The following is a 68,940-nucleotide window of genomic DNA, read 5'->3' on the forward strand; positions in this document are numbered from 1 at the left end:
ATCTTTCTACCTCCTCCTTTCTCTATTTCCCTATAGTATCTTTCTTCCTCCTCCTCCTCTCTCTATTTCCCTTTAGTATCTCTCCTCCTCCTCTCTCTATTTCCTTATAGTATCTCTCCTCCTCCTCCTCCATTTCCTTATAGTATCTCTCCTCCTCCTCCTCTCTCTATTTCCCTACAGTATCCCTCCTCCTCTCTCTATTTCCCTTTAGTATATCTTCTTTGTCTTATTTTCCACATTGCCTTCGTTGCTCCAGACTCTGAACCAGCAGCCTGCCGAGGCCCTCCCGGCGGTACCAGCAGCCCACCACCACCCTGCAGAACCTCCTCATCCCCAGACAACAGTCACCCTCCCTGGACACACAGCCCACGATCTCCCCCTCACAGTCCGCCACCCACACCTGCCCTGCTGCCTTCTCCCTCTCCACGTCTACGATCTCAGGAGACGAGTCTTTGTCCTTGTCCTCTGCCTTGGGTTTGGTCTTCCGTCTGGCCTTGCCCTTTAATGACAGATAATAATCAACTTTATTTGTGCAGCAACTCAGCCCAAAGCACGAAAAGTCCAAATCACTAACAAACTGTAGTAAAACTGAGCAATGCATGTAACATCCACAACATACAGTACCTAAAGTCAAAGAAAAGAAAACCTACTTTAGCCGTTGGGGGTTTCCCACTGATCCTGCTATAGGGGTTGGGAAGGGTCTCGTCCTGCGCCCCTCGGTAACTGCTCCCCACATAGTCCCAGTAGGGCCGGCTGGTGCCCAGCACTCCGGTGGAGCGTGGCATGGTGAACTTGAGGTAGATGATGAGCAGGAAGATAGGGATGATGAGGGCCAGGATGAAGGAGTGAAGGAAGCAGCGGAGGACAGAAGAGACGGTGGCCAGGAGTAGGAGGCAGACAGGACATGTCAGGATGTGGAGGATCAGACGGTTTTCTGTTCCCTGACAACCCTCCTACAGAGAGTATCTCTCCTCCTCCTCTCTCTATTTCCCTATAGTATCTCTCCTCCTCCCCTCTCTATTTCCCTATAGTATCTCTCCTCCTCCTCTCTCTATTTCCCTATAGTATCTTTCTTCCTCCCCCTCTCTCTATTTCCCTATAGTATCTTTCTTCCTCCCACTCTATTTCCCTATAGTATCTTTCTACCTCCTCCTTTCTCTATTTCCCTATAGTATCTTTCTTTCTCCTCCTCTCTCTATTCCCCTATAGTATCCCTCCTCCTCTCTCTATTTCCCTATAGTATCTCTCCTCCTCCTCTCTCTATTCCCCTATAGTATCTCTCCTCCTCCTCTCTCTATTCCCCTATAGTATCTCTCCTCCTCCTCCTCTCTCTATTCCCCTATAGTTTCTCTCCTCCTCCTCTCTCTATTCCCCTATAGCATCTCTCCTCCTCCTCTCTCTATTTCCCTTTAGTATCCCTACTCCTCTCTCTATTTCCCGATAGTATCTCTCCTCCTCCTCCTCTCTCTATTCACCTATAGTATCTCCCCTCCTATCTCTATTTCCATATAGTATCTCTCCTCCTCCTCCTCTCTATTTCCCTATAGTATCCCTCCTCCTCTCTCTATTTCCCTATAGTATCTCTCCTCCTCCTGTCTCTATTTCCCTATAGTATCTCTCCTCCTCTCTCTATTTCCCTATAGTATCTCTCCTCCTATCTCTATTTCCATATAGTATCTCTCCTCCTCCTCCTCTCTATTTCCCTATAGTATCCCTCCTCCTCTCTCTATTTCACTATAGTATCTCTCCTCCTCCTCTCTCTATTTCCCTATAGTATCTCTCCTCCTCCTCCTCTCTCTATTTACCTATAGTATCTCTCCTCCTCCTCTCTCTATTTCCCTATAGTATCCCTCCTCCTCTCTCTATTTCCCTATAGTATCTCTCCTCCTCCTCTCTCTATTCCCCTATAGTATCTCTCCTCCTCCTCTCTCTATTCCCTTATAGTATCTCTCCTCCTCTCTCTATTTCCCTTTAGTATCCCTACTCCTCTCTCTATTTCCCTATAGTATCTCTCCTCCTCCTCCTCTCTGTATTTCCCTATAGTATCTATCCTCTTCCTCCTCTCTCTATTTCCCTATAGTATCTCTCCTCCACCTCCTATCTCTATTTCCCTATAGTATCTCTCCTCCTCCCCTCTCTATTTCCCTATTGTATTTCTCCTCTTCCTCTCTCTATTTCCCTTTAGTATCTCTACTCCTCCTCTGTCTATTTCCCTAGAGTATCTCTCCTCCTCCTCTCTCTATTTCCCTATAGTATCTCTCCTCCTCTTCTCTCTATTTCCCTATAGTATCTTTCTTCCTCCCCCTCTCTCTATTTCCCTATAGTATCTTTCTTCCTCCCACTCTCTCTATTTCCCTATAGTATCTTTCTACCTCCTCCTTTCTCTATTTCCCTATAGTATCTTTCTTTCTCCTCCTCTCTCTATTCCCCTATAGTATCCCTCCTCCTCTCTCTATTTCCCTATAGTATCTCTCCTCCTCCTCTCTCTATTCCCCTATAGTATCTCTCCTCCTCCTCTATTCCCCTATAGTATCTCTCCTCCTCCTCCTCTCTCTATTCCCCTATAGTATCTCTCCTCCTCTCTCTATTTCCCTTTAGTATCCCTACTCCTCTCTCTATTTCCCTATAGTATCTCTCCTCCTCCTCCTCTCTATATTTCCCTATAGTATCTCTCCTCTTCCTCCTCTCTCTATTTCCCTATAGTATCTCTCCTCCACCTCCTATCTCTATTTCCCTTTAGTATATCTCCTCCTCCTACACTCTCTATTTACCTATAGTATCTCTCCTCCTCCTCTCTCTATTTCCCTATAGTATCTCTCCTCCTCTCTCTATTTCCCTATAGTATCTCTCTTCTTCCTCTCTCTATTTCCCTTTAGTATCTCTCCTCCTGCTCTCTCTATTCCCCTATAGTATCTTTCTTCCTCCCCCTCTCTCTATTTCCCTATAGTATCTTTCTACCTCCTCCTTTCTCTATTTCCCTATAGTATCTTTCCTCCTCCTCTCTTTATTTCCCTATAGTATCTTTCTTCCTCCCCCTCTCTCTATTTCCCTATAGTATCTTTCTACCTCCTCCTTTCTCTATTTCCCTATAGTATCTTTCTTCCTCCTCCTCTCTCTATTTCCCTATAGTATCTCTCCTCCTCCTCTCTCTATTTCCCTATAGTATCTTTCTTCCTCCTTCTCTTTCTATTTCCCTATAGTATCTTTCTTCCTCCTCCTCTCTCTATTTCCCTATAGTATCTTTCTTCCTGCTCCTCTCTCTATTTCCCTATAGTATCTCTCCTCCTCCTCCACTCTCTATTTCCCTATTGTATCTCTCCTCCTCTCTCTATTTCCATAGAGTATCTCTCCTCTTCCTCTCTCTATTTCCCTAGAGTATCTCTCCTCCTCCTCTCTCTATTTCCCTTTAGTATCTCTCCTTCTCCTCTTATCTCTATTTCCCTATAGTATCTCTCCATTTCCCTATAGTATCTCTCCTCCTCCTCTCTCTATTTCCCTATAGTATCCCTCCTCCTCTCTCTATTCCCCTATAGTATCCCTCCTCCTCTCTCTATTTCCCTATAGTATCTCTCCTCCTCCTCTCTCTATTCCCCTATAGTATCTATCCTGCTCCTCTCTCTATTCCCCTATAGTATCTCTCCTCATCCTCCTCTCTCTATTCCCCTATAGTTTCTCTCCTCCTCCTCTCTCTATTCCCCTATAGCAGGGGTGTCAAAGTCAAATGGACGGAGGGCCAAATAAAAAAATCAGCTACAAGACGAGGGCCGGACTGTTCGAATGTTCATTGAAAAATTTTTAAATGACGCATATAGTCTAGTGAACCTAATTGAACCTACTGAAAACCTAACAAATATATTACAATATGATCAGATAAATAAAGCAATATTTTCTTATGGCTCTGTCAGTAATCTTTAATTTTCAACAGACACAAAAGACAAATTTCCTTTATATAAATATCCCCATAACATGAACATTAAATGAAAGAAACCGGTATTCAAGGCACCATCAGTAGACTATATTTTCTATTTTAGCAAAAGTGGGCTAAATTTACTTCAAAGAAAAAACAATAATAGCAATTTTCTATCATCCACTCAACTGAAATATTTTTAAAATATAATTGGATTGAAATACAAAAAAATAAAGTGCAAAAATCTATTAATCAAAAACAACACTTTGTTTAAGGAGAAGTAACATGCAGTGAAAACAAATATTAAATTTTAACTTTTAAACTTGAACTGAGTAAAAACTCTAAATATGTGATTGCACAGTAATGTTCACTTGTTTGAGGTTGAGGGTGATACTTGGTGGTGTCCCATCTTTTCCACAAGTTCATCAATGTTCGGGGTAAGGCTCTGAGCTGAAGAAATCCTCAGAATTGAGTGGAGGTGTTCAGCAGTAAGTCGACTTCTGTGTGATGTTTTGTTCAGGTTCATCAAAGAAAACAGTTGTTCACACAGGTATGTGCTGCCAAACATAGACAACGTTTGAGCAGCCTGGATGCGCAGCTGGGGCATTGTGCCGGGGAGGAAACGGGCGAACTCCGCAGCACCCACTGCCGCATATTTTGCCCTCAGTGCATCATTGCATTGGAGGTCAATCAACTCCATTTGGAGGTTTGGTGGTGAGCTTTCCACGTCAACAGCAAATGGGTTACCGAGCAGTTCCAACCTGCTTTTTTGTGCTTCAAAGTCAGCAAATCGGCGTCGAAAGTCAGCGGCAAGCATACCTATTTTATCAGCCAACTGTGTGCTCGGGAACGCACTGGTAGAGAGCTTCTCTTTCATGGTCTGGCAGCTGGGAAAGTGGCTCAAATTTTCTTTCCGCATCTGCGTCTCCCACAGAGTCAGTTTGGTTTTAAATGCCTTCACTGTACTGTACATATCAGAGATGACACGATCCCGACCCTGCAGCTGCAAGTTTATTGCATTCAGATGACTCGTAATGTCACACAGAAAAGCCATTTCACACAGAAACATTTCGTCTCGGAGTTGTGTTGTGTCTTTCCCTTTGCTGTCCAAGAACAGACAAATCTCCTCACGAAGCTCGAAACATCTTTGAAGCACCTTTCCCTGGCTTAGCCATCGCACCTCTGTGTGATAAGGCAAATCACCATGCTCCGTTTCTAACTCCGTCAGAAATGCCTTGAACTGGCGGTGATTCAAACCTTTGGCTCTGATAAAGTTAACTGTGCGCGTGATGATGCTCATTACATGCTCCATTTTCAAGGCTTTACCGCACAACGCTTCCTGGTGTATGATACAATGATAAGCTGTCAGCTCACCTGTCGCGTTTTCCTCTTGCATCTTTTCCCGTATCTTCGCCACCAGTCCGCTCCTGTGTCCACACATCGCAGGTGCTCCGTCGGTTGTCAAACCCACGAGTTTTTCCCAAGGCAGCTCCATCTCATTTACACATCTTGACACCTCTTCATACAAATCATGCCCCGTAGTTGTGCCATGCATAGGACGTAAAGCCAAAAACTCCTCTGTCACGCTTAGGTTGGAGTCCACTCCGCGGATGAAAATTGACAACTGGGCAATGTCAGAAATGTCGGTGCTCTCATCCACAGCCAAGGAATATGCAATAAAATCTTTTCCCTTTTTCACAAGCTGCTATTTTAGATTGATGGACAACTGGTCTACTCTCTCGGCAATGGTGTTTCTGCTCAGACTCACATTTAAAAAGAGTTGCCTTTTTTCTGGGCAAACTTCGTCACAAACTTTAATCATGCAGTTTTTGATGAAATCCCCCTCCGTAAATGGCCGGGCTGATTTAGCGATCTCTTCTGCCAAAATAAAACTGGCCTTGACAGCAGCCTGGCCTTGTGATTTGGCTTTTTTGAACAGAGCCTGTCGAGATTTGAGGCCTCGTTTTAATTCCTCTGCCTTTTGTAGCCTTTGTTCCATGTCCATATTCTTGTTTTTGTCCGCGTGTTTCGTTTCATAATGTCGTCTCAGATTATACTCTTTCAGTACCGCCACACTTTCTCCACACAGAAGACACACAGGTTTTCCAGCTACCTTCGTGAACATATACTCCGACTCCCACCTTGTTTGAAACCCCCGGTTCTCAGTATCCACCTTCCGTTTTGCCATTTTTGATGGGTATCTGAAAGTTAATTTTACTGTGATGCTGACGACTGCTGTGCCAATAAATATTGAAATGAAGCAGCCTACTGCTCGGTGCGTCACCTTTGCATTGTGGGAAATGTAGTATTGGTGCGTGTAAAAGATCTGCGGGCTGCCGGCTTGCTGCGGGCCGGTTCTAATAATAAATCAAGATCATCCCAGGGGCCGTAAAAAACCTTCTTGCGGGCCGGATGTGGCCCGCGGGCCTTGACTCTGACATATGTGCCCTATAGCATCTCTCCTCCTCCTCTCTCTATTTCCCTTTAGTATCCCTACTCCTCTCTCTATTTCCCGATAGTATCTCTCCTCCTCCTCTTCTCTCTATTCACCTATAGTTTCTCCCCTCCTATCTCTATTTCCCTATGGTATCTCTCCTCCTCCTCCTCTCTATTTCCCTATAGTATCCCTCCTCCTCTCTCTATTTCCCTATAGTATCTCTCCTCCTCCTCTCTCTATTTCCCTATAGTATCTCTCCTCCTCCTCTCTCTATTTCCCTATAGTATCTCTCCTCCTCCTCTCTCTATTTCCCTATAGTATCTCTCCTCCTCCTCTCTCTATTTCCCTATAGTATCTCTCCTCCTTCTCTCTCTATTTCCCTATAGTGTATCTCCTCCTCCTCTCTCTATTTCCCTATAGTATCTCTCCTCCTTCTCTCTCTATTTCCCTATAGTGTATCTCCTCCTCCTCTCTCTATTTCCCTATAGTATCTCTCCTCCTCCTCTCTCTATTTCCCTATAGTATCTCTCCTCCTCCTCTCTATTTCCCTATAGTATCTCTCCTCTTCCTCTCTCTATTTCCCTTTAGTATCTCTCCTCCTCCTCTCTCTATTTCCCTATAGTATCTCTCCTCCTCTCTCTATTTCCCTATAGTATCTCTCTTCTTCCTCTCTCTATTTCCCTTTAGTATCTCTCCTCCTGCTCTCTCTATTCCCCTATAGTATCTTTCTTCCTCCCCCTCTCTCTATTTCCCTATAGTATCTTTCTACCTCCTCCTTTCTCTATTTCCCTATAGTATCTTTCCTCCTCCTCTCTATATTTCCCTATAGTATCTTTCTTCCTCCCCCTCTCTCTATTTCCCTATAGTATCTTTCTACCTCCCCCTTTCTCTATTTCCCTATAGTATCTTTCTTCCTCCTCCTCTCTCTATTTCCCTATAGTATCTCTCCTCCTCCTCTCTCTATTTCCCTATAGTATCTTTCTTCCTCCTTCTCTTTCTATTTCCCTATAGTATCTATCTTCCTCCTCCTCTCTCTATTTCCCTATAGTATCTTTCTTCCTGCTCCTCTCTCTATTTCCCTATAGTATCTCTCCTCCTCCTCCACTCTCTATTTCCCTATTGTATCTCTCCTCCTCTCTCTATTTCCATAGAGTATCTCTCCTCCTCCTCTCTCTATTTCCCTATAGTATCTCTCCTCCTCCTCTCTCTATTTCCCTATAGTATCTCTCCTCCTCTTCCTCTCTCTATTTCCCTATAGTATCTCTCCTCTTCCTCTCTCTATTTCCCTAGAGTATCTCTCCTCCTCCTCTCTCTATTTCCCTTTAGTATCTCTCCTTCTCCTCTTATCTCTATTTCCCTATAGTATCTCTCCATTTCCCTATAGTATCTCTCCTCCTCCTCTCTCTATTTCCCTATAGTATCCCTCCTCCTCTCTCTATTCCCCTATAGTATCCCTCCTCCTCTCTCTATTTCCCTATAGTATCTCTCCTCCTCCTCTCTCTATTCCCCTATAGTATCTATCCTGCTCCTCTCTCTATTCCCCTATAGTATCTCTCCTCCTCCTCCTCTCTCTATTCCCCTATAGTTTCTCTCCTCCTCCTCTCTCTATTTCCCTATAGTATCTCTCCTCCTTCTCTCTCTATTTCCCTATAGTGTATCTCCTCCTCCTCTCTCTATTTCCCTATAGTATCTCTCCTCCTTCTCTCTCTATTTCCCTATAGTGTATCTCCTCCTCCTCTCTCTATTTCCCTATAGTATCTCTCCTCCTCCTCTCTCTATTTCCCTATAGTATCTTTCTTCCTGCTCCTCTCTCTATTTCCCTATAGTATCTCTCCTCCTCCTCCACTCTCTATTTCCCTATTGTATCTCTCCTCCTCTCTCTATTTCCATAGAGTATCTCTCCTCCTCCTCTCTCTATTTCCCTATAGTATCTCTCCTCCTCCTCTCTCTATTTCCCTATAGTATCTCTCCTCCTCTTCCTCTCTCTATTTCCCTATAGTATCTCTCCTCTTCCTCTCTCTATTTCCCTAGAGTATCTCTCCTCCTCCTCTCTCTATTTCCCTTTAGTATCTCTCCTTCTCCTCTTATCTCTATTTCCCTATAGTATCTCTCCATTTCCCTATAGTATCTCTCCTCCTCCTCTCTCTATTTCCCTATAGTATCCCTCCTCCTCTCTCTATTCCCCTATAGTATCCCTCCTCCTCTCTCTATTTCCCTATAGTATCTCTCCTCCTCCTCTCTCTATTCCCCTATAGTATCTATCCTGCTCCTCTCTCTATTCCCCTATAGTATCTCTCCTCCTCCTCCTCTCTCTATTCCCCTATAGTTTCTCTCCTCCTCCTCTCTCTATTCCCCTATAGCATCTCTCCTCCTCCTCTCTCTATTTCCCTTTAGTATCCCTACTCCTCTCTCTATTTCCCGATAGTATCTCTCCTCCTCCTCTTCTCTCTATTCACCTATAGTTTCTCCCCTCCTATCTCTATTTCCCTATAGTATCTCTCCTCCTCCTCCTCTCTATTTCCCTATAGTATCCCTCCTCCTCTCTCTATTTCCCTATAGTATCTCTCCTCCTCCTCTCTCTATTTCCCTATAGTATCTCTCCTCCTCCTCTCTCTATTTCCCTATAGTATCTCTCCTCCTCCTCTCTCTATTTCCCTATAGTATCTCTCCTCCTCCTCTCTCTATTTCCCTATAGTATCTCTCCTCCTTCTCTCTCTATTTCCCTATAGTGTATCTCCTCCTCCTCTCTCTATTTCCCTATAGTATCTCTCCTCCTTCTCTCTCTATTTCCCTATAGTGTATCTCCTCCTCCTCTCTCTATTTCCCTATAGTATCTCTCCTCCTCCTCTCTCTATTTCCCTATAGTATCTCTCCTCCTCCTCTCTATTTCCCTATAGTATCTCTCCTCTTCCTCTCTCTATTTCCCTTTAGTATCTCTCCTCCTCCTCTCTCTATTTCCCTAGAGTATCTCTCCTCCTCCTCTCTCTATTTCCCTATAGTATCTCTCCTCCTCCTCTCTCTATTTCCCTATGGTATCTTTCTTCCTCCCCCTCTCTCTATTTCCCTATAGTATCTTTCTTTCTCATCCTCTCTCTATTCCCCTATAGTATCCCTCCTCCTCTCTCTATTCCCCTATAGTATCTCTCCTCCTCCTCTATTCCCCTATAGTATCTCTCCTCCTCCTCCTCTCTCTATTCCCCTATAGTATCTCTCCTCCTCTCTCTATTTCCCTTTAGTATCCCTACTCCTCTCTCTATTTCCCTATATTATCTCTCCTCCTCCTCCTCTCTATATTTCCCTATAGTATCTCTACTCTTCCTCCTCTCTCTATTTCCCTATAGTATCTCTCCTCCACCTCCTATCTCTATTTCCCTTTAGTATCTCTCCTCCTCCTCCTCTCTCTATTTACCTATAGTATCTCTCCTCCTCTTCTCTCTATTTCCCTATAGTATCTCTCCTCCTCTCTCTATTTCCCTATAGTATCTCTCTTCTTCCTCTCTCTATTTCCCTTTAGTATCTCTCCTCCTCCTCTCTCTATTTCCCTATAGTATCTTTCTTCCTCCCCCTCTCTCTATTTCCCTATAGTATCTTTCTTCCTACCCATCTCTCTATTTCCCTATAGTATCTTTCTACCTCCTCCTTTCTCTATTTCCCTATAGTATCTTTCCTCCTCCTCCTCTCTCTATTTCCCTATAGTATCTCTCCTCCTCCTCTCTCTATTTCCCTATAGTATCTTTCCTCCTCCTCTCTCTATTTCCCTATAGTATCTTTCTTCCTCCTCCTCTTTCTATTTCCCTATAGTATCTTTCTTCCTCCTCCTCTCTCTATTTCCCTATAGTATCTTTCTTCATCCTCCTCTCTCTATTTCCCTATAGTATCTCTCCTCCTCCTCCTCTCTCTATTTCCCTATAGTATCTCTCCTCCTCCTCTCTCTATTTCCATAGAGTATCTCTCCTCCTCCTCTCTCTATTTCCCTATAGTATCTCTCCTCATCCTCTCTCTATTTCCCTATAGTATCTCTCCTCCTCTCTCTATTTCCCTTTAGTATCCCTACTCCTCTCTCTATTTCCCTATATTATCTCTCCTCCTCCTCCTCTCTATATTTCCCTATAGTATCTCTACTCTTCCTCCTCTCTCTATTTCCCTATAGTATCTCTCCTCCACCTCCTATCTCTATTTCCCTTTAGTATCTCTCCTCCTCCTCCTCTCTCTATTTACCTATAGTATCTCTCCTCCTCTTCTCTCTATTTCCCTATAGTATCTCTCCTCCTCTCTCTATTTCCCTATAGTATCTCTCTTCTTCCTCTCTCTATTTCCCTTTAGTATCTCTCCTCCTCCTCTCTCTATTTCCCTATAGTATCTTTCTTCCTCCCCCTCTCTCTATTTCCCTATAGTATCTTTCTTCCTACCCATCTCTCTATTTCCCTATAGTATCTTTCTACCTCCTCCTTTCTCTATTTCCCTATAGTATCTTTCCTCCTCCTCCTCTCTCTATTTCCCTATAGTATCTCTCCTCCTCCTCTCTCTATTTCCCTATAGTATCTTTCCTCCTCCTCTCTCTATTTCCCTATAGTATCTTTCTTCCTCCTCCTCTTTCTATTTCCCTATAGTATCTTTCTTCCTCCTCCTCTCTCTATTTCCCTATAGTATCTTTCTTCATCCTCCTCTCTCTATTTCCCTATAGTATCTCTCCTCCTCCTCCTCTCTCTATTTCCCTATAGTATCTCTCCTCCTCCTCTCTCTATTTCCATAGAGTATCTCTCCTCCTCCTCTCTCTATTTCCCTATAGTATCTCTCCTCATCCTCTCTCTATTTCCCTATAGTATCTCTCCTCCTCCTCCTCTCTCTATTTCCATATAGTATCTCTCCTCCTCCTCTCTCAATTTCCCTATAGTATCTCTCCTCCTCCTCTCTCTATTTCCCTATAGTATCTCTCCTCCTCCTCTCTCTATTTCCCTAGAGTATCTCTCCTCCTATTCCTCTCTCTATTTTCCTATAGTATCTCTCCTCCTCCTCCTCTCTCTATTTACCTATAGTATCTCTCCTCCTCCTCTCTCTATTTCCCTATAGTATCTCTCCTCCTCCTCTCTCTATTCCCCTATAGTATCTCTCCTCCTCCTCTATTCCCCTATAGTATCTCTCCTCCTCCTCCTCTCTCTATTCCCCTATAGTATCTCTCCTCCTCTCTCTATTTCCCTTTAGTATCCCTAATCCTCTCTCTATTTCCCTATATTACCTCTCCTCCTCCTCCTCTCTATATTTCCCTATAGTATCTCTCCTCTTCCTCCTCTCTCTATTTCCCTATAGTATCTCTCCTCCACCTCCTATCTCTATTTCCCTTTAGTATCTCTCCTCCTCCTCATCTCTCTATTTACCTACAGTATCTCTCCTACTCCTCTCTCCATTTCCCTATAGTATCTCTCCTCCTCTCTCTATTTCCCTATAGTATCTCTCTTCTTCCTCTCTCTATTTCCCGTTAGTATCTCTCCTCCTCCTCTCTCTATTTCCCTATAGTATCTTTCTTCCTCCCCCTCTCTCTATTTCCCTATAGTATCTTTCTTCCTACCCCTCTCTCTATTTCCCTATAGTATCTTTCTACCTCCTCCTTTCTCTATTTCCCTATAGTATCTTTCCTCCTCCTCCTCTCTCTATTTCCCTATAGTATCTCTCCTCCTCCTCTCTCTATTTCCCTATAGTATCTTTCCTCCTCCTCTCTCTATTTCCCTATAGTATCTTTCCTCCCCCTCTCTCTATTTCCCTATAGTATCTTTCTTCCTCCTCCTCTCTCTATTTACCTATAGTATCTTTCTTCCTCCTCCTCTCTCTATTTCCCTATAGTATCTTTCTTCATCCTCCTCTCTCTATTTCCCTATAGTATCTCTCCTCCTCCTCCTCTCTCTATTTCCCTATAGTATCTCTCCTCCTCCTCTCTCTATTTCCATAGAGTATCTCTCCTCCTCCTCTCTCTATTTCCCTATAGTATCTCTCCTCATCCTCTCTCTATTTCCCTATAGTATCTCTCCTCCTCCTCCTCTCTCTATTTCCCCATAGTATCTCTCCTCCTCCTCTCTCTATTTCCCTATAGTATCTCTTCTCCTCCTCTCTCTATTTCCCTAGAGTACTTTCCTCCTATTCCTCTCTCTATTTTCCTATAGTATCTCTCCTCCTCCTGCTCTCTCTATTTACCTATAGTATCTCTCCTCCTCCTCTCTCTATTTCCCTATAGTATCCCTCCTCCTCTCTCTATTTCCCTATAGTATCTCTCCTCCTCCTCTCTCTATTCCCCTATAGTATCTCTCCTCCTCCTCTCTCTATTCCCTTATAGTATCTCTCCTCCTCTCTCTATTTCCCTTTAGTATCCCTACTCCTCTCTCTATTTCCCTATAGTATCTCTCCTCCTCCTCCTCTCTATATTTCCCTATAGTATCTCTCCTCTTCCTCCTCTCTCTATTTCCCTATAGTATCTCTCCTCCACCTCCTATCTCTATTTCCCTATAGTATCTCTCCTCCTCCCCTCTCTATTTCCCTATAGTATCTCTCCTCCTCCTCTCTCTATTTCCCTATAGTATCTTTCTTCCTCCCCCTCTCTCTATTTCCCTATAGTATCTTTCTTCCTCCCACTCTCTCTATTTCCCTATAGTATCTTTCTACCTCCTCCTTTCTCTATTTCCCTATAGTATCTTTCTTTCTCCTCCTCTCTCTATTCCCCTATAGTATCCCTCCTCCTCTCTCTATTTCCCTATAGTATCTCTCCTCCTCCTCTCTCTATTCCCCTATAGTATCTCTCCTCCTCCTCTATTCCCCTATAGTATCTCTCCTCCTCCTCCTCTCTCTATTCCCCTATAGTATCTCTCCTCCTCTCTCTATTTCCCTTTAGTATCCCTACTCCTCTCTCTATTTCCCTATAGTATCTCTCCTCCTCCTCCTCTCTATATTTCCCTATAGTATCTCTCCTCTTCCTCCTCTCTCTATTTCCCTATAGTATCTCTCCTCCACCTCCTATCTCTATTTCCCTTTAGTATATCTCCTCCTCCTACACTCTCTATTTACCTATAGTATCTCTCCTCCTCCTCTCTCTACTTACCTATAGTATCTCTCCTCCTCTCTCTATTTCCCTATAGTATCTCTCTTCTTCCTCTCTCTATTTCCCTTTAGGATCTCTCCTCCTGCTCTCTCTATTCCCCTATAGTATATTTCTTCCTCCCCCTCTCTCTATTTCCCTATAGTATCTTTCTACCTCCTCCTTTCTCTATTTCCCTATAGTATCTTTCCTCCTCCTCTCTATATTTCCCTATAGTATCTTTCTTCCTCCCCCTCTCTCTATTTCCCTATAGTATCTGTCTACCTCCTCCTTTCTCTATTTCCCTATAGTATCTTTCTTCCTCCTCCTCTCTCTATTTCCCTATAGTATCTCTCCTCCTCCTCTCTCTCTTTCCATATTGTATCTTTCCTCCTCCTCTCTCTATTTCCCTATAGTATCTCTCCATGTCCCTATAGTATCTCTCCTCCTCCTCTCTCTATTTCCCTATAGTATCCCTCCTCCTCTCTCTATTCCCCTATAGTATCCCTCCTCCTCTCTCTATTTCCCTATAGTATCTCTCCTCCTCCTCTCTCTATTCCCCTATAGTATCTATCCTCCTCCTCTCTCTATTTCCCTAGAGTATCTCTCCTCCTCCTCTCTCTATTTCCCTATAGTATCTCTCCATGTCCCTATAGTATCTCTCCTCCTCCTCTCTCTATTTCCCTATAGTATCCCTCCTCCTCTCTCTTTTCCCCTATAGTATCCCTCCTCCTCTCTCTATTTCCCTATAGTATCTCTCCTCCTCCTCTCTCTATTTCCCTATAGTATCTATCCTCCTCCTCTCTCTATTCCCCTATAGTATCTCTCCTCCTCCTCTCTCTATTTCCCTATAGTATCTCTCCTCCTCCTCCTCTCTCTATTCCCCTATAGTTTCTCTCCTCCTCCTCTCTCTATTCCCCTATAGCATCTCTCCTCCTCCTCTCTCTATTTCCCTTAAGTATCCCTACTCCTCTCTCTATTTCCCGATAGTATCTCTCCTCCTCCTCTTCTCTCTATTCACCTATAGTTTCTCCCCTCCTATCTTTATTTCCCTATAGTATCTCTCCTCCTCCTCCTCTCTATTTCCCTATAGTATCCCTCCTCCTCTCTCTATTTCCCTATAGTATCTCTCCTCCTCCTCTCTCTATTTCCCTATAGTATCTCTCCTCCTCCTCTCTCTATTTCCCTATAGTATCTCTCCTCCTCCTCTCTCTATTTCCCTATAGTATCTCTCCTCCCCCTCTCTCTATTTCCCTATAGTGTATCTCCGCCTCCTCTCTCTATTTCCCTATAGTATCTCTCCTCCTCCTCTCTCTATTTCCCTATAGTATCTCTCCTCCTCTCTATTTCCCTATAGTATCTCTCCTCTTCCTCTCTCTATTTCCCTTTAGTATCTCTCCTCCTCCTCTCTCTATTTCCCTAGAGTATCTCTCCTCCTCCTCTCTCTATTTCCCTATAGTATCTCTCCTCCTCCTCTCTCTATTTCCCTATAGTATCTCTCCTCCTCCTCTCTCTATTTCCCTATAGTATCTTTCTTCCTCCCCCTCTCTCTATTTCCCTATAGTATCTTTCTACCTCCTCCTTTCTCTATTTCCCTATAGTATCTTTCATTCTCCTCCTCTCTCTATTCCCCTATAGTATCCCTCCTCCTCTCTCTATTTCCCTATAGTATCTCTCCTCCTCCTCTCTCTATTCCCCTATAGTATCTCTCCTCCTCCTCTATTCCCCTATAGTATCTCTCCTCCTCCTCCTCTCTCTATTCCCCTATAGTATCTCTCCTCCTCTCTCTATTTCCCTTTAGTATCCCTACTCCTCTCTCTATTTCCCTATAGTATCTCTCCTCCTCCTCCTCTCTATATTTCCCTATAGTATCTCTCCTCTTCCTCCTCTCTCTATTTCCCTATAGTATCGCTCCTCCACCTCGTATCTCTATTTCCCTTTAGTATCTCTCCTCCTCCTCCTCTCTCTATATACCTATAGTATCTCTCCTCCTCCTCTCTCTATTTCCCTGTAGTATCTCTCCTCCTCTCTCTATTTCCCTATAGTATCTCTCTTCTTCCTCTCTCTATTTCCCTTTAGTATCTCTCCTCCTCCTCTCTCTATTTCCCTATAGTATCTTTCTTCCTCCCCCTCTCTCTATTTCCCTATAGTATCTTTCTTCCTACCCCTATCTCTATTTCCCTATAGTATCTTTCTACCTCCTCCTTTCTCTATTTCCCTATAGTATCTTTCCTCCTCATCCTCTCTCTATTTCCCTATAGTATCTCTCCTCCTCCTCTCTCTATTTCCCTATAGTATCTTTCCTCCTCCTCTCTCTATTTCCCTATAGTATCTTTCTTCCTCCTCCTCTTTCTATTTCCCTATAGTATCTCTCCTCCTCCTCCTCTCTCTATTTCCCTATAGTATCTTTCTTCCTCCTCCTCTCTCTATTTCCCTATAGTATCTCTCCTCCTCCTCCTCCTCTCTCTATTTCCCTATAGTATCTCTCCTCCTCCTCTCTCTATTTCCATAGAGTATCTCTCCTCCTCCTCTCTCTATTTCCCTATAGTATCTCTCCTCATCCTCTCTCTATTTCCCTATAGTATCTCTCCTCCTCCTCCTCTCTCTATTTCCCTATAGTATCTCTCCTCCTCCTCTCTCTATTTCTCTATAGTATCTCTCCTCCTCCTCTCTCTATTTCCCTAGAGTATCTCTCCTCCTATTCCTCTCTCTATTTTCCTATAGTATCTCTCCTCCTCCTCCTCTCTCTATTTCCCTATAGTATCTCTCCTCCTCCTCTCTCTATTTCCCTAGAGAATCTCTCCTCCTCCTCTCTCTATTTCCCTATAGTATCTTGCGTCCTCCTCTCTCTATTTCCCTAGAGTATCTCTCCTCCTCTCTCTATTTCCCTAGAGTATCTCTCCTCCTCCTCTCTCTATTTCACTATAGTATCTCTCCTCCTCCTCTCTCTATTTCCCTATAGTATCTCTCCTCCTCCTCCTCTCTATTTCCCTATAGTATCTCTCCTCCTCCTCTCTCTATTTCCCTTTAGTATCTCTCCTTCTCCTCTTATCTCTATTTCCCTATAGTATCTCTCCTCCTCCTCTCTCTACTTCTCTATAGTATCTCTATTCCTCCTCCTCTATTTCCCTATAGTATCCCTCCTCCTCCTCCTCTCTCTATTTCCCTATAGTATCTCTCCTCCTCTCTCTATTTCCCTATAGTATCTCTCCTCCTCCTCTCTCTATTTTCCTATAGTATCCCTCCTCCTCTCTCTATTCCCCTATAGTATCCCTCCTCCTCTCTCTATTTCACTATAGTATCTCTCCTCCTCCTCTCTCTATTCCCCTATAGTATCTCTCCTCCTCCTCTCTCTATTCCCCTATAGTATCTCTCCTCCTCCTCTCTCTATTTCCCTTTAGTATCCCTCCTCCTCTCTCTATTTCCCTATAGTATCTCTCCTCCTCCTCCTCTCTCTATTTCCCTATAGTATCTTTCTTCCTCCTCCTCTCTCTATTTCCCTATAGTATCTCTCCTCCTCCTCCTCTCTCTATTTCCCTATAGTATCTCTCCTCCTCCTCTCTCTATTTCCATAGAGTATCTCTCCTCCTCCTCTCTCTATTTCCCTATAGTATCTCTCCTCATCCTCTCTCTATTTCCCTATAGTATCTCTCCTCCTCCTCCTCTCTCTATTTCCCTATAGTATCTCTCCTCCTCCTCTCTCTATTTCTCTATAGTATCTCTCCTCCTATTCCTCTCTCTATTTTCCTATAGTATCTCTCCTCCTCCTTTCTCTATTTCCCTATAGTATCTCTCCTCCTCCTCCTCTCTCTATTTCCATAGAGAATCTCTCCTCCTCCTCCTCTCTCTATTTCCCTATAGTATCTCGCCTCCTCCTCTCTCTATTTCCCTGGAGTATCTCTCCTCCTCTCTCTATTTCCCTAGAGTATCTCTCCTCCTCCTCCTCTCTCTATTTCCCTATAGTATCTCTCCTCCTCCTCTCTCTATTTCCCTTTAGTATCCCTCCTCCTCTCTCTATTTCCCTATAGTATCTCTCCTCCTCCTCTCTCTATTTCCCTTTAGTATCCCTCCTCCTCTCTCTATTTCCCTATAGTATCTCTCCTCCTCCTCCTCTCTCTATTTCCCTTTAGTTTCTCTCCTCCTCCTCCTCTCTCTATTTACCTATAGTAGCTCTCCTCCTCTCTCTATTTCCCTATAGTATCTCTCCTCCTCCTCCTCTCTCTATTTCCCTATAGTATCCCTCCTCCTCTCTCTATTTCCCTATAGTATGTCTCCTCCTCCTCTCTCTATTTCCCTATAGTATCTCTCCTCCTCCTCTCTCTATTTCCCTATAGTATCTCTCCTCCTCCTCTCTCTATTTCCCTATAGTATCTCTCCTCCTCCTCTCTCTATTTCCCTATAGTATCTCTCCTCCTCCTCTCTCTATTTCCCTATAGTATCTCTCCTCCTCCTCTCTCTATTTCCCTATAGTATCTCGCCTCCTCCTCTCTCTATTTCCCTAGAGTATCTCTCCTCCTCTCTCTATTTCCCTAGAGTATCTCTCCTCCTCCTCCTCTCTCTATTTCCCTATAGTATCTCTCCTCCTCCTCTCTCTATTTCCCTTTAGTATCCCTCCTCCTCTCTCTATTTCCCTATAGTATCTCTCCTCCTCCTCTCTCTATTTCCCTTTAGTATCCCTCCTCCTCTCTCTATTTCCCTATAGTATCTCTCCTCCTCCTCCTCTCTCTATTTCCCTTTAGTTTCTCTCCTCCTCCTCCTCTCTCTATTTACCTATAGTAGCTCTCCTCCTCTCTCTATTTCCCTATAGTATCTCTCCTCCTCCTCCTCTCTCTATTTCCCTATAGTATCCCTCCTCCTCTCTCTATTTCCCTATAGTATGTCTCCTCCTCCTCTCTCTATTTCCCTATAGTATCTCTCCTCCTCCTCTCTCTATTTCCCTATAGTATCTCTCCTCCTCCTCTCTCTATTTCCCTATAGTATCTCTCCTCCTCCTCTCTCTATTTCCCTATAGTATCTCTCCTCCTCCTCTCTCTATTTCCCTATAGTATCTCTCCTCCTCCTCTCTCTATTTCCCTAGAGTATCTCTCCTCCTCCTCTCTCTATTTCCCTATAGTATCTTTCTTCCTCCCCCTCTCTCTATTTCCCTATAGTATCTTTCTACCTCCTCCTTTCTCTATTTCCCTATAGTATATTTCTTCCTCCTCCTCTCTCTATTTCCCTATAGTATCTTTCTTCCTCCCCCCTCTCTATTTCCCTATAGTATCTTTCTTCCTCCCCCCTCTCTATTTCCCTATAGTATCTTTCTACCTCCTCCTTTCTCTATTTCCCTATAGTATCTTTCTTCCTCCTCCTCCTCTCTCTATTTCCCTTTAGTATCTCTCCTCCTCCTCTCTCTATTTCCTTATAGTATCTCTCCTCCTCCTCCTCCATTTCCTTATAGTATCTCTCCTCCTCCTCCTCTCTCTATTTCCCTACAGTATCCCTCCTCCTCTCTCTATTTCCCTTTAGTATATCTTCTTTGTCTTATTTTCCACATTGCCTTCGTTGCTCCAGACTCTGAACCAGCAGCCTGCCGAGGCCCTCCCGGCGGTACCAGCAGCCCACCACCACCCTGCAGAACCTCCTCATCCCCAGACAACAGTCACCCTCCCTGGACACACAGCCCACGATCTCCCCCTCACAGTCCGCCACCCACACCTGCCCTGCTGCCTTCTCCCTCTCCACGTCTACGATCTCAGGAGACGAGTCTTTGTCCTTGTCCTCTGCCTTGGGTTTGGTCTTCCGTCTGGCCTTGCCCTTTAATGACAGATAATAATCAACTTTATTTGTGCAGCAACTCAGCCCAAAGCACGAAAAGTCCAAATCACTAACAAACTGTAGTAAAACTGAGCAATGCATGTAACATCCACAACATACAGTACCTAAAGTCAAAGAAAAGAAAACCTACTTTAGCCGTTGGGGGTTTCCCACTGATCCTGCTATAGGGGTTGGGAAGGGTCTCGTCCTGCGCCCCTCGGTAACTGCTCCCCACATAGTCCCAGTAGGGCCGGCTGGTGCCCAGCACTCCGGTGGAGCGTGGCATGGTGAACTTGAGGTAGATGATGAGCAGGAAGATAGGGATGATGAGGGCCAGGATGAAGGAGTGAAGGAAGCAGCGGAGGACAGAAGAGACGGTGGCCAGGAGTAGGAGGCAGACAGGACATGTCAGGATGTGGAGGATCAGACGGTTTTCTGTTCCCTGACAACCCTCCTACAGAGAGAAAGAGAGGGAGGGAGGGACAAAGAGAGGGAGAGGGGGAAGAAAGAGCAAGAGCAAGAGAGAGAGGAGAAAGAGAGAAAGAGAGGGGTGGAGAAAGATCGAGAGAGAGAGAGAGGTGAAAGGTCGAGAGAGAGAGAGAGAGAGAGAGAGAGAGAGAGAGAGAGAGAGAGAGAGAGAGAGAGAGAGAGAGAGAGAGAGAGGGGGGGGGGGAGAGAGAGAGAGAGAGAGAGAGAGGGGGGGGGGGGTGGTAAGGGATGGGGCCAGAGAGAGGAGAAAGATCGAGAGAAAGAGAGAGAGACAGAGAGAGAGAGGGGTCGTAAGTGATGGGGCCAGAGAGAGAAACGTAAGTTTGAGTGTTAACCTGAAAAAGTACTCTTACAAAAAAAAGGTTCTAGAGCAGCTGAGAGTGTAGAGACAGCATAACTCAGGCTTGAAGTGTGTATGTGGGTGTGTGTGCATAACTTTGAGGATAAAACACACACCTTGATGATAGCTTTGACAGTCTCGATGTCATCCTCCCTCATCCTCCTCATTACCACCTGATCTAGCTCCAGCTTTACCATGTCTGGACTTCACACACACACACCCTCACTCACGTACACCTCACACAGCAACACACACACCCTGACTCACGCACACCTCATACAGCAACACACACACACACCCTCACTCACATACACCTCATACGGCAACACACACACACACCCTCACTCACGCACACCTCATACAGCAACACACACACACACACCCTCACTCACGTACACCTCATACAGCAACACACACACCCTCACTCACGCACACCTCATACAGCAACACACACCGGTCTGCAAATATAGAAAATCTCATGGTCACATAACACATTGCTTTGTACAGATACACCATTTGGTTGAATTTAGCATATTTGATTACATACAACACTACAATGACAATATACAGCGGAGTATTTACATTCTGGTTACCATAGTAGCTAAATGGTATAAAATCGTATTCAAGATGATGGGAATGTGGTGGGTTATATTTGATCCAGGCTATTTGGGGTTTGAGGCCATGACTCAGAAGGAAAGCAATCCATCCCTGTAACACTGTATATGTAGCCTACATATATACCCGGGTTGGTCTCAATTTTGAAATAAATTGCTTCTACTTTTCAGTTTATTGAGAAGTCATTGAAAAGAAATGCCCTTTTTTTCAATTATTGGATAGTAATTTTTGTTTATTTCCTGAATTGACTACCTTCATTTGACAGATACACGTTGAAAACACATGACATTATAGTATGAGGGCAGACCCCTATGATATCCCTCTATCAGAGACTATGTATGCCAGGATACATACAGTAGGTGGCTGCATTGTGCAACAAAGTAACATCACAACGTTTGTTACTCCAATGTAACAACCGATGCGTCACACTGGCACAGGTTGGCACAATGTGTCAGTTGTGAGTGCAGTTGCGTTTCCTCCCAAAATCAAGCTAAAGAACGGTGGATTATTTGAGGGGGTCGGGAAAGGATTTGTCTATTGCATGGCCACACTGCTTCTACAAAGCGTATCAACAACTAACAACGGACCAAGAGACTCCTTTAGACCACTGTTGGTCTTCTATGTACAATAAAATGGAGTTCAAATTAAAAGGCAAATCATATATTTTGAGCCTGTTTTAAACCCGTTGACATGTTTTAAATGGTGGGTGGAGAAGGGTTCTTCATACGTAATGTCTAAATAAACGTTGAATCTTTTCGTTCAGCCCGGTCGAACCTACCTCGCCTACCTGCAAACGTGCAGCGTTGGAAATGCAGGGAAACGGATTTATATATTCGCTGTGTATTTATTCCTTCAAAACCATTTTTCTTATGTCTGATTGAATGATATACTTGCGTGGCCACCATGGCCACCTATTGCAAATGTAGTGTTACGTAGTTTAACGATAACATTTACTGTCATGAATGCTGTCTCTACGCCATTTGCATAGCGAGTACCTGGGCCGCAGAAAATTGACTAACCTGCTACGTGAACGTGGTCAGTCGCACTCGTGGAGAACCGCTATTTCCCATAATAAACTGGGATTGTCCGTTATTCTGAGCTGATCCTCTTCCTCTTTAGATAAAGGGACATATTTATATTTACGAAATAAGAAAGGTGAATTAATCAACATTCATTCAAAAATAGTAACAACTTTATTAATAATGACTATTTCCTAGTATGAATATTTATAGTGAAACCGAGCCAACATCATCCACACAAAAAAAAAAAACTCTTAGGTGTTTTATATCAACACTGTCAACATGACAGTTTAATTGAAACTCATAAGTCATTTGTTGAGGTCCCTCTTCATTAACAGTCAGTGAATGTAACTCCTCATGTTTCTGGCACCTTGGTATTGTTTCCTACAGTACTTTCTATAGTGTCTTTCTGAACAACCATACTCTCCTTTAGTTCAGTAGCTGGAAAAGGCCTCCACATCAAAAACACACTCACACACGCATATGTACATTCATGTGTGCACATACATGCACACGCCTTCACACACATTTCCTGACAGTGGTTGTTTGGTTTAGGTTTAAGAGAACTGAGAGTTAGGTGTAGGGCCATTCGTAGCTGTGTTTTCTCCTTCATTCGCTCCAGTCTCTATTTCAATGCATTCCGCTGAGTTCCTGTCTTTTTCAGGCCTCTCAGTTATTCCACTCCCTCCTTTTGCTTCACTCCTGTCTACAGTTACTCCTCCTTCCCCTCTGTCCATCCCCCCTTCTCTTAGACTGCTGGTGCTAACCTCAATTATGACGATCCCCTCTCCTCCCTCCAGCTGAAAGATGCCCTCCATTGGCACCCTTCCCTCCCCTACTGCCCCCCCTGCCCCACTGTAACTGCCCCCTTCTCCCTCCCCACCCCCTTCACCTTGGATCAGGGCTATCATCTGCACACTCTCTCCAGACCCCTGGCCCACCATCTTGTTCTCATCCCCCAGCTCAAACACCACCTCCTGCCTATTCAGAGGCATTAAGGCCTGGGGAGGCGGGCAGGAAAGTTCCAGGCTGTTGCTGGGGCCTTCTGGATAGCCACGGTCAGAAGTGGTCCGTTCTTCGCTCTGCGGCTCTGTTTGGAAGTGAAGCACAAAGGACTCTCCCTCGCCACCATCCTCCCCTACTTGTCTTTCTCCTTCCCTCACTCCTCCCCATTCCTGTAGCAGGTTCAGTGACACCAGGCCTCCTTTCTCCTTCCCTCCCTCTCTTTGTCCTTCTCTCTCTCTTTCTCTCTCTCCCTCAGTCTGAAAGCGCAGCACGTATGACTCCCCATCCCCCTCTCTGCCCATTCCTCCTTGTCCCCCCTCCCCGGACCCCTCCCCTTCAAACTGCAACACGTAGGACCCTCCTCCCTCTCCTCCTATCTTTACCTCTTCCTTCTTCCCTCCTTCTTTCTGGAAGCAGAGGACATACTGTTCCCCTCTCATGTCCTGCTCAGTGGACTTGCCCAACTCTGGGGTGGTTTGGCGTTCCTCAACCCAGGCCACAGGGTCAGACGGCAGGGAGGACGGGGTAACCGTGGTAACTGAGTTAACTGTGGCAACCTTTAGGGGTCCTGAGGTAACAGTGACAGAGGAAGAGGAGGAGGGGGTAGAAACAGAGACAGAGGCTGTTGGTGGTGAGAAAAGACTTTGTGACTTGGCGGGTAAAGACGATGGCAATGATGATGTCATAGTGTTGGCAGCAGTAACAGTAGCTGGAGTGACACTAGTTACATTACAGCTAGACACAGCTATTACATCCCCCAACTGACTGACGGGGGCTGTTGTCATTGTGACAGAGGTGGTTGTCGTAGCAACCAAGGAGGTAGTATGCCGACCTACAGCGGCTTTGGGTTTCCGTCCTCTCCTGGACCTGGCTGTCCGGGTACTTTTCCCTAAAATGGGCTTGTTCAGCATAGAGTTCAGGGAGGGAGTTGTTGTCTTAGCAATGGGAGGGTTGTTTACATTGTTGTTGTTGGTGGTGATGATGAACCTGGGCTGCTGTTGTTGTTGGGATATGGTCTGGAAATGTTGCATCTGGGTTTGGGCAGGGTTTAGAACTGTCTGGACCAATGGGAGGCCCTGGGGCTCCAGGGTGGGCTGGGGATTGGTCGCTGTGGTGGGGACGAGAATCAGGCTGGGCTGGCTCCCATTGGTGGAGGGGCATTGTAGGAGGATGTACTGTGTCTGGGGGGGAGGCGGAGGGGGAGGAGGGGGGGCGGGGGCAGACAGGGGGATGAGCTGAAGCCCATTTGCTGTCTGGATCATGAAGTAGTTCTGGGAGGTGTTGGGGGGAATGTCCAGCGCAGGCTGAGACACGATCAGAGACCCAGAGTTCCCTGTGGTCTCTAGGGTGATGGGGTTTAGTAAGGTGGTGGTGGTTGTCACCCCTCCACCCCCTTTACCTGCCCTGCCTCCCTCTTTCCCCCCCACCCCAGCGTCCCCGGCCTCAGCCCCGTTCCCATGGGTCCTCATGTGCCTCTGCAAGTAGGACTGCATGACAAACTCCTTCCCACAGAAGGGACACTTGTAGTCCTTCCTGGAGGAGTGGGTTCTCAGGTGGAGCTGGAGATTGGAGGAGTGGGTGAAGCTCTTGTGACATTGGGCACACTGGAAGGGCCGCTCGCCTGAGTGGGTGCGTTCGTGCTGATGGAGAGAGAGGAGGGTAGGGAGGATGAGAGAAAGATAAAGGGAGAGGAGAAAGTGTTTGTGACAGAGTGATACAGTGCATTCGGAAAGTATTCAGACCGCTTGACATTTTACACATTTTGTTCTAAAATGGATTCAATTGTTTTTTCCACATTATCAATCTCCACACCGTGTGCAAATGTATAATTGAAATATCACCTTTACATACAGTTGAAGTTGGAAGTTTACATACACCTAAGCCAAATACATTTAAACTAGGTTTTTCACAATTCCTGACATTTAACCTTAGGAAAAATTCCATGTCTTAGGTCAGTTAGGATGACCACTTTATATTAAGAATGTGAAATGTCAGAATAATAGTAGAGAATTATTTCTTTCAGCTTTTATTTCTTTCATCACATTCCCAGTGGGTCAGAAGTTTACATACACTCAATTAGTATTTGGTAGCATTGCCTTTAAATAGTTTAACTTGGGTCAAACGTTTCAGGTAGCCTTCCACAAACTTCCCACAATAAGTTGGGTGAATTTTGGCCCATTCCTCCTGACAGAGCTGGTGTAACTGAGTCAGGTTTGTAGGCCTCCTTGCTCGCACACGCTTTTACAGTTCTGCCCACAACTTTTCTATAGGATTTGAGGTCAGGGCTTTGTGGTGGCCACTCCAATACATTGGCTTTGTTGTCCTTAAGCCATTTTCCCACAACTTTGGAAGTATGCTTGGGGTCATTGTCCATTTGGAAGACCCATTTGCAACCAAGCTTTAACTTCCTGACTGATGTCTTGAGATGTTGCTTCAATATATCCACATCATTTTCCTGCCTCATGATGCCATCTATTTTGTGAAGTGCACCAGTTCCTCCTGCAGCAAAGCACCCCCACAACATGATGCTGCCACCCCCGTGCTTCACGGTTGAGATTGTGTTCTTTGGCTTGCAAGCCTCCCCCTTTTTCCTCCAAACATAACGATGGTCATTATGGCCAACCAGTTCTATTTCTGTTTCATCAGACCAGAAGACATTTCTCCAAAAAGTACAATCTTTGTCCCCATGTGCAGTTTCAAACCATAGTCTGGCTTTTTCACGGCGGTTTTGAAGCAGTGGCTTCTTCCTTGCTTAGCGGCCTTTCAGGTTAGGTCAATATAGGACTTGTTTTACTGTGGATATAGATACTTTTGTACCTGTTTCCTCCAGCATCTTCACAATGTCCTTTGCTGTTGTTCTGGGATTGATTTGCACCTTTCGCACCAAAGTACGTTCATCTCTAGGAGACAGAATGCGTCTCCTTCCTGAGTGGTATGACGGCTGCGTGGTCCCATGGTGTTTATACTTGCATACTATTGTTTGTACAGATGAACGTGGTACCTTCAGGCGTTTGGAAATTGCTCCCAAGGATTCCACCATAATTTGCAAATAAATTCAATTTTTCTAATTTTGTCTGTCATAGTTGAAGTGTACCTATGATGAAAATGATAGGCCTCTCTCATCTTTTTAAGTGGGAGAACTTGCACAATTGGTGGCTGCCTAAATACTTTTTTGCCCCACAGTATATATATATATATATATATATATATATAGAGAGAGAGATGGAGCGAAGGAGCAACTGTACACAATATCATAAGAATCCTAGCAACGGCCATAGCAGAGCTATCTGTGCTGACCTGTTTGAGGTTGGAGGTCTGTGAGAAGGACTTGGAGCAGATGGGACAGATGTGAGGGCGCAGGCCAGAGTGGAGCTGACTGTGTCTCCTCAGACAGCTGCTGTTTTTGAAGGACTTTCCACACTCCTGACACACGTAGGGCCGCTCGCCCGTGTGCTGGCGCAGGTGGTACTGGTAGTGGGAGCTCCACTTGAAGGTGAGCTGGCAGTAGGGGCACTGGAACGCTCGCACACCTGTATGCACCTGGAGAGGAAGGAGGGGGGGGATCAGTCAGAAAACAACTGAATACGGCCTGGATTCTTCTGAAAGTACAGGTACATTCAAAAGGTTGAACAAGAAAAGCAGGTCATAAAGTGCTATAATGCAGCAGTGCCACTGTTCTGCTCATTGTGACAAATGCCATAAGCTGCGTTCAGACAGGCTCCCAATTCTCATCTTTTTTTCTCACTAATTGGTCTTTTGACCAATCACATCAGATCTTTTCATATCAGATATGTTTGAAGGTTGATCTGATTGGTCAAAAGACTATTTAGTGAAAAAAAGATCAGAATTGGGCTGCCTGTCTAAACGCAGTCTTAGTGAGATAGAAATGGACGGATGCGTCTTACCCTCTGGTGTATGGAGAGCAGTGAGGACCTCTTGAAGCTCTTGCCACACTCTGTGCAGCGGTAGGGTCTCTCTCCTGTGTGGTCCCTCATGTGGTACCTCAGACCTGATGAGCCCTTGAAGGCCTTCCCACACTCAGAGCAACGGTACGGCCTCTCTGTACCGTACCCACAGGGACAGGGAGAATGTACAGAAAGAATGTTATATAGACTTTCCCCACACATGAATTCTACAGGTAATTTCATGAGCAGCAGTTGGTTCGGCTCGGTTACTGTCAAGGTATCTCATTTTAAAAGTATTTTCTATCAAAATGCCAAAAGAAAAAGACTAACTCACCATTGTTCCCCCCAGCGGTCTTACTAGCTGCTCCTCTCCTCTGGCCCTTGACCACTGCTCTGCTGGATGCCTTCACCACCTCCCTGTCCCCCTCCTCGGTCACAGCCATCAGGCGGACGTGGATGTCCCCCTGGGTGTCCTGGTGCTGGTCCCCCTGGCTGGGGGAGGAGGGCAGGGGCAGGGAAAGGGACAGGGACGCGGGGCAGACGATCTCCGCCTCAGCCTCGGCCAGGAGGCGCTGCTCAGGGGTGTGGGAGTGCTGGTGGGTGAGCAGGGAAGAGAGGAGGGTGAAGGAGCGGTCGCATGCAGAGCAGCTGAACTGGGAGCGAGACTGGGAGGGAGAGAGGGAGTGGACCTGGAGAGGGAGCAGAGGCAGAGAAGAAGATTTGGGAAGAGAGAGGGTCATCAAAACAGACTATTTATAGATCAGATAACGTCAGCTTTACAGACACCAAGGAGTAGATCAGTTCACACTAATCAAAGTGTAGATTACATCACACATTCCAGAGTTCCAACTTGTAATACAGCTGGAGGGGCTTTCTACTAATGCATCCAATGGAACTGTCTGGGAAAGGCATACCGCCCGGGAGCTGCATGTGGATATGACAGCTCTCAAGCAAAACCAATGATACGCTATGCAATTGTCGGTTATCGCAGGTTAATGCTTAACTGATTGAAACTAGGCCCAAGATAGACGAAGTAGAAACAAACTGGCAGCCAGGACAGAGACCTTATGACATAGTAGTGAGGATGTGCAGCCCACCAGCTGATTCGGTGAGCGAGTTCATTAGAAAGTGCATTGACGATGTTATACCCACAGCAACGATTAAAACATTCCCAAACCAGAAACCGTGGATTGATGGCAGCATTCGCGAAGAAACTGAAAGCGCGAACCACTGCTTTGAACAAGGGCAAGGTGTCCGTAAACATGACAGAATACAAACAGTGTAGCTATTCCCTCCGCAAGGCAATCAAACAAGTTAAGCGTCAGTATAGAGACAAAGTAGAGTCGTAATTCAACGGCTCAGACACAAGAGGTATGTGGCAGGGTCTACAGTCAATCACGGACTACAAAAAGAAAACCAGCCCCGTCGCGGACCACGATGTCCTGCTCCCAGACAAACTAAACAACTTCTTTGCTCGCTTTGAGGACAATACAGTGCCAACGACACTGCCCGCTACCAAAACCTGCGGACTCTCCTTCACTGCAGCCGACGTGAGCAAAACATTTAAACGTGTCAACCCTCGCAAGGCTGCAGGCCCAGACGGCATCCCCAGCCGCGTCCTCAGAGCATGCGCAGACTAGCTGGCTGGTGTGTTTACGGACATATTCAATCAATCCTTATCCCAGTCTGCTGTCCCCACATGCTTCAAGAGGGCCACCATTGTTCCTGTTCCCAAGAGAGCTAAATTACTACTGCCCCGTAGCTCTCACTTCCGTCATCATGAAGTGCTTTGAGAGACTAGTCAAGGACCATATCACCTCCACCCTACCTGACACCCTAGACCCACTCCAATTTGCTTACCGCCCCAATAGGTCCACAGACGACGCAATCGCAACCACACTGCCCTAACCCATCTGGACAAGAGGAATACCTATGTGAGAATGCTGTTCATCGACTACAGCTCAGCATTTAACACCATAGTACCCTCCAAACTCGTCATCAAGCTCGAGACCCTGGGTCTCGACCCCGCCCTGTGCAACTGGGTACTGGACTTCCTGACGGGCCGCCCCCAGGTGGTGAGGGTAGCCAACAACATCTCCACCCCGCTGATCCTCAACACTGGGGCCCCACAAGGGTGATTTCTGAGCCCTCTCCTGTACTCCCTGTTCACCCATGACTGCGTGGCCATGCACGCCTTCAACTCAATCATCAAGTTTGCGGACGACACTACAGTGGTAGGCTTGATTACCAACAACAACGAGACGACCTACAGGGAGGAGGTGAGGGCCCTCGGAGTGTGGTGTCAGGAAAATAACCTCACACTCAACGTCAACAAAACAAAGGAGGTGATTGTGGACAGCAGAGGGAGCATCCCTCTATCCACATTGACGGGACAGTAGTGGAGAGGGTAGTAAGTTTTAAGTTCCTCGGCGTACACATCACGGACAAACTGAATTGGTGCACCCACAGAGACAGCGTGGTGAAGAAGGCGCAGCAGCGCCTCTTCAACCTCAGGAGGCTGAAGAGATTCAGCTTGTCACCAAAAGCACTCACAAACTTCTACAGATGCATAATTGAGAGCATCCTGTCGGGCTGTATCACCGCCTGTTACGGCAACTGCTGCGCCCACAACCGTAAGGCTCTCCAGAGGGTAATGAGGTCTGCACAACGCATCACCGGGGGCCCTCCAGGACACCTACACCACCCGATGTCACAGGAAGGCCATAAAGATCATCAAGGACAACAACCACCCGAGCCTGCCTGTCCACCCCGCTATCATCCAGAAGGCGAGGTCAGTACAGGTGCATCAAAGCTGGGACCGAGACACTGAAAAACAGCTTCTATCTCAAGGCCATCAGACTGTTAAACAGCCACCACTAACATTGAGTGGCTGCTGCCAACATACTGACTCAAGTCCAGCCACTTTAATAATGGAAATTGATGGGGGAAAAAAAATGTATCACTAGCCACTTTAAACAATGCCACTTAATATAATGTTTACATACCCTACATTACTCATCTCATATGCATACGTATATACTGTACTCTATATCATCGACTGTATCCTTATGTAATACATGTATCACTAGCCACTTTAAACTATGCCACTTTGTTTACATACTCATCTCATATGTATATACTGTACTCGATACCATCTACTGTATCTTGCCTATGCCGTTCTGTACCATCACTCATTCATATATCTTTATGTACATATTCTTTATCCCTTTACACTTGTGTGTATAAGGTAGTCGTTTTGGGATTGTTAGGTTAGATTACTCGTTGGTTATTACTGCATTGTCGAAACTAGAAGCACAAGCATTTCGCTATACCCGCATTAACATCTGCTAACCATGTGTATGTGACAAATACAATTTGATTTGCTCAGCTGATTGGTACCTGTGCCAGGTGTCTGTTGAGCCCTCCGCTGGTCTTGAAGCTCTTCCCACAGTAGGCACACTCTGTGCCCGTCCCTGTACCTGTGGTGTTACCCGCTGTCTCCACGCTGTCTGTGGGGATCTGAGTCCCCACTGTGAAGCTCTGCAGCAGGTCAAACTGGGCCTGGGTAGTCGCCATATTCTGACATGGGACACAACACTATTAGGTCAGAGTCATTGCACTACAACATCAACATCACGGCAGTCATATTAGCTGATATATTGACCTAGAGGGTAGAGTAAGAAACCAAATATTGATCATGAATGGATGAATCTGGTGTGACCCTGAAACAGAGCCTTAGGGGTAACCTCCCCAGGCTGAGACAAGAGTCCTACTACTCACCCCTCCGTCCACTCCCCCAGTCAGTCCCAGTAGTTCAGCAGTAGTGTGACCGTTCTCTGCTGCTGCCGTCGTCTCCACCACCTCCTCAAAGTCAGCCAGCAGATGCCCCACCCCTCCCTCTCCCCCCTCCCCCACCCCGCTGCCCCCCTCCTCCCCGGGGCCCAGGTGCATGGCCTGGTGGTCCTCTAGCTCTGTCCGTGTGCTGAATGTCTGACTACAGCTGCCACAGCTGTACAGCAGCACGCTGGCGCCCGACTCCGTGCTCATGTGCACTTCTGTCCCGATGGCCCTGGATGTGCACACGCCCCCCTGGGTGGGGGTGAGGGTGAGATGGGGCAGGAGGTGACCTGACGATAGGAACACCTCCCCAACCCCCAACCCCACCGTGGCCTCCTGGCTCACAAAGCCCATGTCCGTCAACATTTGTGATGTCATGTCCTCCCCCACTATCACTTCCTGTATCTCATCCCCCATCTTGTCTCCCCCTGTCTCCCCCCCCTTTCCTTCACCAGTGTGACTTTGAGAATTCCGGTGCAGGGCCAGATTGGACGAGTGTGTGAAACTGCGTCCACACTCTCCACAGATGTAGGGCCTCTCTCCTGTGTGGATTCTCATGTGTTGTCTGAGGTTGGTGGACTGGGTGAAGGCCTTGGTACACACGGTGCACACGTAGGGTTTCAGACCCAGGTGAACGTTCTTGTGTCGGCGCAGGCTGCTGGAGTTCTTGAAGGCCTTGGGGCAGCTGTCGCAGGGGTAGGGGCACTCGCCCGTGTGCTGGCGCAGGTGGTACTGGTAGTGGGAGCTCCACTTGAAGGTGAGCGGGCAGTAGGGGCACTGGAAGGTCCGCAGGCCTGTGTGGACGCTACGATGGACCTGGAGACATGCACAAGAGAGAGAACGTCCGTGACTGGTCCCTTAACCCCCAAAAGAGCCTTTTACTACTGTAACATTCAACTTTTTTTCAACATTCAACAAAAGTTTTAACACATTTTTACCACAAAATGGGGGAACCACTACTGCCCATTGTTTCTCACCTGGAGCAGAGAGGAACGTTTGAAGGCTTTGTCACAGTCGTCACACTTATAGGGCTTCTCCCCTGAATGAGACCTGCACAGAAAAAACAAACATGAAAACAGACAATCTACTGACCCTTCAACGGATCTACAGGACATCATACCGGCTACAGAAAGAATTCCTGCTTGTATTGATTATTCCACTAGTTTCTAACGGCCCTAAATAGACTCACATTATATTGTTCACGGCACCTTTCCCTCATTTGGATTATTGTGACAGAACTAAACAGATGAAAACAGATGGACACAAGGAGAAGAATACTCTTCATAAAGTGAGATGTGTGTTATAAGCTGCAAGCATTTCTATAGCTAACTTTCACTGTGCCAGTCCCCCTCTGTCTCCCTCCCGGCAGTACCTCTGGTGGTACAGGAGTGCGGAGGAGCCCTTGAAGGCCTTGGGGCAGAGGTTACAGCGGTAGGGTCTCTCGTTGTTGTGGCTGCGCTGGTGGTGGGCCAGCCTTGAAGACCACTTGAAGCTCTTGCCACAGTCCAGGCACTGGAACGGGTGCTCAGGGTGCTCCTGGAGATGGGGCACAGCCAGGACCGATGACGTCACCCTCTGCACCCCTACCCTGGTTAGCACTATATCCTCATTCCCCTCCACCATCCCTTTCTCCACATCCACTTCTTCCCCCCTTTCCCTGTCCTCCTCCCCTTCTCCTGATCCCTGCAACGATGGGAAGGGAGAGAGGGAGGAGGACGATTGAGGGGGTAATAGTTCCGCTTGGACCACTAGAGTGGCCACTGAGTTTGCCATGTTGAGACAAGACACGATTAGGGAATAAAAGGTTGTATGTTTGGTATTAATGTAAGTGTGTGTATTATTGTTGGTGGAGCTGCGTCTCTTCTTTCCTGGTTTCATTCATTGCAGGTGGAAAGGTTCCTTCAGCTGATGTGACTCTGTTCCTCAGTGTGGAAACAACAGCTGAGCTGATGTAGTGTGTGGTCTCCTTTCTTAAGAGTAGGACTGTGAAATAAAATAAAACACAAAGTATTGATCAATGACACAAGGTCCATGAACTAACACCAAAGCAATTCAAACATTCAAACATTTACAAATAATAAAGTCGGCCAAAAGGCGAACCCGCCTATCCCTTTAAATCCCACCTCCTCCCGACCCCTCCCTCCTTCTTCTTCTTCTTATTTCTCCCCTCCCTCCTCCCTGGCCGTCTTTCTGTTTATACGCGTCTGTCCCTGATGAGCGTGTGCGAAAAATGTCGGTTTCTCCCAGCTAAAAGGCAGAAAAAACAAATGCTACCTACCCTATGATGTTAACTATAAGCAGAAAATGTTACAGATGCCGCCTTCAATGCCTCCTCTGCAACTGGCCTGCGAATATATAAGCCTTCGTCCGTGCGTCATTCTTCGCTATATAATGTTTGATAGGAATGGTGCGTTAGTAATATTGCAACAATTACTCACCTAGTATCATTAACTCATGGCTAATGCTTTTGTTGATATTGTGAAAAGGGATTGAGACTCGCAGTGCTACTCCATACAACCTTAACAATAAACCTGAGCACAAACTAACTAGCTAGCTAGTTGTCACCCACCCGCTGCCGCCTCCCAACAACGACGATCGCTATAGGCTGGGTCTAGCCCCGAATGCACCACTGCCACTGGGTAAGAGTTTCAACAGTCAACTCTTGTCTCTAGATCTGTTTAAAAATATATGATAATACTGTACTAATTTGTGATTTAGTACTTGAATTCACACATTGTTTTAATGTTAACCCCAAATATAAAAAATCGTATCATAGGTTAATTGGAAATAGGTTTATGAACTCTGTGCTTGTTGCAATGCCTGATGGTTAATGCCGTTTTTGGTAGAATGTAGGAAAGGCCCTGTAGTGTGTGATGATGGACGAGACACAGGAGGATGGTGAATAAGGGAGGGAAAGAAAAAAAAAAGAGCGCATGACGTGTAGGCCTACCTAATATTGAAAATATGACAAAGTAACATGAAAAGCCCATCTCATTCATCTCAGTCATTGTGCATGTTCTTTATTAACTTTTTTTTCAAGGCACACATTTCACATTTAGGCCAATCAGTCAGTCTGTGTGCTGGAGACCCCAAGCACAAGGTTTTCCACAGCGTTCAGGCATGGTACTACAATGATTTCAACATGGATGATAAGCAATGATAATGGTAAATATGAATAGAAACCGTATAAAAGTACAAAAACAACAGGAGACTTGCTCCTCTGCAGCGCAAATAAATAGTTCCACCAAAGTAACTTAAATAAATAGTAAATACTGTCACAAAATACTAGAATAGAATAATATTGATATTGCGACAAAACGATAGGGATAGCATTGACAGAGTGTTCTACATTAAATATCATAGAAAACTATAATAGACAATTGCATTGTATACAACAATTTACATTATTGTACAACTGTGCAGAACCGTAGTATCACAATACATAGTATTTTAAGGCTTGGGGTGTTTTTTAATTTCTTATTTATGTCACTAAAACGCTCAAACATTATGTGTACCAAGGCACAGAGTAAGGGTCAGCTGACTCAAAAGGCTAATCCTAACAAATTTGTGCAAAGAGATTAGATCAGGTCCTAGATCAGTGCATACTCCTAAACCTTTACCACAGCATTAGATATACCACCTGTTATTTTTCCATGTGGGACACAGTGACTGTAAATAGCAACTAAACCCATGGAAAAACGATCTACCCTCCTATGTTGTGTTGACATCCTGATTGAGCCATGGTTCAAAATTCTCTTTCTTAACAGTTTACAAAACCAAACAGGTGGCACATTTAACATGTTCAGTAGATTCTATGAGTAACCCTAAATCTACAAGGGAAAGTACAGCACTGTAAGAAAAATACATGTAGGCTCTCCCAAGATATGCTTGCTACAAGCCAAGTATGTTTGCTACATCTACTGGTGGAAATAGGCTACTCTTTGTAAAGAGAGACAGGTTAAATAGTTGAAAATACAATCCATATCATTAGAGACTGTAAGAAGTCAGGAAGTGCTACGGTGTGGTCTCTTTGTTTAGTTTGGGAAGAGGTATGAAGGGGGAGAGAGAGAGAACAAAATAGGAGTATTGACAAGGTACAAGGAATTAAATTCACAACAAAGTAAGTAAAAATGATATGTGACACGTTACAAAATCAAATAAATAATGACATCAAATAAATAAGTTAATAAATAAATAAATACATAAATAACACAGTCAGGAACAAGGTATTTGAGAGAGAGGATGGGGTGGCAGTGACGTGTTCGTGAATATTGAAGACCATTACTGGTTGTAATAGTGTGAATATGGTGGATCCTCATAGGCTGTAGTTTGAATATGGAGCTCCCACATTGGCTACAATGAGAATGGACATTCAGTGACAACAGTGCAAGGTTGTAGTGTGGTTATCTTGCATCACCATTGTTTGTAGCGCCGGTTGAAGCTATTAGATTCCCATTGGTTGTAGTGTGGATTCTGTGTATCCCTATAGACTATAGCACTTCAGGAATCATCATTGTACTGCAGACATTTTGGACTTTGTACTGAGCACTGAGAACACTCGTTGGGCCCAATCACAGAAGAGTCTGAACTGTAGTAGCAGCTCCTGGGAAGACTGTAACACATCAAACTGGGAGGGGGGTGGAGGCGGCATCGAGGGAGAGGGAGGAGAGAGACGCTGAGCATCAACTCTCATCATCTATGAGGAGAACGGCGAGAAAGAGGGATGGTTTAGATTTCCTGTCTGAAGTGCTAGGCTAGACTAATGTACCTCCCATCCAAAAAATGTGATGCAACAGGCCTAAATGTAATATAATGATTGAAACTGAGTGCAAGAACTGCAGAGCTATACCATTATTAGACCATCACACAGTGTAAGAACAGTAGAACGATCTGATAAAATCTCATATGTATAATATATCCAAATGATATAAATGTACTAAGCTGCATTATGTTTCAGCCGTATTAGTGTTGAACAGAGCAGTTACCTGATGCTCTAGCATGCTGGTGAGAGACTTGATGAGTGACATCATCTGTCCCAGTTTAGGGAGAGCAGGGTGGTGGTGTTTCCTTGATGCTCTGCTCAACCAGGCAAAGTGGTGCTCAAACGACTTCAAGTCCGCGTGGAGCTGAGAGAGAGTGGGTCTCATCTGGAGGAGAGAAGAGGGGGGTGAAGAAAGAGAGAGAGATTTAGTATCAATGTCTGGGACATGACAGAACACATCTGGAAGGCAGAAAGACATGGACACACACAACGTAAAACACATTTACCTCAAGGGAGTTGATGTCACTGGCCCTGTTGTTCATTAGTGGCAGGGACTTAAATCTATGCTGTTCTGGGTCTGTCTCGAACGCATGTTCCTTCTGTAAGAAAAACGGACAAAACAACAAATACATCCTCACAAATTTGCACATCCTCACAAGAGTCACGTAAGCATAAGGAAAGTATTACTCCAGCAGCACCTAGATCAGATGACTGTCTGGTCTGGCCAGGACTAGAGACCCTAGCTTTCCCTGAGAAAAGTGTGGTCGGGTCAGGGAGAGTTCAGCCAGATCGTAACCCCGAAAACGTCAACAATAAGAGCAAGTGACCTGAAACCACAGGATGTTTTCTACTGGGAGAGGAGGAGAACAACATATGCTGTGACTTAGAGCTCTGAGTGGGATAGACAACACAGAGCTGCAGGGAAACTCCAGGGTCGCAGCTATTAAAAAGTCTGAAATGACGTATTGCTGTGTAGTAATGTGTGTACAATCCTCAGTCTGTCGCCACTGCTCACAGCCACCACTAGGGGGAGGCAGATCACACAGAGATACAGTAGCAGGCCACAGAGATACAGTAGCAGCCCCCCACCCCCCCTAGTGATCTGTGACCACTGGGGGGGGGCTGCTACTGTATCTCTGTGGGCCTTAAACAGGTGAAGAAGTGATTTATGAGTAAGAATGTAAATGAATGAGAATGATGTGAAGCACAACAGTGACTGATGCCATGTGCGTCAGAGCACCAATCAGTGGAGAAACATAACAGCATTAGGAAAACATGATGGATGTTGGTACACAATGGGTTGTGTACACTCAATGCTTCCTCATGCTATTGTGGTGTTCTGTCCTCATTGTGCTTTACCATCGTGTTTTGCAATTATTGTTGTTGCTATTATTGTTGTTTTCCCATCTCTCTCCCATCCCTCCCTCTCTCTCTCCCATCCCTCCCTCTCTCTCTCCCATCCCTCCCTCTCTCTCTCCCATCCCTCCCTCTCTCTCTCCCATCCCTCCCTCTCTCTCTCTCATCCCTCCCTCACTCACTTGCTTCTGTCTTTTACAAAAGACCACTAATGTTTGTGGCTTAATGTTTTGTCTTTCTTTCAGAAGTAATCCCACCCCTCTTATCCCTTTCACCCGTCTTTGGGTTATTTCTCCTTCTGCTTTCATCTCTACCTTTGCTCTTACACCCTGTTACACACACACACAGACACAGACACACACACACAGATAGGCTGGTGACCACTTCTTATACACCTCTCTCTGATCTCTTTTATATGCTCAGTCTCAGCCTGTAATTCTCTCTTATCCTCCCTTTCTCGTTCTCTTCATCATGACCTCACTCGACTGAACCTTGCACCCCCCCAACAATCTTTCTGAATGCAAATACTGGAATGTGATAAATCTCTGTGATTTTTATCAGGTCACTTTGCTGTGGCGACCGACAACCAAACACTAAACACCACACCTACACAACTATTTACAGCACCCTCAATACACACACACTCTGACACACACAACACATGGACACACACACAAAAACACACAACAGACATGTAGAAACATTACAGACATGCACACACACACACACAGTTTTATTGCTTTCTTGCGGGGACTTTCCGTTGAATCTAATTCTATTTTTTTCCCCTAGCCTTGACCCCTGTTCAGTGGAACTCTGCACAAGAAGAAAATAAACCAAAATAAATGATTCATGTCTTTGAAAAACAAACACAACATTTTGTTAAAGCAGCATATTGCCGTTGCTGTGCAGAGTTCTTTGATAAAGCTACTTTACTCTTCTTTGATAAAGCTACTTCCTTACATCTGGCCCCCATACTACATTATTGCTATAGCACTGTGTCCTCATACAGAGATACTACACACACACACACACACACACTTACTTATTGACCAATCCCCCTGCCAGAGACTAGTGTGTAACTATTTTCAGTTTTGTGTCTTAAACAAATGTGGTTTCTGATTTACATCATATAAAAATAGTATCTCTTGCGGTCATGAGTAACCAAAGATAAGGATATGTTCTGGTTCACCTGTTCAAACACATTGCTTACAGGACACTTCCAGCACATCTGTAGGCCAAACGTACACAGCAATCATTTCCATTTCAATACAAACTCCCCAGCCGCTTTTACTTGGGCATCGAGATTAGAACAACTTCAGGAAACCGCACCAGATAAGCAACAGGTGCCAATCCACATTCCATTTCCTCACAGCTAATAAACAGAGTTAATCAGTTCCAGAAATAACTATTACCGATAGTTACTTTCTATTCTCTTTGAGTGTGTTTCTACTCCAGGTATAAGATGTCCATAGCCACAGATCTAGGACCAGCGTACCTGCCCCCAATCATAACCCTTAGCATTAACACTAAACTGACCTGAGATCAGTGTCTAGAGGCGAAGTTAGTCGGCCCTCCAGTTGGTCCTGTCTGGATCAAGGCTGACCTTAAGGCTGACCTCACATAGTGAAATCTCTACTGACACTTGCCCTGACTGTCCTTCTCACACAGCTAAGGGACTCTTAATACACTGGCTGACACAACACAAGCAGGTTAACGTAGCCAGAAGAATAAGACGTCTAAGTCAACTGTCCAGAGTTGTATTGCGTCACAGTCAGGGAGAGTGAGGCAGAAGGAGCAGTGCTTCTTATGACTGTTCTATGCAATCACTATGCCACTATAGTAGTCATTAAGGGGTCATAAAGGTGAGCTATTGGACAAAAACTTCAGCCAGTCTCTTTTCATGTGCCTCAGGAAACTGGTGAGATTGCTATACTGATCTAGGTACTGTATTGATTGTGTGGTGGTGATCATGCCATGATCACCACCACACAATCAATACAGTACCCAGATCAGTATAGCAATCTCCCCATCATGACATCAGAAGTGAGTACAGTAACATTCCACTCACCAATAGATCTGCTGTGATCTGCCTCAGATTTTTCGTCTGATTGGCCAATCTATCCAGTTCGTGCACGACGTTCGGCCTCCGGTAGGGGGCGGGGACGGCAGACGTAAATAAAGGAAGCTGGGCCAATAGCAGCGAGAGCAACAGAGAGGAGGAGGAGTCGACAAGCACTGCAGGGTGGGAGGAAATGGAAGCAATTATTAGATTTATATGACCGCAGAGAAGAGCTGTCATGTCGATATAATGATAATGACCTCGGGGTACGATATTGCACCATAATGTAAACATAAACCCAGACTTGGCAGTGGAATCCTTCAGAGTTGCACAAAGCCAGCAGAGTCATGTTTTCACAGGTTACATGAAATTATATCTAAATCGTTCAATCCTATGACTCATAATATCATTAACAATAACAACACTTTCACAATTATCGACTTTCCTGAATGCCTCTAATTGTCACACCTGCAATACGACACATCAGTTGTTGGATGTGACCAGAGTCCTAAATGCAAATCATTACATGCAGGACACTTCACACACTATAATATTATGTTGATCTTCACAATTATTGACTTTCATGAACGCCTCCAATTGTCACACCTGCAATAGTATACATCAGTTGTTGGATGACATGCATTACACAGCCTAAACCAAGACAGTTTTGTAACAGTAAGCTCATTCATTCCTTCTCTTTCAAGTTCAAATACAAGGTAAAGAAAGTCCCAATTGCTGCTGAAATGATAAATGCCTGTGTAATTACAGGAGAACCACAAGAAGCACAAGCCAGGACTCAGGAGAGCATCACTCCTTGTTCAAACTTTAACCACCTGCTGGTATAAGACGTCAGTGTCTAGGCTTCTTGAAACAAATGGATCACTCAGTGGTCACTGAACATGGCAATGCTTAGCTGCAATTAAGTAACATTTGCATGCTCAGTAATTGCATTTGAATATGGAATAGCCCAATCAATGATCATACCCTGAGAATCGTGACAGCATATTATTATGCCAACATATTAGACATAGACTTAACTAAACAAGACACGTTAGAGAAAAAGGATGATATAATAAGAAAATTCAGAAACAATTGAAAGAATAATCAGGCACTTACATTTCATATTTGTTCGTGTACAATAAATAAATGCACGACTTACAATAAATAAATAGTTTTAAAAAAACAAGGTAAGAAAATTTATAAATAAATCGAACTCCGGAAATTGTCACGTGCTCCAGTTTCTTCTCGCTTTCACACTCCGCGAAAAGAGTGGAGGCAAGAGATTGCAGAAAAGAACGAGAGAATGAATGAAAAAGTAGAGGAATGAGGGCGAACTATCCAATAAAGAAATAAAATACAATGCCTCCAAACTTTTTGTTCAGTAAAGTTTGAGTGTAGTTCTAGTAATGAACTGATAGTAACGATAGACAGACACTCAGACAAATGGTTAGGGAGGGATGCGAGTGTGTGTAAGTCAAATTTTCGCGCAGTGAAATGTTTAGGCTTGTTTTAAACGTCCTTTTATAAAGACTGGGCTGTATGACACATCGACTGAGTCACCGACATTCATTCATAAAAACACACGCGCTCCCTCTTTCCTCCTCCCCTCCCTGCCAGAGCTGTCTGTCTCCCTTAGCAAATTTTTCAAAATGTTCCGTTGTTTTTTCTTCTTTTTTTTCTGTCTGTATCACTTTCTCTCGTCCATCCTGTCCCTATCTCCAGTAGTCTACACTTCCTCCGTCGCATCCCGCTACCAATTTATCAGTCCATCTACCTCTTTCTATCTTTCCATCTCTAAATCTCTTCCCCCCCTCTCTCTATCACTGCAGAAGTTTAAAAAGGCCATTGTTTAATTTTATATCAGTCTATCTCCAGTCCTGTATCCTTTATACAGTGGATCTACCTTGTTTTCTCTCTCTCTCCCTCTCATTGTTTATTGTGTTTCTCTAAGTGTTAAAAATGCTTTTTGACTGTGGCTTTACAGTAGGACTCTGCTCCATATGGCACGTTCCCCACTTCATAGTCCATACACAGAGAAAACACCTCTCCCCCCACTCTCATTTTTTACAGACAGCCACTCCTGAGACATCATCCTGTTATTTCCACTTTCCCCCCTTCTTTTTTCTCTCCCTCTCTCCCTCTCCAGGGTGAAGGAAAGAGTGAGAGACAGAGCGGGACGGGAGAGAGGTGTTGTCCAGAAGGGGCCTAGTGTTGCATAGAAACAGTGACAGGACTCTAGTCCAGTAACACAGTGTCAAGGGAGGGGGAATAAGATGGGGTTAAAACAGCACACACACACACACACACACACACACACACACATAAACCAACAAAAGGATAAAATGCTTATAGGAGGTGTGGGTCTTCAAGAGAGAACATCAGACACACTAATAATGATGTGGGTAGTGGGTACAAGTGTTAAGTGATGGGCCTACACACACACACGGATACACAAATAAACACACTGACACTTATGAGGGCATAGTGGCGAGGAGGCTGGGTGGTATAGGTGTTGTGGGAAACAAGTAGTATTCTCTTTTCCTGGGTCAACAGCAGACAAGAAAAGAGAGGAGAGGAGGAGAAGGGGAGAGGAGGAGAGGAAATGGATGAATGTGGTGGACCGAGGGAGATATTGATACACTCGCTCTATTTAATTTCCCACATCAAAGGGCTGTTTGAAGACACAGCTGGGGCAAGAAGAAAAGAAAGAGTGAAGTTAGTCACTCTCCCTCCCTCGTCCCCTCTCTCTCCTTCTCTCCGTCTGCCTACCATGATGGGGGTCTCCTGGGTGGTTCTGAGGCACTGAGAGTCTGTTAGACAATCTGCCAGTGGTGATCACTCATATCACTCATACACATTGTCACTCTATGTGTTTGTGTGTGAGTGAGAAGGTGCACATGTATGCAGTGTGTGTGTGTGTGTGTGTGTGTGTGTGTGTGTGTGTGTGTGTGTGTGTGTGTGTGTGTGTGTGTGTGTGTGTGTGTGTGTGTGTGTGTGGAGGGAGGGAGGGAGAGAGTGCACATGCATGCAGTGTTTGTGTGTTTGTATGCTCATGGGGGGCTATTTTTTGGGAAAGAAGGCCTCTGTGCCATGGTGTGTGTGTGTGTGTGTGTGTGTGTATGTATGTGTGTGGGTAATTAGTAGGCTGGTGGTGTGAATGTGGTGTATATATGTGTACAATAATATTAAGTGTTTGTGTGTTTGTGCCACCCATTACATCACCAATGTGTATAAACCACCGGAGGAGGAGTAGCAGAGTGAGCCACTGAATTAAACCTGCAACACATCAGAGAGAACGGAACCTGTGACATGGTCTATACCAGCCGTGTGTGTGTGTGTTAAAATGTTAGACATCGCCTCGCGGTAGGCGCAGTGGTCTAAGGCACTGCATCGCAGTGCTAGCTGTGCCACCAGAGACTCTGGGTCCGAGCCCAGGCTCTGTCGCAGCCGGCCACGACCGGGAGGTCCATGGGGCGACGCACAATTGGCCTAGCGTCGTCCGGGTTAGGGAGGGTCTGGCAGGTAGGGATATCCTTGTCTCATCAGGCACTAGCGACTCCTGTGGCAGACCTGGCGCAGTGCACGCTGACCAGGTTGCTAGGTGTTAGTGTTGCATAGAAACAGTGACAGGACTCTAGTCCAGTAACACAGTGTCAGGGAGGGGGAATAAGATGGGGTTAAAACAGTACACACACACACACACACACACACACACATTGGTGCGGCTGGCTTCCGGGTTGGATGCGCGCTGTGTTAAGAAGCAGTGCGGCTTGGTTGGGTTGTGTTTCGAAGGACGGGAGTTGTAGTGATGAGACAAGACAGTAACTACTAACAATTGGATACCACGAAATTGGGGAGAAAATGGGGGTACATTTAAAAATATAGTTAGACATAAGAGGAACCTGTGTCACGACGTACTACAGCCCTCCATATGTCTGTGACTGTGTCACCACGTGCTACACCCCTCTGTATGTCTGTGACTGTGTCACGGCTTACTACAGCCCTCTGTATGTCTGTGACTGTGTCACAGCTTACTACAGCCCTCCATATGTCTGTGACTGTGTCACGGCGTACTACAGCCCTCCCTATGTCTGTGACTGTGTCGCGGCTTACTACAGCCCTCCATATGTCTGTGACTGTGTCACGGCGTACTACAACCCTCCCTATGTCTGTGACTGTGTCACGGCTTACTACAGCCCTCCATATGTCTGTGACTGTGTCACGGCGTACTACAGCCCTCCCTATGTCTGTGACTGTGTCACGGCGTACTACAGCCCTCCCTATGTCTGTGACTGTGTCACGGCATACTACAGACCTCCCTATGTCTGTGAATGTGTCACGGCTTACTACAGCCCTCCATATGTCTGTGACTGTGTCACGGCGTACTACAGCCCTCCCTATGTCTGTGACTGTGTCACGGCTTACTACAGCCCTCCATATGTCTGTGACTGTGTCACGGCGTACTACAGCCCTCCGTATGTCTGTGACTGTGTCACGGCGTACTACAGCCCTCCCTATGTCTGTGACTGTGTCACGGCGTACTACAGCCCTCCCTATGTCTGTGACTGTGTCACGGCGTACTACAGCCCTCCCTATGTCTGTGACTGTGTCACGGCGTACTACAGCCCTCTCTATGTATGTGACTGTGTCATGGCTTACTACAGCCCTCCATATGTCTGTGACTGTGTCACCGCGTACTACAGCCCTCTGTATGTCTGTGACTGTGTCACGGCGTACTACAGCCCTCTGTATGTCTGTGACTGTGTCGCGGCTTACTACAGCCCTCCATATGTCTGTGACTGTGTCACGGCGTACTACAGCCCTCCATATGTCTGTGACTGTGTCACGGCGTACTACAGCCCTCCCTATGTCTGTGACTGTGTCACGGCGTACTACAGCCCTCCCTATGTCTGTGACTGTGTCACGGCGTACTACAGCCCTCTGTATGTCTGTGACTGTGTCGCGGCTTACTACAGCCCTCCATATGTCTGTGACTGTGTCACGGCGTACTACAGCCCTCCCTATGTCTGTGACTGTGTCACGGCGTACTACAGCCCTCTCTATGTCTGTGACTGTGTCACGGCTTACTACAGCCCTCCATATGTCTGTGACTGTGTCACGGCGTACTACAGCCCTCCCTATGTCTGTGACTGTGTCCGTATGTGTATGAAACATTAGTAAGACATCAGAGAGTGAGAGTAGGGAACCTGTGACATGGCCTTCCCTTGCCCTTCTGGCCAGACAAACCTGACTCACTTAGTCCAACTTTACCGGGTTAGTCAATCTTTGCGTAGCCTTGACAAACCCTGGCGCCATGTAGTTCTGCACGCAACTGACTCTTACATCGTTTCCTCACTGTCATATGAAGCCTTTTGATGGGTCAGAGTGTCTGCTGGGTTTGATCCTTAACTGGCTGGAAGTTGGACTCGATCATCCCTGGTATACAATAAGGGCACATTTGAATAATTTCAATAATAATAATATTTATCATACTTTTTTACATTTACATACATTTGAATATGTTGGTATTGTCCAAATAACCCTTCTGGTATTCCAATTGATTTCTGTAGTGTAAAACTCCTGTTCTAAATGACAGCATTGGTTACTGTAAGTGACTGTAGTGTAATGGAGGTGAAGGTTAAGGCTCTGATCCTGCCTTGGATGTGTAAACAGAGGGAATGTTGAATATGACGCAATGCTGGAAACACCGGAAGCTCCAATTGCAAACGTGATTTTGGGAGCCAATCATTTCATCATGCTGATATTGCTCCACCATTTCCTCCTCCAGGGAATTCCACCAAGCTGTAGAATAAACAGTGTTTGCACTCAAAGGGAACGGACGAGAGGCCGACATAGTATACTACTGTTAATGTTTACTCTACTATGACTGGGTAGATGGACAACCCCTTAACTCTCTCCATAACCTCCGCCTTACTCCTCTCATTCATCCCTCCATCCTTCCATTCCTGCCTCATGATTCCAGTAGGGCATCCTATCTGACCACCTGTCCTGGTAACCCTAACTCACCACCCCCCTACATACACCATCATTTCCCCCCCTACCCCCTCTCCCCACATGCCCTTTATGCATCTACGTACGTCAAAGAGCAAGTGAGTGTGTTGATGTTTTTGGGGAAAAAGAGAATGAACTAGTGACACGGGGATGATAGTCATTGGGTAATAAAGTGACGTCTCTCACTCTCTTTCTCACGGTCAGTGATCACAGTTAATGTTGTCTTCCGTCCAAGAGATATACAACAACCCCCCCCCCCCCCCCCCTCCCTCCTCCACCTCCCTGCTCCCGCCCATTCACCCCCCTTCACCTCTGGCAGGTTTAGTTAAGAAAACTCCCCACGGATGTGATTTTCAAATTATGCGTGTCAATTGCTCTTTTCCTTTCCATTTGTCTCTCTCTGCCTTCAACATGCAGATATGGCTGTGTTGTGTTGTCCTGTGTTGTGTTGTCTTGTGTTGTCCTGTGCTGTGTTGTGTTGTGTTGTCCTGTATTGTGTTGTCCTGTCCTGTGCTGTCCTGTATTGTGTTGTCCTGTATTGTATCGTGTTGTCCTGTGTTGTGTAGTCCTGTATCGTGTTGTGCTGTCCTGTATTGTGTTGTGTTGTCTTGTGTTGTGTAGTCCTGTATTGTGTTGTCCTGTATTGTGTTGTGTTGTCCTGTATTATGCAGTCCTGTATTGTGTTGTGTTGTCCTTTATTGTGTTGTGTTGTCCTTTATTGTGTTGTGTTGTCCTGTATTGGGTTGTGTTGTCCTGTATTGTGGTGTTGTCCTGTATTGTGTTGTGTAGTCCTGTCCTGTATTGTATTGTGTTGTGTTGTCCTGTATTGTGTAGTCCTGTATTGTGTTGTGTTGTCCTGTATTGTGTTGTGTTGTCCTGTGTTGTATTGTCCTGTATTGTGTAGTCCTGTGTTGTGTTGTGTAGTCCTGTATTGTGTTGTGTTGTCCTGTATTGGGTTGTGTAGTCCTGTATTGTGTTGTCCTGTATTGTGTTGTCCTGTATTGGGTTGTGTAGTCCTCTATTGTGTTGTCCTGTATTGTGTTGTGTTGTCCTGTGTTGTTGTGTAGTCGTGTATTGTGTTGTGTTGTCCTGTATTGGGTTGTGTTGTCCTGTATTGGGTTGTGTTGTCCTGTATTGTGTTGTCCTGTATTGTGTTGTCCTGTGTTGTGTTGTGTAGTCCTGTATTGTGTTGTCTTGTATTGTATTGTGTTGTGTAGTCCTGTATTGTGTTGTCCTGTATTGGGTTGTGTAGTCCTGTATTGTGTTGTCCTGTATTGTGTTGTGTAGTCCTGTATTGTGTTGTGTTGTCCTGTATTGTGTTGTGTAGTGTAGTCCTGTATTGGGTTGTGTTGTCCTGTATTGTGTTGTCCTGTATAGTGTAGTCCTGTATGGGGTTGTGTTTTTCTGTATTGTGTTGTGTAGTCCTGTATTGTGTTGTCCTGTGTTGTGTAGTCCTGTATTGTGTTGTCCTGTATTGTGTTGTCCTGTATTGTGTTGTGTAGTCCTGTATTGTGCTGTCTTGTATTGTGTTGTGTAGTCCTGTATTGTGTTGTGTTGTCCTGTATTGTGTTGTCTTGTATTGTGTAGTCCTGTATTGTGTTGTGTTGTCCTGTATTGGTTGTGTTGTCCTGTATTGGGTTGTGTAGTCCTGTATTGGGTTGTCCTGTATTGTGTTGTCCTGTATTGTGTTGTGTAGTCCTGTATTGTGTTGTCCTGCATTGTATTGTCCTGTATAGTGTAGTCCTGTATTGGGTTGTGTTGTCCTGTATTGTGTTGTGTAGTCCTGTATTGTGTTGTCCTGTGTTGTGTTGTCCTGTATTGTATTGTGTTGTGTAGTCCTGTATTGTGTTGTCCTGTATTGTGTTGTCCTGTATTGTGTTGTGTAGTCCTGTATTGTGTTGTCTTGTATTGTGTTGTGTAGTCCTGTATTGTGTTGTGTTGTCCTGTATTGTGTTGTCTTGTATTGTGTAGTCCTGTATTGGGTTGTGTTGTCCTGTATTGTGTTGTGTTGTCCTGTATTGTGTTGTCCTGTATTGTGTTGTGTTGTGTAGTCCTGTGTTGTGTAGTCCTGTATTGTGTTGTCCTGTATTGTGTCGTGCTGTCCTGTATTGTGGTGTGTAGTCCTGTGTTGTGTAGTCCTGTATTGTGTTGTGTTATCCTGTATTGGGTTGTGTTGTCCTTTATTGTGTTGTGTAGTCCTGTATTGGGTTCTGTTGTCCTGTATTGTGTTGTGTTATCCTGTATTGGGTTGTGTTGTCCTTTATTGTGTTGTGTTGTCCTGTATTGGGTTGTGTTGTCTTGTATTGTGTTGTGTTATCCTGTATTTGGTTGTGTTGTCCTTTATTGTGTTGTGTTGTCCTGTGTTTTGTAGTCCTGTATTGTGTTGTGTAGTCCTGTATTGTGTTGTCCTGTATTATTTTGTCCTGTATTGGGTTGTGTAGTCCTGTATTGTGTTGTCTTGTATTGTATTGTGTTGTGTAGTCCTGTATTGTGTTGTCCTGTATTGTGTTGTGTAGTCCTGTATTGTGTTGTGTTGTCCTGTATTGTGTTGTGTAGTGTAGTCCTGTATTGGGTTGTGTAGTTCTGTATTGTGTAGTCCTGTAGTGTGTTGTCCTGTATTGTGTTGTGTAGTCCTGTAATGTGTTGTCCTGTATTGTGTTGTCCTGTATAGTGTAGTCCTGTATGGGGTTGTGTTTTTCTGTATTGTGTTGTGTAGTCCTGTATTGTGTTGTCCTGTGTTGTGTAGTCCTGTATTGTGTTGTCCTGTATTGTGTTGTCCTGTATTGTGTTGTGTAGTCCTGTATTGTGCTGTCTTGTATTGTGTTGTGTAGTCCTGTATTGTGTTGTGTTGTCCTGTATTGTGTTGTCTTGTATTGTGTAGTCCTGTATTGTGTTGTGTTGTCCTGTATTGGTTGTGTTGTCCTGTATTGGGTTGTGTAGTCCTGTATTGTGTTGTCCTGTATTGTGTTGTGTAGTCCTGTATTGTGTTGTCCTGCATTGTATTGTCCTGTATAGTGTAGTCCTGTATTGGGTTGTGTTGTCCTGTATTGTGTTGTGTAGTCCTGTATTGTGTTGTCCTGTGTTGTGTTGTCCTGTATTGCATTGTGTTGTGTAGTCCTGTATTGTGTTGTCCTGTATTGTGTTGTCCTGTATTGTGTTATGTAGTCCTGTATTGTGTAGTCCTGTAGTGTGTTGTCCTGTATTGTGTTGTGTTGTCCTGTATTGTGTTGTGTTGTCCTGTAACATGTTGTCCTGTATTGTGTTGTCCTGTATTGTGTTGTCCTGTATTGGGTTGTTTAGTCCTGTATTGTGTTGTGTAGTCCTATATTGTGTTGTCCTGTATTGTGTGTGTAGTCCTGTATTGTGTTGTGTTGTCCTGTATTGTGTTGTGTAGTCCTGTCCTGTATTGTATTGTGTTGTGTTGTCTTGTATTGTGTAGTCCTGTATTGTGTTGTCCTGTATTGTGTTTTGTAGTCCTGTATTGTATTGTGTTGTCCTGTATTGGGTTGTGTTGTCCTGTATTGTGTTGTCCTGTATTGGGTTGTGTATTCCTGTATTGTGTTGTCCTGTGTTGTGTTGTCCTGTATTGTGTTGTGTTGTCCTGTGTTGTGTTGTCCTGTATTGGGTTGTGTTGTCCTGTATTGTGTTGTGTTGTCCTGTATTGGGTTGTGTAGTCCTGTATTGGGTTGTGTAGTCCTGTATTGTGCTGTCCTGTATTGTGTTGTCCTGTATTGGCTTGTGTAGTCCTGGATTGTGTTGTCCTGTATTGTGTTGTGTTGTCCTGTATTGTGTTGTACTGTGTTGTTGTGTAGTCGTGTATTGGGTTGTGTTGTCGTGTATTGTGTTGTGTTGTCCTGTATTGTGTTGTGTAGTCCTGTATTGTGTTGTCCTTTATTGTGTTGTGTTGTCCTGTATTGGGTAGTGTTGTCCTGTATTGTGGTGTTGTCCTGTATTAGGTTGTGTAGTCCTGTCCTGTATTGTATTGTGTTGTGTTGTCCTGTATTGTGTAGTCCTGTATTGTGTTGTGTTGTCCTGTATTGTGGTGTTGTCCTGTATTGTGTTGTGTAGTCCTGTCCTGTATTATATTGTGTTGTGTAGTCCAGTATTGTGTTGTCCAGTATTGTGTTTTGTAGTCCTGTATTGTATTGTGTTGTCCTGTATTGGGTTGTGTTGTCCTTTATTGTGTTGTGTTGTCCTGTATTGGGTTGTGTTGTCCTGTATTGTGTTGTCCTGTATTGGGTTGTGTAGTCCTGTATTGTGTTGTCCTGTGTTGTGTTGTCCTGTATTGTGTTGTGTAGTCCTGTGTTGTGTAGTCCTGTATTGTGTTGTGTTGTCCTGTATTGGGTTGTGTAGTCCTGTATTGGGTTGTGTAGTCCTGTATTGGGTAGTTCTGTATTGTGTTGTGTAGTCCTGTATTGTGTTGTCCTGTATTGTGTTGTCCTGTATTGGGTTGTGTAGTCCTGTATTGTGTTGTCCTGTATTGTGTTGTACTGTGTTGTTGTGTAGTCGTGTATTGGGTTGTGTTGTCCTGTATTGGGTTGTGTTGTCCTGTATTGTGTTCTGTAGTCCTGTATTGTGTTGTCCTTTATTGTGTTGTGTTGTCCTGTATTGGGTTGTGTTGTCCTGTATTGTGGTGTTGTCCTGTATTGTGTTGTGTAGTCCTGTCCTGTATTGTATTGTGTTGTCCTGTATTGTGTAGTCCTGTATTGTGTTGTCCTATATTGTGTTGTGTAATCCTGTATTGTGTTGTGTAGTCCTGTATTGTGTTGTCCTGTATTGGGTTGTGTAGTCCTGTATTGGGTTGTGTTGTCCTGTATTGTGTTGTCCTGTGTTGTGTTGTGTAGTCCTGTATTGTGTTGTGTAGTCCTGTATTGTGTTGTGTAGTCCTGTATTGGTTGTGTTGTCCTGTATTGGGTTGTGTTGTCCTGTATTGTGTTGTCCTGTATTGGGTTGTGTAGTCCTCTATTGTGTTGTCCTGTATTGTGTTGTGTTGTCCTGTGTTGTTGTGTAGTCGTGTATTGTGTTGTGTTGTCCTGTATTGGGTTGTGTTGTCCTGTATTGGGTTGTGTTGTCCTGTATTGTGTTGTCCTGTATTGTGTTGTCCTGTGTTGTGTTGTGTAGTCCTGTATTGTGTTGTCTTGTATTGTATTGTGTTGTGTAGTCCTGTATTGTGTTGTCCTGTATTGGGTTGTGTAGTCCTGTATTGTGTTGTCCTGTATTGTGTTGTGTAGTCCTGTATTGTGTTGTGTTGTCCTGTATTGTGTTGTGTAGTGTAGTCCTGTATTGGGTTGTGTTGTCCTGTATTGTGTTGTCCTGTATAGTGTAGTCCTGTATGGGGTTGTGTTTTTCTGTATTGTGTTGTGTAGTCCTGTATTGTGTTGTCCTGTGTTGTGTAGTCCTGTATTGTGTTGTCCTGTATTGTGTTGTCCTGTATTGTGTTGTGTAGTCCTGTATTGTGCTGTCTTGTATTGTGTTGTGTAGTCCTGTATTGTGTTGTGTTGTCCTGTATTGTGTTGTCTTGTATTGTGTAGTCCTGTATTGTGTTGTGTTGTCCTGTATTGGTTGTGTTGTCCTGTATTGGGTTGTGTAGTCCTGTATTGGGTTGTCCTGTATTGTGTTGTCCTGTATTGTGTTGTGTAGTCCTGTATTGTGTTGTCCTGCATTGTATTGTCCTGTATAGTGTAGTCCTGTATTGGGTTGTGTTGTCCTGTATTGTGTTGTGTAGTCCTGTATTGTGTTGTCCTGTGTTGTGTTGTCCTGTATTGTATTGTGTTGTGTAGTCCTGTATTGTGTTGTCCTGTATTGTGTTGTCCTGTATTGTGTTGTGTAGTCCTGTATTGTGTTGTCTTGTATTGTGTTGTGTAGTCCTGTATTGTGTTGTGTTGTCCTGTATTGTGTTGTCTTGTATTGTGTAGTCCTGTATTGGGTTGTGTTGTCCTGTATTGTGTTGTGTTGTCCTGTATTGTGTTGTCCTGTATTGTGTTGTGTTGTGTAGTCCTGTGTTGTGTAGTCCTGTATTGTGTTGTCCTGTATTGTGTCGTGCTGTCCTGTATTGTGGTGTGTAGTCCTGTGTTGTGTAGTCCTGTATTGGGTTGTGTTGTCCTTTATTGTGTTGTGTAGTCCTGTATTGGGTTCTGTTGTCCTGTATTGTGTTGTGTTATCCTGTATTGGGTTGTGTTGTCCTTTATTGTGTTGTGTTGTCCTGTATTGGGTTGTGTTGTCTTGTATTGTGTTGTGTTATCCTGTATTTGGTTGTGTTGTCCTTTATTGTGTTGTGTTGTCCTGTGTTTTGTAGTCCTGTATTGTGTTGTGTAGTCCTGTATTGTGTTGTCCTGTATTATTTTGTCCTGTATTGGGTTGTGTAGTCCTGTATTGTGTTGTCTTGTATTGTATTGTGTTGTGTAGTCCTGTATTGTGTTGTCCTGTATTGTGTTGTGTAGTCCTGTATTGTGTTGTGTTGTCCTGTATTGTGTTGTGTAGTGTAGTCCTGTATTGGGTTGTGTAGTTCTGTATTGTGTAGTCCTGTAGTGTGTTGTCCTGTATTGTGTTGTGTAGTCCTGTAATGTGTTGTCCTGTATTGTGTTGTCCTGTATAGTGTAGTCCTGTATGGGGTTGTGTTTTTCTGTATTGTGTTGTGTAGTCCTGTATTGTGTTGTCCTGTGTTGTGTAGTCCTGTATTGTGTTGTCCTGTATTGTGTTGTCCTGTATTGTGTTGTCCTGTATTGTGTTGTGTAGTCCTGTATTGTGCTGTCTTGTATTGTGTTGTGTAGTCCTGTATTGTGTTGTGTTGTCCTGTATTGTGTTGTCTTGTATTGTGTAGTCCTGTATTGTGTTGTGTTGTCCTGTATTGGTTGTGTTGTCCTGTATTGGGTTGTGTAGTCCTGTATTGTGTTGTCCTGTATTGTGTTGTGTAGTCCTGTATTGTGTTGTCCTGCATTGTATTGTCCTGTATAGTGTAGTCCTGTATTGGGTTGTGTTGTCCTGTATTGTGTTGTGTAGTCCTGTATTGTGTTGTCCTGTGTTGTGTTGTCCTGTATTGCATTGTGTTGTGTAGTCCTGTATTGTGTTGTCCTGTATTGTGTTGTCCTGTATTGTGTTATGTAGTCCTGTATTGTGTAGTCCTGTAGTGTGTTGTCCTGTATTGTGTTGTGTTGTCCTGTATTGTGTTGTGTTGTCCTGTAACATGTTGTCCTGTATTGTGTTGTCCTGTATTGTGTTGTCCTGTATTGGGTTGTTTAGTCCTGTATTGTGTTGTGTAGTCCTATATTGTGTTGTCCTGTATTGTGTGTGTAGTCCTGTATTGTGTTGTGTTGTCCTGTATTGTGTTGTGTAGTCCTGTCCTGTATTGTATTGTGTTGTGTTGTCTTGTATTGTGTAGTCCTGTATTGTGTTGTCCTGTATTGTGTTTTGTAGTCCTGTATTGTATTGTGTTGTCCTGTATTGGGTTGTGTTGTCCTGTATTGTGTTGTCCTGTATTGGGTTGTGTCGTCCTGTATTGTGTTGTCCTGTGTTGTGTTGTCCTGTATTGTGTTGTGTTGTCCTGTGTTGTGTTGTCCTGTATTGGGTTGTGTTGTCCTGTATTGTGTTGTGTTGTCCTGTATTGGGTTGTGTAGTCCTGTATTGGGTTGTGTAGTCCTGTATTGTGCTGTCCTGTATTGTGTTGTCCTGTATTGGCTTGTGTAGTCCTGGATTGTGTTGTCCTGTATTGTGTTGTGTTGTCCTGTATTGTGTTGTACTGTGTTGTTGTGTAGTCGTGTATTGGGTTGTGTTGTCGTGTATTGTGTTGTGTTGTCCTGTATTGTGTTGTGTAGTCCTGTATTGTGTTGTCCTTTATTGTGTTGTGTTGTCCTGTATTGGGTAGTGTTGTCCTGTATTGTGGTGTTGTCCTGTATTAGGTTGTGTAGTCCTGTCCTGTATTGTATTGTGTTGTGTTGTCCTGTATTGTGTAGTCCTGTATTGTGTTGTGTTGTCCTGTATTGTGGTGTTGTCCTGTATTGTGTTGTGTAGTCCTGTCCTGTATTATATTGTGTTGTGTTGTCCTGTATTGTGTAGTCCAGTATTGTGTTGTCCAGTATTGTGTTGTGTAATCCTGTATTGTGTTGTGTAGTCCTGTATTGTGTTGTCCTGTATTGGGTTGTGTAGTCCTGTATTGGGTTGTGTTGTCCTGTATTGTGTTGTCCTGTGTTGTGTTGTGTAGTCCTGTATTGTGTTGTGTAGTCCTGTATTGTGTTGTGTAGTCCTGTATTGGTTGTGTTGTCCTGTATTGGGTTGTGTTGTCCTTTATTGTGTTGTGTTGTCCTGTATTGGGTTGTGTTGTCCTGTATTGTGTTGTCCTGTATTGGGTTGTGTAGTCCTGTATTGTGTTGTCCTGTGTTGTGTTGTCCTGTATTGTGTTGTGTAGTCCTGTGTTGTGTAGTCCTGTATTGTGTTGTGTTGTCCTGTATTGGGTTGTGTAGTCCTGTATTGGGTTGTGTAGTCCTGTATTGGGTAGTTCTGTATTGTGTTGTGTAGTCCTGTATTGTGTTGTCCTGTATTGTGTTGTCCTGTATTGGGTTGTGTAGTCCTGTATTGTGTTGTCCTGTATTGTGTTGTACTGTGTTGTTGTGTAGTCGTGTATTGGGTTGTGTTGTCCTGTATTGGGTTGTGTTGTCCTGTATTGTGTTCTGTAGTCCTGTATTGTGTTGTCCTTTATTGTGTTGTGTTGTCCTGTATTGGGTTGTGTTGTCCTGTATTGTGGTGTTGTCCTGTATTGTGTTGTGTAGTCCTGTCCTGTATTGTATTGTGTTGTCCTGTATTGTGTAGTCCTGTATTGTGTTGTCCTATATTGTGTTGTGTAATCCTGTATTGTGTTGTGTAGTCCTGTATTGTGTTGTCCTGTATTGGGTTGTGTAGTCCTGTATTGGGTTGTGTTGTCCTGTATTGTGTTGTCCTGTGTTGTGTTGTGTAGTCCTGTATTGTGTTGTGTAGTCCTGTATTGTGTTGTGTAGTCCTGTATTGGTTGTGTTGTCCTGTATTGGGTTGTGTAGTCCTGTATTGTGTTGTCCTGTATTGTGTTGTCCTGTATTGTGTTGTTCTGCATTGTATTGTCCTGTATTGGGTTGTGTTGTCCTGTATTGGGTTGTGTTGTCCTGTATTGGGTTGTGTTGTCCTGTATTGTGTTGTCCTGTTTTGTGTTGTGTAGTCCTGTATTGTGTTGTCTTGTATTGTATTGTGTTGTGTAGTCCTGTATTGTGTTGTCCTGTATTGTGTTGTCCTGTATTGGGTTGTGTAGTCCTGTATTGTGTTGTGTAGTCCTGTATTGTGTTGTGTTGTCCTGTATTGTGTTGTGTTGTGTAGTCCTGTATTGGGTTGTGTAGTCCTGTATTGTGTAGTCCTGTAGTGTGTTGTCCTGTATTGTGTTGTGTTGTCCTGTATTGTGTTGTGTAGTCCTGTAATGTGTTGTGTAGTCCTATATTGTGTTGTCCTGTATTGTGTGTGTAGTCCTGTATTGTGTTGTCCTGTATTGTGTTGTGTTGTCCTGTATTGTGTTGTGTAGTCCTGTATTGTGTTGTGTAGTCCTGTATTGTGTTGTGTAGTCCTGTATTGTGTTGTCCTGTATTGTGTTGTGTTATCCTGTATTGGGTTGTGTTGTCCTTTATTGTGTTGTCCTGTGTTGTGTAGTCCTGTATTGTATTGTGTTGTCCTGTATTGTGTTGTGTTGTCCTGTGTTGTATTGTCCTGTATTGTGTAGTCCTGTGTTGTGTTGTGTAGTCCTGTATTGTGTTGTGTTGTCCTGTATTGGGTTGTGTAGTCCTGTATTGTGTTGTCCTGTATTGTGTTGTCCTGTATTGGGTTGTGTAGTCCTCTATTGTGTTGTCCTGTATTGTGTTGTGTTGTCCTGTATTGTGTTGTCCTGTGTTGTTGTGTAGTCGTGTATTGTGTTGTGTTGTCCTGTATTGGGTTGTGTTGTCCTGTATTGGGTTGTGTTGTCATGTATTGTGTTGTCCTGTATTGTGTTGTCCTGTGTTGTGTTGTGTAGTCCTGTATTGTGTTGTCTTGTATTGTATTGTGTTGTGTAGTCCTGTATTGTGTTGTCCTGTATTGTGTTGTCCTGCATTGTATTGTCCTGTATAGTGTAGTCCTGTATTGGGTTGTGTTGTCCTGTATTGTGTTGTGTAGTCCTGTATTGTGTTGTCCTGTGTTGTGTTGTCCTGTATTGTATTGTGTTGTGTAGTCCTGTATTGTGTTGTCCTGTATTGTGTTGTCCTGTATTGTGTTGTGTAGTCCTGTATTGTGTTGTGTAGTCCTGTATTGTGTTGTGTAGTCCTGTATTGTGTTGTGTTGTCCTGTATTGTGTTGTCTTGTATTGTATTGTGTTGTGTAGTCCTGTATTGTGTAGTCCTGTATTGTGTTGTCCTGCATTGTATTGTCCTGTATAGTGTAGTCCTGTATTGGGTTGTGTTGTCCTGTATTGTGTTGTGTAGTCCTGTATTGTGTTGTCCTGTGTTGTGTTGTCCTGTATTGTATTGTGTTGTGTAGTCCTGTATTGTGTTGTCCTGTATTGTGTTGTCCTGTATTGTGTTGTGTAGTCCTGTATTGTGTTGTGTAGTCCTGTATTGTGTTGTGTAGTCCTGTATTGTGTTGTGTTGTCCTGTATTGTGTTGTCTTGTATTGTGTAGTCCTGTATTGGGTTGTGTTGTCCTGTATTGTGTTGTGTTGTCCTGTATTGTGTTGTCCTGTATTGTGTTGTGTTGTGTAGTCCTGTATTGTGCTGTCCTGTATTGTGTTGTGTAGTCCTGTGTTGTGTAGTCCTGTATTGTGTTGTGTTATCCTGTATTGGGTTGTGTTGTCCTTTATTGTGTTGTGTAGTCCTGTATTGGGTTCTGTTGTCCTGTATTGTGTTGTGTTATCCTGTATTGGGTTGTGTTGTCCTTTATTGTGTTGTGTTGTCCTGTATTGGGTTGTGTTGTCTTGTATTGTGTTGTGTTATCCTGTATTTGGTTGTGTTGTCCTTTATTGTGTTGTGTTGTCCTGTGTTTTGTAGTCCTGTATTGTGTTGTGTAGTCCTGTATTGTGTTGTCCTGTATTGTTTTGTCCTGTATTGGGTTGTGTAGTCCTGTATTGTGTTGTCTTGTATTGTATTGTGTTGTGTAGTCCTGTATTGTGTTGTCCTGTATTGTGTTGTCCTGTATTGGGTTGTGTAGTCCTGTATTGTGTTGTCCTGTATTGTGTTGTGTAGTCCTGTATTGTGTTGTGTAGTGTAGTCCTGTATTGGGTTGTGTAGTTCTGTATTGTGTAGTCCTGTAGTGTGTTGTCCTGTATTGTGTTGTGTAGTCCTGTAATGTGTTGTCCTGTATTGTGTTGTCCTGTATTGTGTTGTCCTGTATGGGGTTGTGTTTTTCTGTATTGTGTTGTGTAGTCCTGTATTGTGTTGTCCTGTGTTGTGTAGTCCTGTATTGTGTTGTCCTGTATTGTGTTGTCCTGTATTGTGTTGTGTAGTCCTGTATTGTGCTGTCTTGTATTGTGTTGTGTAGTCCTGTATTGTGTTGTGTTGTCCTGTTTTGTGTTGTCTTGTATTGTGTAGTCCTGTATTGTGTTGTGTTGTCCTGTATTGGTTGTGTTGTCCTGTATTGGGTTGTGTAGTCCTGTATTGGGTTGTCCTGTATTGTGTTGTCCTGTATTGTGTTGTGTAGTCCTGTATTGTGTTGTCCTGCATTGTATTGTCCTGTATTGGGTTGTGTTGTCCTGTATTGTGTTGTGTAGTCCTGTATTGTGTAATCCTGTGTTGTGTTGTCCTGTATTGTATTGTGTTGTGTAGTCCTGTATTGTGTTGTCCTGTATTGTGTTGTCCTGTATTGTGTTATGTAGTCCTGTATTGTGTAGTCCTGTAGTGTGTTGTCCTGTATTGTGTTGTGTTGTCCTGTATTGTGTTGTGTTGTCCTGTAATATGTTGTCCTGTATTGTGTTGTCCTGTATTGTGTTGTCCTGTATTGGGTTGTGTAGTCCTGTATTGTGTTGTGTAGTCCTATATTGTGTTGTCCTGTATTGTGTGTGTAGTCCTGTATTGTGTTGTGTTGTCCTGTATTGTGGTGTTGTCCTGTATTGTGTTGTGTAGTCCTGTCCTGTATTGTATTGTGTTGTGTTGTCCTGTATTGTGTAGTCCTGTATTGTGTTGTCCTGTATTGTGTTTTGTAGTCCTGTATTGTATTGTGTTGTCCTGTATTGGGTTGTGTTGTCCTGTATTGTGTTGTCCTGTATTGGGTTGTGTCGTCCTGTATTGTGTTGTCCTGTGTTGTGTTGTCCTGTATTGTGTTGTGTTGTCCTGTGTTGTGTTGTCCTGTATTGGGTTGTGTTGTCCTGTATTGTGTTGTGTTGTCCTGTATTGGGTTGTGTAGTCCTGTATTGGGTTGTGTAGTCCTGTATTGGGTAGTTCTGTATTGTGTTGTGTAGTCCTGTATTGTGTTGTCCTGTATTGTGTTGTCCTGTATTGGCTTGTGTAGTCCTGGATTGTGTTGTCCTGTATTGTGTTGTGTTGTCCTATATTGTGTTGTACTGTGTTGTTGTGTAGTCGTGTATTGGGTTGTGTTGTCGTGTATTGTGTTGTGTTGTCCTGTATTGTGTTGTGTAGTCCTGTATTGTGTTGTCCTTTATTGTGTTGTGTTGTCCTGTATTGGGTAGTGTTGTCCTGTATTGTGGTGTTGTCCTGTATTAGGTTGTGTAGTCCTGTCCTGTATTGTATTGTGTTGTGTTGTCCTGTATTGTGTAGTCCTGTATTGTGTTGTGTTGTCCTGTATTGTGGTGTTGTCCTGTATTGTGTTGTGTAGTCCTGTCCTGTATTATATTGTGTTGTGTTGTCCTGTATTGTGTAGTCCAGTATTGTGTTGTCAAGTATTGTGTTTTGTAGTCCTGTATTGTATTGTGTTGTCCTGTATTGGGTTGTGTTGTCCTTTATTGTGTTGTGTTGTCCTGTATTGGGTTGTGTTGTCCTGTATTGTGTTGTCCTGTATTGGGTTGTGTAGTCCTGTATTGTGTTGTCCTGTGTTGTGTTGTCCTGTATTGTGTTGTGTTGTCATGTGTTGTGTTGTCCTGTATTGTGTAGTCCTGTGTTGTGTAGTCCTGTATTGTGTTGTGTTGTCCTGTATTGGGTTGTGTAGTCCTGTATTGGGTTGTGTAGTCCTGTATTGGGTAGTTCTGTATTGTGTTGTGTAGTCCTGTATTGTGTTGTCCTGTATTGTGTTGTACTGTGTTGTTGTGTAGTCGTGTATTGGGTTGTGTAGTCGTGTATTGGGTTGTGTTGTCCTGTATTGTGTTCTGTAGTCCTGTATTGTGTTGTCCTTTATTGTGTTGTGTTGTCCTGTATTGGGTTGTGTTGTCCTGTATTGTGGTGTTGTCCTGTATTGTGTTGTGTAGTCCTGTCCTGTATTGTATTGTGTTGTCCTGTATTGTGTAGTCCTGTATTGTGTTGTCCTATATTGTGTTGTGTAATCCTGTATTGTGTTGTGTAGTCCTGTATTGTGTTGTCCTGTATTGGGTTGTGTAGTCCTGTATTGGGTTGTGTTGTCCTGTATTGTGTTGTCCTGTGTTGTGTTGTGTAGTCCTGTATTGTGTTGTGTAGTCCTGTATTGGGTTGTGTTGTCCTGTATTGGTTGTGTTGTCCTGTATTGGGTTGTGTAGTCCTGTATTGGGTTGTCCTGTATTGTGTTGTCCTGTATTGTGTTGTTCTGCATTGTATTGTCCTGTATATGGTTGTGTTGTCCTGTATTGGGTTGTGTTGTCCTGTATTGGGTTGTGTTGTCCTGTATTGTGTTGTCCTGTGTTGTGTTGTGTTGTCCTGTATTGTGTTGTCCTGTATTGGGTTGTGTAGTCCTGTATTGTGTTGTCCTGTATTGTGTTGTGTAGTCCTGTATTGTGTTGTGTTGTCCTGTATTGTGTTGTGTTGTGTAGTCCTGTATTGGGTTGTGTAGTCCTGTATTGTGTAGTCCTGTAGTGTGTTGTCCTGTATTGTGTTGTGTTGTCCTGTATTGTGTTGTGTAGTCCTGTAATGTGTTGTGTAGTCCTATATTGTGTTGTCCTGTATTGTGTGTGTAGTCCTGTATTGTGTTGTCCTGTATTGTGTTGTGTTGTCCTGTATTGTGTTGTGTAGTCCTGTATTGTGTTGTGTAGTCCTGTATTGTGTTGTGTAGTCCTATATTGTGTTGCCCTGTATTGTGTGTGTAGTCCTGTATTGTGTTGTCCTGTATTGTGTTGTGTTGTCCTGTATTGTGTTGTGTAGTCCTGTATTATGTTGTGTAGTACTGTATTGTGTTGTCCTGTATTGTATTGTGTTGTGTAGTCTTGTATTGTGTTGTCCTTTATTGTGTTGTGTTGTCCTGTATTGGGTTGTGTTGTGTCGTCCTGTATTGTGGTGTTGTCCTGTATTGTGTAGTCCTGTCCTGTATTGTATTGTGTTGTGTTGTCCTGTATGTTGTAGTCCTGTATTGTGTAGTCCTGTATTGTGTTGTGTAGTCCTGTATTGTGTTGTCCTGTATTGGGTTGTGTAGTCCTGTGTTGGGTTGTGTTGTCCTGTATTGTGTAATCCTGTGTTGTGTTGTGTAGTCCTGTATTGTGTTGTGTAGTCCTGTATTGGGTTGTGTTGTCCTTTATTGTGTTGTGTTGTCCTGTATTGGGTTGTGTTGTCCGGTATTGTGTTGTGCTGTCCTGTATTGGGTTGTGCAGTCCTGTATTGGGTTGTATAGTCCTGTATTGGGTAGTTCTGTATTGTGTTGTGTAGTCCTGTATTGTGTAGTCCAGTATTGTGTTGTCCAGTATTGTGTTTTGTAGTCCTGTATTGTATTGTGTTGTCCTGTATTGGGTTGTGTTGTCCTTTATTGTGTTGTGTTGTCCTGTATTGGGTTGTGTTGTCCTGTATTGTGTTGTCCTGTATTGGGTTGTGTAGTCCTGTATTGTGTTGTCCTGTGTTGTGTTGTGTTGTCCTGTGTTGTGTTGTCCTGTATTGTGTAGTCCTGTGTTGTGTAGTCCTGTATTGTGTTGTGTTGTCCTGTATTGGGTTGTGTAGTCCTGTATTGGGTTGTGTAGTCCTGTATTGGGTAGTTCTGTATTGTGTTGTGTAGTCCTGTATTGTGTTGTCCTGTATTGTGTTGTGTAGTCCTGTATTGTGTTGTCCTGTATTGTGTTGTACTGTGTTGTTGTGTAGTCGTGTATTGGGTTGTGTTGTCCTGTATTGGGTTGTGTTGTCCTGTATTGTGTTGTGTAGTCCTGTTTTGTGTTGTCCTTTATTGTGTTGTGTTGTCCTGTATTGGGTTGTGTTGTCCTGTATTGTGGTGTTGTCCTGTATTGTGTTGTGTAGTCCTGTCCTGTATTGTATTGTGTTGTCCTGTATTGTGTAGTCCTGTATTGTGTTGTCCTATATTGTGTTGTGTAATCCTGTATTGTGTTGTGTAGTCCTGTATTGTGTTGTCCTGTATTGGGTTGTGTAGTCCTGTATTGGGTTGTGTTGTCCTGTATTGTGTTGTCCTGTGTTGTGTTGTGTAGTCCTGTATTGTGTTGTGTAGTCCTGTATTGGGTTGTGTTGTCCTGTATTGGGTTGTGTAGTCCTGTATTGGGTTGTCCTGTATTGTGTTGTTCTGCATTGTATTGTCCTGTATTGGGTTGTGTTGTCCTGTATTGGGTTGTGTAGTCCTGTATTGGGTTGTCCTGTATTGTGTTGTTCTGCATTGTGTTGTCCTGTATTGTGTTGTCCTGTGTTGTGTTGTGTAGTCCTGTATTGTGTTGTCTTGTATTGTATTGTGTTGTGTAGTCCTGTATTGTGTTGTCCTGTATTGTGTTGTCCTGTATTGTGTTGTGTTGTGTAGTCCTGTATTGGGTTGTGTAGTCCTGTATTGTGTAGTCCTGTAGTGTGTTGTCCTGTATTGTGTTGTGTTGTCCTGTATTGTGTTGTGTAGTCCTGTAATGTGTTGTGTAGTCCTATATTGTGTTGTCCTGTATTGTGTGTGTAGTCCTGTATTGTGTTGTCCTGTATTGTGTTGTGTTGTCCTGTATTGTGTTGTGTAGTCCTGTATTGTGTTGTGTTGTCCTGTATTGTGTTGTGTAGTCCTGTAAGATGTTGTGTAGTACTGTATTGTGTTGTCCTGTATTGTATTGTGTTGTGTAGTCTTGTATTGTGTTGTCCTTTATTGTGTTGTGTTGTCCTGTATTGGGTTGTGTTGTGTTGTCCTGTATTGTGGTGTTGTCCTGTATTGTGTAGTCCTGTCCTGTATTGTATTTTGTTGTGTTGTCCTGTATTTTGTAGTCCTGTATTGTGTAGTCCTGTATTGTGTTGTGTAGTCCTGTATTGTGTTGTCCTGTATTGGGTTGTGTAGTCCTGTGTTGGGTTGTGTTGTCCTGTATTGTGTAATCCTGTGTTGTGTTGTGTAGTCCTGTATTGTGTTGTGTAGTCCTGTATTGGGTTGTGTTGTCCTTTATTGTGTTGTGTTGTCCTGTATTGGGTTGTGTTGTCCTGTATTGTGTTGTGTTGTCCTGTATTGGGTTGTGCAGTCCTGTATTGGGTTGTATAGTCCTGTATTGGGTAGTTCTGTATTGTGTTGTGTAGTCCTGTATTATGTTGTCAGGTATTGTTTTGTCCTGTATTGGGTTGTGTAGTCCTGGATTGTGTTGTCCTGTATTGTTTTGTGTTGTCCTGTATTGTGTTGTACTGTGTTGTTGTGTAGTTGTGTATTGGGTTGTGTTGTCGTGTATTGGGTTGTGTTGTCCTGTATTGTGTTGTGTTGTCCTGTATTGTGGTGTTGTCCTGTATTGTGTTGTGTACTCCTGTCCTGTATTGTATTGTGTTGTGTTGTCCTGTATTGTGTAGTCCTGTGTTGTGTTGTCCTGTATTGTGTTTTGTAGTCCTGTATTGTATTGTGTTGTCCTGTATTGGGTTGTGTAGTCCTCTATTGTGTTGTCCTGTATTGTGTTGTGTTGTCCTGTATTGTGTTGTCCTGTGTTGTTGTGTAGTCGTGTATTGTGTTGTGTTGTCCTGTATTGTGTTGTGTTGTCCTGTATTGGGTTGTGTTGTCCTGTATTGTGTTGTCCTGTGTTGTGTAGTCCTGTATTGTGTTGTATTGTATTGTGTAGTCCTGTATTGTGTTGTCCTGTATTGTGTTGTCCTGTATTGTGTTGTGTAGTCCTGTATTGTGTTGTGTTGTCCTGTATTGTGTTGTGTTGTGTAGTCCTGTATTGGGTTATGTAGTCCTGTATTGTGTAGTCCTGTAGTGTGTTGTCCTGTATTGTGTTGTGTTGTCCTGTATTGTGTTGTGTTGTCCTGTAATGTGTTGTCCTGTATTGTGTTGTCCTGTATTGTGTTGTCCTGTATTGGGTTGTGTAGTCCTGTATTGTGTTGTGTAGTCCTATATTGTGTTGTCCTGTATTGTGTGTGTAGTCCTGTATTGTGTTGTGTTGTCCTGTATTGTGGTGTTGTCCTGTATTGTGTTGTGTAGTCCTGTCCTGTATTGTATTGTGTTGTGTTGTCCTGTATTGTGTAGTCCTGTATTGTGTTGTCCTGTATTGTGTTTTGTAGTCCTGTATTGTATTGTGTTGTACTGTATTGGGTTGTGTTGTCCTGTATTGTGTTGTGTAGTCCTGTATTGGGTAGTTCTGTATTGTGGTGTGTAGTCCTGTATTGTGTTGTCCTGTATTGTGTTGTCCTGTATTGGGTTGTGTAGTCCTGTATTGTGTTGTCCTGTATTGTGTTGTACTGTGTTGCTGTGTAGTCGTGTATTGGGTTGTGTTGTCCTGTATTGGGTTGTGTTGTCCTGTATTGTGTTGTGTAGTCTTGTATTGTGTTGTCCTTTATTGTGTTGTGTTGTCCTGTATTGGGTTGTGTTGTCCTGTATTGTGGTGTTGTCCTGTATTGTGTTGTGTTGTCCTGTATTGTGTTGTCCTGTAATGTGTTGTCCTGTATTGTGTTGTCCTGTATTGTGTTGTCCTATATTGTGTTGGGTAATCCTGTATTGTGTTGTGTAGTCCTGTATTGTGTTGTCCTGTATTGGGTTGTGTAGTCCTGTATTGGGTTGTGTTGTCCTGTATTGTGTTGTCCTGTTTTGTGTTGTGTAGTCCTGTATTGTGTTTTGTAGTCCTGTATTGGGTTGTGTTGTCCTGTATTGGTTGTGTTGTCCTGTATTGGGTTGTGTAGTCCTGTATTGGGTTGTCCTGTGTTGTGTTGTGTTGTCCTGTATTGTGTTGTCCTGTATTGTGTTGTGTTGTCCTGTATTGTGATGTGTAGTCCTGTATTGTGTTGTGTAGTCCTGTATTGTGTTGTGTAGTCCTGTATTGTGATGTCCTGTATTGTGTTGTGTAGTCCTGTATTGTGCTGTGTAGTCCTGTATTGTGTTGTGTAGTCCTGTATTGTGTTGTCCTGTATTGTTGTGTCGTGTTGTCCTGTATTGTGTTGTCCTGTATTGTGTTGTGTAGTCCTGTGTTGTGTAGTCCTGTATTGTGTTGTGTTGTCCTGTATTGGGTTGTGTTGTCCTGTATTGTGTTGTGTTATCCTGTATTGGGTTGTGTTGTCCTTTATTGTGTTGCCCTGTGTTGTGTAGTCCTGTATTGTATTGTGTTGTCCAGTATTGTGTTGTGTTGTCCTGTGTTGTGTTGTCCTGTATTGTGTAGTCCTGTCCTGTATTGTGTTGTCCTGTATTGTGTTGTGTTGTCCTGTATTGGGTTGTGTAGTCCTGTATTGTGTTGTGTTATCCTGTGTTGTGTTCTGTTGTCCTGTATTGTGTAGTCCTGTGTTGTGTTGTGTAGTCCTGTATTGTGTTGTGTTGTCCTGTATTGTGTTGTGTTGTCCTGTATTGTGTTGTCCTGTATTGTGTTGTCCTGTATTGGGTTTTGTAGTCCTCTATTGTGTTGTCCTGTATTGTGTTGTGTTGTCCTGTATTGGGTTGTGTTGTCCTGTATTGTGTTGTCCTGTGTTGTGTAGTCCTGTATTGTGTTGTCTTGTATTGTATTGTGTTGTGTAGTCCTGTATTGTGTTGTCCTGTATTGTGTTGTCCTGTATTGTGTTGTGTAGTCCTGTATTGTGTTGTCCTGTATTGTGTTGTCCTGTATTGTGTTGTGTTGTCCTGTATTGTGTTGTGTTGTGTAGTCCTGTATTGGGTTATGTAGTCCTGTATTGTGTAGTCCTGTAGTGTGTTGTCCTGTATTGTGTTGTGTTGTCCTGTATTGTGTTGTGTTGTCCTGTATTGTGTTGTCCTGTATTGGGTTGTGTAGTCCTGTATTGTGTTGTGTAGTCCTATATTGTGTTGTCCTGTATTGTGTGTGTAGTCCTGTATTGTGTTGTGTTGTCCTGTATTGTGGTGTTGTCCTGTATTGTGTTGTGTAGTCCTGTCCTGTATTGTATTGTGTTGTGTTGTCCTGTATTGTGTTGTCCTGTATTGTGTTTTGTAGTCCTGTATTGTATTGTGTTGTCCTGTATTGGGTTGTGTTGTCCTGTATTGTGTTGTCCTGTATTGGGTTGTGTTGTCCTGTATTGTGTAGTCCTGTAGTGTGTTGTCCTGTATTGTGTTGTGTTGTCCTGTATTGGGTTGTGTAGTCCTGTATTGGGTTGTGTAGTCCTGTATTGGGTAGTTCTGTATTGTGTTGTGTAGTCCTGTATTGTGTTGTCCTGTATTGGCTTGTGTAGTCCTGGATTGTGTTGTCCTGTATTGTGTTGTGTTGTCCTGTATTGTGTTGTACTGTGTTGTTGTGTAGTCGTGTATTGGGTTGTGTTGTCGTGTATTGGGTTGTGTTGTCCTGTATTGTGTTCTGTAGTCCTGTATTGTGTTGTCCTTTATTGTGTTGTGTTGTCCTGTATTGGGTTGTGTTGTCCTGTATTGTGGTGTTGTCCTGTATTGTGTTGTGTAGTCCTGTCCTGTATTGTATTGTGTTGTGTTGTCCTGTATTGTGTAGTCCTGTATTGTGTTGTGTTGTCCTGTATTGTGGTGTTGTCCTGTATTGTGTTGTGTTGTGTAGTCCTGTCCTGCATTATATTGTGTTGTGTTGTCCTGTATTTTGTAGTCCAGTATTGTGTTGTCCAGTATTGTGTTTTGTAGTCCTGTATTGTATTGTGTTGTCCTGTATTGGGTTGTGTTGTCCTTTATTGTGTTGTGTTGTCCTGTATTGGGTTGTGTTGTCCTGTATTGTGTTGTCCTGTATTGGGTTGTGTAGTCCTGTATTGTGTTGTCCTGTGTTGTGTTGTCCTGTATTGTGTAGTCCTGTGTTGTGTAGTCCTGTATTGTATTGTGTTGTCCTGTATTGGATTGTTTTGTCCTTTATTGTGTTGTGTTGTCCTGTATTGGGTTGTGTTGTCCTGTATTGTGTTGTCCTGTATTGGGTTGTGTAGTCCTGTATTGTGTTGTCCTGTGTTGTGTTGTCCTGTATTGTGTTGTGTTGTCCTGTATTGGGTAGTTCTGTATTGTGTTGTGTAGTCCTGTATTGTGTTGTCCTGTATTGTGTTGTCCTGTATTGGGTTGTGTAGTCCTGTATTGTGTTGTCCTGTATTGTGTTGTGTTGTACTGTGTTGTTGTGTAGTCGTGTATTGGGTTGTGTTGTCCTGTATTGGGTTGTGTTGTCCTGTATTGTGTTGTGTAGTCCTGTATTGTGTTGTCCTTTATTGTGTTGTGTTGTCCTGTATTGGGTTGTGTTGTCCTGTATTGTGGTGTTGTCCTGTATTGTGTTGTGTAGTCCTGTCCTGTATTGTATTGTGTTGTCCTGTATTGTGTAGTCCTGTATTGTGTTGTCCTATATTGTGTTGTGTAATCCTGTATTGTGTTGTGTAGTCCTGTATTGTGTTGTCCTGTATTGGGTTGTGTAGTCCTGTATTGGGTTGTGTTGTCCTGTATTGTGTTGTCCTGTGTTGTGTTGTGTAGTCCTGTATTGTGTTGTGTAGTCCTGTATTGGGTTGTGTTGTCCTGTATTGGTTGTGTTGTCCTGTATTGGGTTGTGTAGTCCTGTATTGGGTTGTCCTGTATTGTGTTGTGTTGTCCTGTGTTGTGTTGTCCTGTATTGTGCAGTCCTGTATTGGGTTGTGTTGTCCTGTATTGTGATGTGTTGTCCTGTGTTGTGTAGTCCTGTATTGTGTTGTGTAATCCTGTATTGTGTTGTCCTGTATTGTGTTGTGTAGTCCTGTATTGTGTTGTGTAGTCCTGTATTGTGTTGTGTAGTCCTGTATTGTGATGTGTAGTCCTGTATTGTGTTGTGTAGTCCTGTATTGTGTTGTATTGTGTTGTGTAGTCCTGTATTGTGTTGTGTTGTCCTGTATTGGGTTGTGTTGTCCTGTATTGTGTTGTGTTATCCTGTATTGGGTTGTGTTGTCCTTTATTGTGTTGTGTTGTGTAGTCCTGTATTGTATTGTGTTGTCCTGTATTGTGTTGTGTAGTCCTGTATTGTGTTGTCCTGTATTGTGTAGTCCTGTCCTGTATTGTGTTGTGTTGTCCTGTATTGGGTTGTGTAGTCCTGTATTGTGTTGTCCTGTGTTATGTTATGTTGTCCTGTGTTGTATTGTCCTGTATTGTGTAGTCCTGTGTTGTGTTGTGTAGTCCTGTATTGTGTTGTGTTGTCCTGTATTGAGTGTGTAGTCCTGTATTGTGTTGTCCTGTATTGGTTGTGTAGTCCTCTATTGTGTTGTCCTGTATTGTGTTGTGTTGTCCTGTATTGTGTTGTCCTGTGTTTTTGTGTAGTCGTGTATTGTGTTGTGTTGTCCTGTATTGGGTTGTGTTGTCCTGTATTGGGTTGTGTTGTCCTGTATTGTGTTGTCCTGTGTTGTGTTGTGTAGTCCTGTATTGTGTTGTATGTGTTGTGTAGTCCTGTATTGTTTTGTCCTGTATTGTGTTGTCCTGTATTGGGTTGTGTAGTCCTGTATTGTGTTGTCCTGTATTGTATTGTGTAGTCCTGTATTGTGTTGTGTTGTCCTGTATTGTGTTGTGTTGTGTAGTCCTGTATTGGGTTGTGTAGTCCTGTAGTGTGTTGACCTGTATTGTGTTGTCCTGTATTGTGTTGTGTAGTCCTGTAATGTGTTGTGTAGTCCTATATTGTGTTGTCCTGTATTGTGTGTGTAGTCCTGTATTGTGTTGTCCTGTATTGTGTTGTGTTGTCCTGTATTGTGTTGTGTAGTCCTGTATTGTGTTGTGTAGTCCTGTATTGTGTTGTGTAGTCCTATATTGTGTTGTCCTGTATTGTGTGTGTAGTCCTGTATTGTGTTGTCCTGTATTGTGTTGTGTTGTCCTGTATTGTGTTGTGTAGTCCTGTATTATGTTGTGTAGTACTGTATTGTGTTGTCCTGTATTGTATTGTGTAGTCTTGTCTTGTATTGTGTTGTCCTTTATTGTGTTGTGTTGTCCTGTATTGGGTTGTGTTGTGTTGTCCTGTATTGTGGTGTTGTCCTGTATTGTGTAGTCCTGTCCTGTATTGTATTGTGTTGTGTTGTCCTGTATTTTGTAGTCCTGCATTGTGTTGTCCTGTATTGTGTTGTGTAGTCCTGTATTGTGTTGTGTAGTCCTGTATTGTGTTGTCCTGTATTGGGTTGTGTAGTCCTGTATTGGGTTGTGTTGTCCTGTATTGTGTAATCCTGTGTTGTGTTGTGTAGTCCTGTATTGTGATGTGTAGTCCTGTATTGTGTTGTGTTGTCCTGTATTGGTTGTGTTGTCCTGTATTGGGTTGTGTAGTCCTGTTTTGGGTTGTCCTGTATTGTGTTGTCCTGTATTGTGTTGTTCTGCATTGTATTGTCCTGTATTGGGTTGTGTTGTCCTGTATTGGGTTGTGTTGTCCTGTATTGGGTTGTGTTGTCCTGTATTGTGTTGTCCTGTGTTGTGTTGTGTAGTCCTGTATTGTGTTGTCTTGTATTGTGTTGTGTTGTGTAGTCCTGTATTGGGTTGTGTAGTCCTGTATTGTGTAGTCCTGTAGTGTGTTGTCCTGTATTGTATTGTGTTGTCCTGTATTGTGTTGTGTAGTCCTGTAATGTGTTGTGTAGTCCTGTATTGGGTTGTGTTGTCCTGTATTGTGTTGTCCTGTATTGTGTGTGTAGTCCTGTATTGTGTTGTCCTGTATTGTGTTGTGTTGTCCTGTATTGTGTTGTGTAGTCCTGTATTGTGTTGTGTAGTCCTGTATTGTGTTGTGTAGTCCTATATTGTGTTGTCCTGTATTGTGTGTGTAGTCCTGTATTATGTTGTGTAGTACTGTATTGTGTTGTCCTGTATTGTATTGTGTTGTGTAGTCTTGTATTGTGTTGTCCTTTATTGTGTTGTGTTGTCCTGTATTGGGTTGTGTTGTCCTGTATTGTGTGTGTAGTCCTGTATTGTGTTGTGTTGTCCTGTATTGTGGTGTTGTCCTGTATTGTGTTGTGTAGTCCTGTCCTGTATTGTATTGTGTTGTGTTGTCCTGTATTGTGTTGTCCTGTATTGTGTTTTGTAGTCCTGTATTGTATTGTGTTGTCCTGTATTGGGTTGTGTTGTCCTGTATTGTGTTGTCCTGTATTGGGTTGTGTTGTCCTGTATTGTGTAGTCCTGTAGTGTGTTGTCTTGTATTGTGTTGTGTTGTCCTGTATTGGGTTGTGTAGTCCTGTATTGGGTTGTGTAGTCCTGTATTGGGTAGTTCTGTATTGTGTTGTGTAGTCCTGTATTGTGTTGTCCTGTATTGGCTTGTGTAGTCCTGGATTGTGTTGTCCTGTATTGTGTTGTGTTGTCCTGTATTGTGTTGTACTGTGTTGTTGTGTAGTCGTGTATTGGGTTGTGTTGTCGTGTATTGGGTTGTGTTGTCCTGTATTGTGTTCTGTAGTCCTGTATTGTGTTGTCCTTTATTGTGTTGTGTTGTCCTGTATTGGGTTGTGTTGTCCTGTATTGTGGTGTTGTCCTGTATTGTGTTGTGTAGTCCTGTCCTGTATTGTATTGTGTTGTGTTGTCCTGTATTGTGTAGTCCTGTATTGTGTTGTGTTGTCCTGTATTGTGGTGTTGTCCTGTATTGTGTTGTGTTGTGTAGTCCTGTCCTGCATTATATTGTGTTGTGTTGTCCTGTATTTTGTAGTCCAGTATTGTGTTGTCCAGTATTGTGTTTTGTAGTCCTGTATTGTATTGTGTTGTCCTGTATTGGGTTGTGTTGTCCTTTATTGTGTTGTGTTGTCCTGTATTGGGTTGTGTTGTCCTGTATTGTGTTGTCCTGTATTGGGTTGTGTAGTCCTATATTGTGTTGTCCTGTGTTGTGTTGTCCTGTATTGTGTTGTGTTGTCCTGTGTTGTGTTGTCCTGTATTGTGTAGTCCTGTGTTGTGTAGTCCTGTATTGTATTGTGTTGTCCTGTATTGGGTTGTTTTGTCCTTTATTGTGTTGTGTTGTCCTGTATTGGGTTGTGTTGTCCTGTATTG

The 68,940-nt window shown here is 43.8% G+C and overlaps 4 protein-coding genes across 4 annotated transcripts; all 4 read right to left on the minus strand.

Annotated features, from left to right (window-relative positions):
- Positions 1-226: 226 nt before the first annotated feature.
- Positions 227-947, minus strand: LOC139406169 (probable N-acetyltransferase 14; the record flags this gene model as incomplete). The annotated part of the gene is made up of 2 exons (XM_071148657.1): positions 227-499; positions 651-947. Coding segments are annotated over 2 exons (570 nt in total), but the record flags the coding sequence as incomplete, so codon positions are not given.
- Positions 948-18,927: 17,980 nt separating this feature from the next.
- Positions 18,928-20,226, minus strand: LOC139406185 (probable N-acetyltransferase 14). Its single transcript, XM_071148686.1, has 3 exons — positions 20,146-20,226; positions 19,352-19,654; positions 18,928-19,200 (listed from the first exon to the last, which is right to left on the minus strand). Exons 1-3 carry the CDS (start codon positions 20,224-20,226, stop codon positions 18,928-18,930), a joined length of 657 nt encoding a protein of 218 aa, XP_071004787.1.
- Positions 20,227-22,220: 1,994 nt separating this feature from the next.
- LOC139384903 (zinc finger protein 62 homolog) lies at positions 22,221-32,980 on the minus strand. Its single transcript, XM_071129807.1, has 9 exons — positions 32,849-32,980; positions 31,783-32,393; positions 31,388-31,460; positions 30,354-31,226; positions 29,973-30,152; positions 26,908-27,262; positions 26,574-26,728; positions 25,966-26,208; positions 22,221-24,308 (listed from the first exon to the last, which is right to left on the minus strand). The coding sequence occupies exons 2-9, from the start codon at positions 32,286-32,288 to the stop codon at positions 22,221-22,223; spliced, it is 4,473 nt and encodes a 1,490-aa protein (XP_070985908.1). The 5' UTR covers positions 32,289-32,393; positions 32,849-32,980.
- A 436-nt stretch (positions 32,981-33,416) lies between these two features.
- LOC139389238 (interleukin-11-like) lies at positions 33,417-39,784 on the minus strand. Its single transcript, XM_071135777.1, has 5 exons — positions 39,704-39,784; positions 38,597-38,763; positions 35,679-35,771; positions 35,396-35,557; positions 33,417-35,106 (listed from the first exon to the last, which is right to left on the minus strand). The coding sequence occupies exons 1-5, from the start codon at positions 39,708-39,710 to the stop codon at positions 34,921-34,923; spliced, it is 615 nt and encodes a 204-aa protein (XP_070991878.1). The 5' UTR covers positions 39,711-39,784; the 3' UTR covers positions 33,417-34,920.
- Positions 39,785-68,940: the final 29,156 nt, after the last annotated feature.

The sequence above is a fragment of the Oncorhynchus clarkii genome, chromosome 3 (assembly GCF_045791955.1).
Source record: "Oncorhynchus clarkii lewisi isolate Uvic-CL-2024 chromosome 3, UVic_Ocla_1.0, whole genome shotgun sequence".
Taxonomy (NCBI): domain Eukaryota; kingdom Metazoa; phylum Chordata; class Actinopteri; order Salmoniformes; family Salmonidae; genus Oncorhynchus; species Oncorhynchus clarkii.

What these genes read in the sequence shown, in the direction of transcription:
- LOC139389238 (XM_071135777.1), bottom strand. An exon ending in GTGACATCAACTCCCTTGAG is followed by an intron (nt 35,558 to 35,678) that starts GTAAATGTGTTT and finishes TCTCTCCTCCAG; the next exon opens with ATGAGACCCACTCTCTCTCA. An exon ending in CCAGCATGCTAGAGCATCAG is followed by an intron (nt 35,107 to 35,395) that starts GTAACTGCTCTG and finishes TTCTCCTCATAG; the next exon opens with ATGATGAGAGTTGATGCTCA.
- LOC139406185 (XM_071148686.1), bottom strand. Translation starts at nt 20,226, where the DNA reads ATGGTAAAGCTGGAGCTAGATCAGGTGGTAATGAGGAGGATGAGGGAG. An exon ending in CTGTCAAAGCTATCATCAAG is followed by an intron (nt 19,655 to 20,145) that starts GTGTGTGTTTTA and finishes TTCTCTCTGTAG; the next exon opens with GAGGGTTGTCAGGGAACAGA. An exon ending in GGAAACCCCCAACGGCTAAA is followed by an intron (nt 19,201 to 19,351) that starts GTAGGTTTTCTT and finishes CTGTCATTAAAG; the next exon opens with GGCAAGGCCAGACGGAAGAC.
- LOC139384903 (XM_071129807.1), bottom strand. Translation starts at nt 32,288, where the DNA reads ATGAAACCAGGAAAGAAGAGACGCAGCTCCACCAACAATAATACACAC. An exon ending in GCACTCCTGTACCACCAGAG is followed by an intron (nt 31,461 to 31,782) that starts GTACTGCCGGGA and finishes TTTTCTGTGCAG; the next exon opens with GTCTCATTCAGGGGAGAAGC. An exon ending in CTGGGGGAGTGGACGGAGGG is followed by an intron (nt 30,153 to 30,353) that starts GTGAGTAGTAGG and finishes GTCCCATGTCAG; the next exon opens with AATATGGCGACTACCCAGGC.